Raw genomic sequence first — 72,089 nt, forward strand, 5'->3', positions numbered from 1 at the left:
TAATGGTCCATTCCTCCTCTGCCTCTTCTTGTCTCCTCACTGATCCATGCATCCTTCGCAAGCTCAAGTCAGCAAGAGCAGGTCCCCGGTACTCTTCCAAACCTGCCCTACAAATCATACCTAAAGATGTTCTCTTGACAGAGAAAAGGAATAGCACCAAACAAAACTTAAGGCAAGTGTGAAAAACATCCCAATAAAATATCAACAGAAGACTAAATCAATGAACAACCATTGTTAAAATGACAGAAGCAAATTACCACCCATTCATACTAACCCTGAATGTAAATGGATTAAACTCATCAATCAAACATCATAGATTAGTAGATTGGGTTAAAAGCACAAAACCCATCTATTTGTTGCCTACAGGATATACATCTCACCAACAAAGATCAGTGGAAACTACATCTCATGGATTTTGGTTTTTTTGTTGTTAGTTTCGTCTCTTCAAAAATACTTTTTTTCTTATTTAATTTTTAACTGACTCATAGATCATACAGTAGTATCTTTTTCTTCAAGAAGTTTCTTGATTTTCGTTTTCATTTCTTCTTGACACATTAGTCATTCAATAGCATGTTACTTAACTTCATGGCATTGTAAATTTCTTTTTTTTTTTTCTTTCTGTTGTTGATTTTGTTCTGTGGCTTTTCATTTAAGGGAATGTATAGTAACTGTGTAATGAAAAATATTATATCAAGTGTCATGTTATTTAACTTCAGGACATTGTAAATTTCTGTTTTTCTTCCTCTTGTTGATTTTGTTGTGGCTTTTTACTTAAGGGGATTTATAGTAACTGTATAGTGGAGACTGTCATGTCCAAATGTGAGGATATGGTGCAGTGTGCATCTCTACTTCCAGATTGAGAATGGACTCCCAGTGCAACTGTTGGATATGTCATGACAATGGGATGCTAGACTCTCTGCCATTGTCCATGCCCACAATGACGGACTTATGACTGTTTATGAGGAACTATGCTTTTGTAACAATATGGGAGAACTCAGTGTGTAGGTGGAGGATTTTTGGAGGGGGTAGGTGAAATCCTAGGATTTAAAATGATAATAATAATAATAGTATATATATAAAGAAAATAATAATAATAGTATAATAATAATAATAATAATAGTATATATATAAAGAAAAAATTTCATCTTGAGAATTTTGTTTTTTTACCGAGAGAAAGATCTTGCATCTGCTAATTCACTCTCCAAGTGGCTTCAATGGCCAGAGCTGAGCCAATCTGAAGCCAGGAGCCCAAAGCTTTTTCCAGGTCTCCCATGAAGGTGCAGTGTCTCAAGGACTTGGGCCATCCTCAACTGCTTTCCCAGGCCACAAGGAGGGAACACTGTGGAAATGGGACTGCATGGACACGAACTGGTGCCCGTATGGGATCTCAGCTCTTGCAAAGCGAGGAATTTAGCTACTAGGCTACTGTGCAGGGGCCCAAGAATATTTATTTTTATTAGGTGTTTTTAAAACTGTTTAAAAGTTTAAAGTTGATGAATCTCCCATATGGGATAGAAGAAGTCCAAATCCTTCCTTGCAGGGTCCAGTGTCATCAGAACAACAGCCAGGAGCCCTGAGCGGTCTGCAGAAACAGAACAGTAAACTCCCTTCAGGACTAGGGAGAGGAGTTTTCTCCGGTCCTTGCTTAGTTCCAACTTTGGATCTCCACCCTCTCCTGCAATGACTATCAGGGTCACCCTGGAGCTCCCCTAAACACAAAACAAAACAAAACAAAACAAAACAAAACAAAACAACAAAAAAATTAGAATAGAAAGAGAACAACAAGGAAAGCTTAGAACCAGACAGGAAATGGTCAGCAGGGACTCACATATACCTTACTAGGTAGGACACAAAAATAAATTACTCCGGGCCTGGTGGCGTGGCCTAATGGCTAAGGTCCTCGCCGGGATCCCATATGGTCGCTGGTTCTAATCCCGGCAGCTCTACTTCCTCTCTATCTCTCCTCCTCTCTGTATATCTGACTTTGTAATAAAAATAAACCTTTAGGGCCCGGCACCGTGGCCTAGCAGCTAAAGTCCTCGCCTTGAAAGCCCCGGGATCCCACTTCCCAGCTCCACTTCCCATCCAGCTCCCTGCTTGTGGCCTGGGAAAGCAGTTGAGGATGGCCCAATGCATTGGGACCCTGCACCCGCGTGGGAGACCCGGAAGAGGTTCCAGGTTCCTGGCTTTGGATCGGCGCGCATCGGCCCGTTGTGGCTCACTTGGGGAGTGAATCATCGGACGGAAGATCTTCCTCTCTGTCTCTCCTCCTCTGTGTATATCTGGCTGTAATAAAAAAATGAATAAATCTTTAAAAAAAATAAACCTTTAAAAAATAGTAAGTTACTCCTAACTGGGGTATTAAAGATTTCTCTGCACACCCCTCCTAAAACTATTCTGTGCCTCAACTGTTGACATATGTCTTGTTAAAGTTATAAGCCAGTTTGGACTATCCTAAAATCTGCCAAGTTCAGTAAAAATTATGCTTCAATACAATAAACAGCTAAATACAAAAATGAAAATAGACATGAGACAGCTGAATAGTATCCTATGGCCATTTTAAGGTGGATAGAAGCCGGTAGTATATAAACTAAAATTGAAATGTCATTGAAGTAGTCACAGGATGTGGTTAAGAACTTGCATTTTCTAACATATCAGTCACTCAGTACCATGTCAATTAACCCCATAATGTTGTAAACTGTTGTTGATGTTACGTTATGGCTTTTAATTGGTCGGAACGATATTCTGCCAGCTCTGCTTTTAGACCAGAGATGGTCTCCCCAAGAAACTGTTGAATTTATCTGGACAATAAGATGCTGGACTCTATGCATGGTACATGCTTGCAATGAAAGAAACAAGACTGGATTTGAACCGTAAAGCTGCAATAAGGTGGAGCAATCCACCATGGGAGGAGGTTACAGGAGGTGCTGGGGAAATCTCAGAGCCTATGAAACTATGTCATAAAATGAAATGCAATAAAAAAATAAGTAAAATAAAAATTTAAAGTTGGTACCAACACTATAGCATAGTAGACTCAGCCTCCATCTGTGGGGCCAGCATCTCATATGCGCATTGGACGAACAGAGAAATGATGCATGTGCTATGGAACTGAATGAGGAACAGGGACAATGGGGGATCAACAGGGGAAGGAATAGTTTATTAAGCAAAATGAGAGGAAGCTCCCAGCAAGGCCAAGAGGAATTCCAGAAGCAATGGTATCTACAATGAAGGTGCCCAGGATGTAGAATCCCAGGGGCTGTGAGTAAGTTGGTACCAGATTAGTCACTGATGACCTTCTCATTGCTGGGAGTTGGGGTCTAGAGTAAGATAGGTTCACTTGTACCTGCATCCTGTTTTGTTTCCAGTTTTTCTGTCTCATTTTTGAATAGTGAGCCATTTTGTTCCACTTGGGTTCATCTTATGTCAGGCTGGTATTTTCCTCTGTATGTCAGACTTGAGCCTGGTCTACCAATATCAGACTTCAGCTATCTCCTGGCTCTGTCACCTGGACTATAAATAAGAATAAATAGGAATACAGATATCTCCTTTCCTCTTTTACAGCAGCCAGGGAAACCATCAATAAAAACCTCTGGGAGCCATCAAAAGAATTCCTGGAGCTTTGGCTCAGGATGGAATACCTTGTATGAGAGGTGGAGCATGGTGCAATATAATTCATGCAAGTCCCCTTCTATTCCTCTGTTCTTTGTGAGACTGTCTTATTTTCTATTCTCATTACTTTGTACTCCCCTTATTTTCTGCACTCACCTTATTTCTACCCCCCGGGACATTTTTAAGCTTTTTGCTTGTGCATCGTTTCAACCTTTTCCTCCTATATGGGATATGATGACCAGTGTCATCACAAGTACAAACCACAGCATCCAGTGCTTTAGGGCAGTATCAATGGCTTCAAGGTCAGATGAATTCTAAGCCTGGTTTGCTGAAGACTTGTGATAATCAGTGTTGATAGAGTTTCTCGGACATCACTATGATATTTTCTTTTACCAAACCTCAAACAGTTGCCTTCATCTCTCTGACATACGTCTTCACTGGGGGAATTTAGGGAAAAGTAAGAAAGCTTACTCAAACTTAGGGAACTAGCCAAATAGGTCATTAGAAAATGAGAGGTTCTTAGATTCTTCAGGAGTGAGAGCAAGCAAAGAATGGATATAGAATTTCCATTTCCCATATTTTAAGCATATAAAACCATTTTTGTGAATGATATTCCAGTGTTAAAAGAAACTCTATGGCCTCATCATTGAACTGACTTAGAACTCAAGTCCCACTGTTTTCTGGATTTTAAATTTGGATAAACAATTCAGCCTTTTTGTGCCACATCTGCTTGTCTTTACTTATCACATGCATTTTAACCCTCGTTTAAAACTATTTATTTATTTTCATTTTATTTAGTTAAGAGGCATAAAGCATCAGAGAGACAGAAAAACAGAGAGATCTTCCATCTTTCCTTTTCATGACATTTTACACCACTTCTCATTGCAGGATGCACCATTATTTATAACGAGTGGATAAGAGAACTGATGGAAGCTTAAATAAAAATTGTTATATCTGACTTTAGCAGTGCATCATCCCCCCCACCACCAAACACATACACACAGCGTTTACAGTAGCCAAGGCTCACCCAGGCTGACACCAAGTGCCTGGAAGTCAATTCAGGTCAACCACATGGGTGTCAAAGACTTCCCAGGGTGCCCATCAGCAGGAGCATGGATTGAAAGTAGAGGAGCCAGGAGTTGTTATATGCAATATAGTTTTCCCTAGCAAAATCCTCACTGCTGAACAAATCCCTGTCCCATATGTATTCAGAAAGGGGTAGTATATCTAACACATGTGCTTCATATAATAAATCATAAATGAACACCCAACTAGGCAATAGTGACAAACTAAAGATTATGCCTTCCCGCCTTAATCTGGCATTCATGTGCCTTATCCTTTAAATTCCAACTCATCTTTCTCATTTGTCATTATTGCGTCATCCTGCTCCTCTTTTACCAATACTTCAGCAACACTGAATTTGTTTTACTATGTCTTAGCATGCCAAGAAAAATTCTGTGCACTCACCTCTGTGTTCCTTCTGCATGAAGTGCTCCTCTCCCCGGTTTTCTTATTCACCCTCTTAGCTATACCTCAGCTGCCCTGACACCCCCCACATATCCTAAACAGATTGATGATTCTTTTCCATGTACACCCACGAGAGCTTCATTAGAGCATTGCCACCTCTTGAACCATCTAGCCTAGTGAGCACACTTATCTTTGCTAAGGCTGATGATTTGCCTAACGGAGGAAAAGGTTTCTTATTCACCTTTGTGTATATTCACCCCCAATTTCTGCTTTCTAAAGCATGTTCCATGCTTGTTTGAATGTGTCCATAAGTAAATGGTAACAGAAACCACCTATTTGCATTTATTTGGGAGCCACAAGAAGGTGTGTAACTCAGCTGAAAACTAAGTAAATCTTCATTTGGTTGGTAAATTTTAAAAGCTACATTTATATCAGGATAAGACAGAATAGCTCCCAGGCCACAAGATCCACAGACATCACTTGGCTGTTCTGTAAGGGAGACAAGCATGTCTACTTGAGAAGAGTGGATTAGCTGTAATAAGCTGAGAAGAGTAAAGATCACTGAGGCAAGAGTCAGTCATGACACTTCAGTGAACTTTCCAGGGGAAAAGAGTCAGGTTTCCAGAGTTCAAATCCAGCCATGGAGCCTCGTTGCATCGTGGTCTCCTGCTGGTAAGTGTTCATGCTGCAGTGCTCTGTCACCTTGATGCTCATTGGACCAGCATTTTGTTCCTAATCTTTCCTATTATAAATTTCAAGTTGACTATTAATCATGTCCTGGCTTTCCAGGTGGACTCCTGTGTTACAAAATTCAGAGAGGAACTTCATAAGGAACCTTCTAGACCTTCAAAACTGCAGATCCAGTCCAATCATCCTTTCTTTACATGACATTTTTACACCACTTCTAAATGCAGGAAGCACCATTATTTGTAACAAGTGGATAAGTGAACTGATGGAAGCTCAAATAAAAATACTGTTTTATCTGACTTTAGCGGTTCCTATCATGAACATAGCTGAAATTCTTATCATGGTTCTGTCTTCTAAATGCCCTGCAAGTTAACTTGGGTAATGTGTTATGGGACCTAAGAACACTGCCTAGTTTAATACATAAGTTTCTGAGGTTGGGCTAATGAAGCTTTTCAGTTTTGAAGAAACATAGATTGAGTCATGGTGCCTCAAGAAAGGTGGGTGTCTTAAAAGGTGGCATTTAATAAGAAGGAATGTCAGGAATCTAGGAAGGCCTGGTGGGCAGTGGGAGAGTCGGATCCTAGCACACAGGCAAGAATTCCACTTTGTCCCTTGGCATCAGTAGTTTGAGTTTTCAGTGTTGTGTGCCACATTGACGGGCCTCTATTTCTGCCTTTCTGTACATGCCTTCAGTTTTTGTTCTGAACGCTTTTAAGAAATCGCTCTTTCTGAATACTCAGATTTCTGGAGAAGGAAACCCACATTAGAACTCAGGTGTTCAGGCGGAGCCTTCACAACATGCCCGTGTGAATGTTCCTAGTGGCCACCGGATTCCCCTTTGGTCAGATGCCATCTCGTCCAGTCACCTTTGATAATCTGAGAAATCTGAATGGTTAGCAGAATGTCACCGAGGCCTCAGGTGTCCCAGAGGTGTAAGCCCAGGACAGGTTTCCTTGGAAGGAGCTGTGGGCTGGCAAAAACCTGTAGGTAACACGAGCAGAGCTGGATGATTAGTGCAAATAACTGTTGAGCCCAAACGCAGGTAAAGGGTTGAACTACACCAAAATCTTCTGAGATCCTTGTATAACTACAACACACTGGATCTTAAGAAAAAGGATCCGTGAATAGATATACAAGGGCTCTTCAAACATTTCAGGAGAATGCCTAGTATAAAAAAGCATACACGGGCTTCAAAATGTTTGTACAAAATTGTCTTTTGATGAACTTTTGAACAGTTCTTGTATATATGTTCATTCCTTTTTTTGAAAGAACCCTCTTCACTTCAGCACTTCTGTTTTATAAATGCTTTACCCACTAGGATACATAAGAATTTCCTTGAACATTTATTAAGAGAATCAAGATTTCCTTGCTTCCTAAGGCTCTGTGCTGTCACAAGATCAAAGCTGAAGTTGCTTGAGGAAATTTGAGAATATATGTATACACACACACACACACCCCAAAGCACATATATGCACAGCAACCCACACACATCCCCACACACATATACACACACAGGAGCACATCCAAAAGTTCATGGAAAATGGAAGTAAAAAAAAATACTTTTGAAATCCAAGCATAGCTTTTTCATAATACACATTCTCCATAAACTTTGGGAGTCACCTGTGTAACCTAACAATACTACCAAAGGAAATCCACACATATTTTTTCCCGGGTAATATTATCTTTATTACAAAACAGGTATCTTATGTTGAGGTAACATTTCAAATAGCAATTGGCAAAAATCAACTGAATCCTATGTACAGAATTTTTCTATGTGCAAAACATAGAAAGATTTCTTAGCACAGCACATGAATTGATTTTTGGAAAAAAATAAAGCTGAAGTTTCTCTATGTGAAAGGAGATTTCATCCCAAAATTCTTCTCTACCTCTTGTCCATACCTGTGGTAAGTGAGGTAAGCTCCACGAGAGTTCCATGAAACATCACTGAGGAGCATAAATGACTTTTCAAAGATTGCTCCTCCTAAACACCTCCCTACTACTATTTGAAAGTGTTTCCACAAATTAAAAATCTAATCATGTAGAATTGACTGATATTTATCTCGAGGACAGATTTCATCTGTCTCCCATGTGAGAAGTTTATGCAACTGTCCAACTCGAGTGTCTTCTCTGTTGTGAAACCCATACCAATTCTCCAAGCCAAAGTTAGTCACCCTTTCCTCCCATATGGTAGGTTTGTACCTCAGTTATGACATTGACCACACTGGACTGTGACAAGCTTTGCCTTCTTCATGTGTACCCCTCTTAACTTCTCTACTTTGGTGTTTTTTTTTTTCTCAGTCAGCTCCTCAGGCACAAGAAGCAAGTCCTCAGTTTCCATATATCACCAGCATGATGCCCAGTACACAATGCAAGGCTACTTCAAAAAGTCTATGTACAATGGAATTCAAAGATAGGTTTATTTGGGTACAAAAATATTTTGACATCCATATACATAGGGAAATTCAAAAAGTCTATGAAAACCATTTACTAAAAAAAAATTGTGTGCTAGACTTCAAGCATTTTTGCAACAGAATTAACTAGCCTTTAAATTCCATTGCCCATAAACGTTGTGAAGTCCCTTGGTAGAATCTCAATCATTGTTCACCAGATTAATGAGCTAGAACCATTCAACTGTGAACTCCTAGTTCCTCTTCCCTTGTTTCCAGTCCCATCAAGGGTGTTCTGGGGTCATTTTCCACATTTTGAAGCCCCTATGGACAGCTAACCCCCTGAGAACAAGTGTCACACCAGTAATTCCTTTAAGAAAGAAATGGTTTCTGGATAGTCTTCTGATTAAAACACCAATAAATTATAATTACAATGGTTTCTTTAGCTTGCAAGTCCCAAAGAGTCCTTTCTGAAAGCCACTCCTTGGGCAGGCTGACACTAATAGCCGTCCTGGCAGTCATTGTCATCTTGGTCCCCGATGGGTTTATTGTGATAAGTGTCAACTGTCAATTTTCGGCTTTCGATCTCCATGTTTTTGGCCTGACTGTCCTCCTCGCTGCTGGATGTGCTGTCTGTGGAGTCGCTGTCTTCTTTGGACTTGCTCTTGTCTTGGGAGTCGCTGGCTGCCTCTTCGTCTGACTGGCTGTCCTGCTCCGACTGGCTTTCTTCGCTCTGGCTCTCGGTAGATGCACTCTGGGACTCCAGGCCCTCCTGACTGGAGCTGTTCTCCTCCTCCTCCGTGGTCTCAGGGCTTTCTTCTGAGGATGTGAGAAGGCTTTCATTGGATTCGCTGTCAGCTTGCTCCTCTTGGGATTGGCTTTCTGAACTGGAAGGAACACTGGGGTCATCCTCTGGGCTGGAGTCGCTGTCTTCCTCTTCCTCCTCCGTGCTACTGCTGGTGGCGTCAGGGTTATCTCCCCTGGACTCACTCCCTCCCTCTTCCTGAGACTCGCTACTGCTTTCCTGAGACGGGAGGTCCTCCTCTTGACTGGACTCGCTGCTGGTGTCTGCCTCATCGCGGCTGTCCTCCTGAGACTGACTCTCCCTACTGTCCTCCTGGGATTCACTTCTGCTGTCTTCATCCGATGGGCTGAGGTCGGAGTCCCTGGAGTTGGGGCTTTCGGTGGAGAGAGTCTCCACCTCCTCTTGCGTGTTGCTGTCCTCCAGCTCATCCCTGTCATCTTCCTGGGAAATGCGGGACTTCCGGCTAAATTTCCCACGGGTGTACTCCACTGCCTTGCTGTGCCCTGCGTCCTGAGCACTCACCTCTTTGCTGTTCCCATGGGAATATTGGGACTGTACTCCGGTACTGTCTGTTCTAACCTTGCCTCTGTCGCTCCGGATGCTGTCCGGATCATCACTCTGCATCCCTTCATCATCAAACTCAGAGCCGTCCCCAGGGCTGCTCCGCCCCTCGCTGCTGCCCCTCACCCAGTGCTCCTCGCTCTCACTGTCTGGAGTGGAGTCCTCTCCTTCCAGCCTACTGTGGACATCGTTGTCAAGGTCCTGGCTGTCACTGTCTTCCCTGGATTGTGTGTTATCAGCAGAATCTTCCTCACTGTCTACTTCAGAATTTCCGTCTTCCGGTCTCTCTTTGTTTCCTGGGCTACTTTCCTCATCACCGAAGGTGTCATCTCCACTCTCGTCTTCATCATCGTCTTTAGCATCTCCTGCCTTGCCTGAGCTCCTAGGAACGCCACCTGCTGGTCTATAGAGGTATTGGCCACCGTCCGAGAGCAGGATCTCCTCGGAATCAGTAGTGTCGCTGGAGACCTCATTTACCTGCAGTTTTGGGATTAAGAAATGAATCCAAGTACCTATGAAACTGTGTTACATAATACAATGTAATTAATGAATTAATAATAATAATAATAAAAATGCAGTCAATATTGCAAGAGTTGACATAAAGGGAATTACACAGCGTCTACATGGGTTTCTTCTGCCCCCCTCTTCCCTCTTCTAACCCAAGGTCAGTTTCACTGCTCAACAATATCCCTGCCCAAACCCGAACAGGGAAAAGGGGGGAAAGTGATCAGAACTCAAGTCATCCATTCAGTTTTCTATAGGTAAATTCACTCAACGCTGCAAAACATCTAAAAGCTTTATATGAAACTCATATAATGACATGTGATTCTCTAAGGAAAACACTCAGGGATTGTGTGTGTGTTTGTGTGTGTGTGTGTAAATTAAAGAGTTGGTTTAAAATGTTCATTCAAATTGTTTGGCTTAGAAGATGTCTTTAAAATATATTAAATAACCCAAATATTTTTCTGATAAACTCTAGGATGCAAAGTATATTCAGATAAGAAGATGAAAGTCTGTTCAAACAAAAATAAAATGCTGTAATAAAGTATGCAAGACATCATCCAAGAGGCCATGGAAAATGAAAAAACTATATATAATTTCTAAGATGCTTTACATCAACATAAGCTTATCTCTGAATTCCGTTTTTCCAACTTTGTTGAGGCATCCTGGTATACTTCACCCAAACCATGTTTGTGTGTCATTAACACAAGCAGAGAGAGGGAGCTGCCTCCCCAGCAGCAGCACAGCAACCTAGCTCCAAGTTTGAGGTCAGAAGGATGAAGTTCCTCATCACCCCGCTGTGTGTTTTGCATTCATGTAGAGGAGTGAGAAATCTTCCTACACCATGCTCAGGAAAAACACACTCCATTCTGTATGCTACAAAACCACATTGCTAAAACACACTTCCTGTACCATACCTTCCAACACCACATTGTTGCCAATTTTCTTTTTTCTTTTTCTCTAAATCCCTGCTGATCAGTGAGTACTGCTGTTCACATCACTCCCCAGTCCTGCCCCACCAGGATGGAACTAAATTGTATGCACCTCATTTAGCACACAATTCCTTCTGGAACAGAAATAGGCACCCATCCTTGAGGGCTTAGAGAACACTGAGGCAATAGGTAAGTCTCCAGGAAGCAACATGTCCCCAATCCTATGTTTCTAACTATCTAGCGTGTTCCTCTGATAAGCTTTTGGTAGATTGGGATAGTGACTGAGAGTACAAAGCAACGAAGGAGGAAATCTTAAAGGACATCCCTAGTCCTGGAATCTCAGGTGTCCCTGTCCCCAGGATAGATTTTGGTACAATGGTAGGCCAGGGAAGAAATCTGTAACATTTAACCTTAGGGGAAAAAATAATTAAAATCAGAAAGCTTATTTTTAGTAAAAAGGTGTAAATGAAGTCTGCCTTTCTCACACACAGGACCAGTGGAGGAGATTATTCTAAAGAGGACGTAATCATGAAAACAACTATTTTCCTTAAACCTTCCTCAGAGCTCTCCTGTCCGCTGTTTAACAGGATTTGTAACCTGGAGTAGGTCTCCAGGCCCAGAGGGCATCTCGTGTTAGTCTGAGTATTTTTACTTGGCTAATCCAAACTATTCCAATTATAAGAAAAACATCTTAGATAGACAAGCGAACTGTTATATAGAAAAGGACAATTTCTCTGTGTGTGTATGTGTGTGTGTGTGAGTGTGTGTGTGTGTGCACACTTTAACCAGAAAGAGCATTTAGGGTGACTATTTAAATTCTGGCCTCAGAAGACAAAAATGGAGTGAGCAGCATGTCCAGATCTGAATTCTCCTCACTGATTCTTCTCTTCCTACTTTATGGAACTATTTAGCCAGCATAACTGATGGTTAGAAAATATTATTTTTAGAACAGTTGCCAGGTAATTTAATCTCGCATCATTTCCTTCCATTCCTAAGTAGCCTGAAAAGAAAGGCCCGTTTAATTACCTGTTCCTCTGAGCTAACTTTACTTTCTTCTGATGACACACTGTCCTGAAAAGAAAAAAAAAAGTTTGTTTTTCCTTTTAGCATTTCCTCAGGAAAGAAAACACTAGGGCTTGTGGTTTGGATTTACTGCACTGAGAAATGGCAGAAGGTGATGAGAGGAAAATTGAAACTACTTCTCGAGGCACGTGTGACAAGTAAAGGTAACTTACCAGGGGTGTTGTTGGCAGTGGTGGTGGAGGAGTCAATGGATCCTGAAAAGAGGGAAATAAGGCACATTATTCCTGCACAGACTGGCTTTGTCTTTGCAAATATTAAGAATAAATTTAGGATTTTTTAAATTCCTTGCTATACATTTTACATTTCCATGAGTAATAAACTTCCACAGAAAGATGGCTGACAAATGAAGGTCTGACAAACAACAAATGCAAAGCTCTTGAGATAGAAAAGATGTAGCATATTTTTACATTTTTGATATTTTAATTTTAAAAAGGACTTCATTTTCAACCTAGAGAAAACTTAAAATAAAAAAAAAATAGCCTTGGCACTTGACATCAGAGTTAGGTCTTAATTAACACATTGGCTTAAATTTTAGACTTAAAACTATCTTAGTTGTCAACATTCAAAATTAGCTCATATCTCCAACGGCAGTGTTGAGGCATAGCAAATCAACCCATTGCCTGAAACACAGCATCTCGTATCAGAGCACCAGTTTGAGTCCCAGCTAGCCCCTGTTCATGGTCCTGGGAAAGCATCATAAGATATGCCAAGTGCCATGTGGAAGACCCGAAAAGAGTTAGTGGCTCCTGCCTTTGGCCTGGCCCTGACTATTACAGCCATTTGGGAAGCAAACAGATGAAAGATCTCTTGTTCATTCTCACCACCCCCAGCCCTGTCTTTCAAATAGGTAAATATTGAAAATAAAATAAAAATAAAAATCATGTCTTTAAGGAAATCCCTAAATCTTTGATAAAATGGGATTTTATTTATGCCTTATGAATGTGATTGCAGTTGACTTCAGCTTTCTGATCTTCGGTTTCTTATTCGTAAGCTAAAAAAATTAACACTCATGATGCTTACCCTACAAAGATGCTAGGAGGGGGAAATCATCTAACATCTATGGGAACATCTGGAGAACTATTTAATGTGATAGAAACTAAAGAAATGCTCCATTCTGTCAATATCCACCTCATAACATTCAGAGTGGATAAAATTGACTTAAGAACGCCATTATCTTAAATCATGTATGAACACTGATACTAAAAACAACTGTTTAATCTGAAATTTCACTACCGTATTTGCAACTCTAATTCATTTCACACTCTCTAGTCAAAGTAAAAACTCTTAGGATAGCTGAGTAACCTGAGGTGCCCCCCACCCTTACCTCTTCTTCCCCTTCCTCTTGAGCATGGTAAGATCCTCTGGGGAACTCCCAGAGTGCAGGGCAGAGCCAGGAGGAGCTGCTCCAGGCAAGTCCTCAACATGCCTTTAAGCAGGGCTGGGCTAAGGATGGTTCCTCAGAGGGAGGATCTGTAATCACGCACACCTTTGCCCTGTGATATTGCAGGGAGGTGCCATGGCAGATTCTTCCCAGTTAGTTATTTCGAATTAACAGGTGGCAGAGCGCAAGACATTGGTCCTTTCTTCGGACCACAGATAGCATTGAGAACAAATGACGTTTGTGAGATGTGGGTCAAATGAGAGGAGACTCTCCAGGGATGGCTTGTTAATTAACCAGCTTGTGGATTTCTCTGATGGAAGTTCTGCCATGATTATTTCAAACTCAGACAGGGGAAGGAGTACACACAAGCTCCTAAATTTATCTGACTACCCCCAAGAGCATTGGACACAAACTCTAGCACATGCAGAATCCAGTGAGAAGCAAAGCAGTGAACAAGTACTCTGACCTAACAGCACCTTTAACTGTTCTTAGTGGAAATCCAGAGTATTTGGGTGACTTTCCTTAACCCAACTCCTTCCTGAGAGAGACATGGACACTGACTGAGAACCTGCATCCTGGGGTCAGAGTGACATAAATTCAATTCTGACTCTGATATCTGGTAACCATATGTCCTAAACAAGCCAGGTAACCCTTTGTGCAAGTTTTCTCATGTGTAAATGCATCTGATTCATTGGGTTCTTGTGGAGATAGGAAAGTTAGGACATGTAAAGTAGACTGAACTATGGCTGGCAAAACTTGTGAATTACTGCGCCTGGACAACTATTGTGCATCAAAACTCAATGGAGAAGAACTGTTATCCCAAAGATTATAGTATCCTTTCATTCTTTTTCTGTCCTCATTTCTGGAATTTAACCTTCTGCTTACCAGTTAAACACCTCATCTTCACAAGCAGTCATGGTTTATTCTGATGTGCCATACACATCTACAAGAATAAAGCTTAAAAAATGCTTCCACACCAAACTATATGACTAAGATTGAACTGAAACAATTCCTTTCTTCTATGAACCAGTTATTGCAGCTCTTACTGCCTATGGCTCAGACTTAAGACCTTAACACATTTCAACCTTCACAATGGAGTCAGTTTGACTAATGTAACAGTATGTTAACATCAAAATATTCCAAAGTAACATTACTACTCACCTTCCATTCTTTAGAGCTCTCAGTTTTGGTGTTTTGATACTTGGCTACCTAGTAAATACAACACACAAGATCAAGTCACCAAGAAATTTCCAGGTCAGTAGTTAGTAGCACTTTCCATACTTAAAGAGTGATGGCAGTCAATGTTAAAGCCGCACCTGACTTGCCTGCAAACATTGTTAAACACAGATTGCGATGCACTTCCTTAAGGAGACTGGTTTGCTAGGACCTGAGAATTTACATTTCTAACCAAGTCCAAGTTGATGCTGACATTGATGGTCTGGGATGACATCGTGAGAACCACCACCTCAAATCAGCACCATAGGTGTATGAATAGCAACTGAACAAAATAAGGAATAACCTGGCTGATATTTTAAAGAAACAGCTTCCTAAGAAACTACTATTTTCATGTGATGGTGACATATGCTGCCAATTGGGTTCACACCAATAAACACTATGGAGTTTTTGTGTAAAGGGGCCCCACTACCTAGCCTACCCTGATACTTACGGGGAGAGCACAGCATACCCCCCACAGGAACATGAAGAGGATGCTGGGCATCATGGTCTTCATGGCCAAACAGGAAGCCTCTGTCTGTAACGAAGAACACAGACGTTTTCCTCTAGGATTTAAAGAAAAGTGCTTTCAATCTCTTAGCAGTTTCTTCCTATTAAAAAGCATCTTATTTAAGTATCCATCAATTGATGACAACTAAACAAATAAAATGTTATCAATTTAATGGAGTTATTTTCAGCCAGAAGAAGGAAGAAGTGCTGTCGCGTATGACAAAGTAGAGGAAACTTGCGAACATGATGTCAAGCGAATAAAGTCAGACAAAATACTGCATCTGTATACTGTCATTTATATGAAACGTACAGAACAGACAAATGTATAGAGGCAGACAGTAGATGAGTGGTTGTCCCAGGCTTGGGAGGATGAGGGGTTCAGAGGCAACGGCTGTGGGGAGCAAGGTTGCTTGTCAAGTTAATTAGAATGTTCTAAAATTGATTGTAGTGATGGCTGTGATTGTATGAAAACCCATTGAACTACACAGTTCAAATGACTGAAATGTATGGTGGATAAATTATATCTCAATTAAGTTTTTTAATTAAAAAAGCTTCACTCCTAACAGATGAATTGAAAACTTTTCAAGGAAGGGATACTAAAGCATTTCTTCACTCATACAAACTATATGTATAGGAAAAAGTGAAGAAGAGGAATTAAGAATTTCTGGCTGTTCACTTCCCCAATAATTATGCAGTTTGGCAAGGCAGAGCAGCCTAATAAACATATTCACCCTAAAAATGTACACTTACTGACACCACTGTTACATGGATTGAGCATTTTACTCTCTCTCTCTGTTTCTCTCTCTCTCTCTCTCTCTCTCTCACACACACACGCACACACACGAGAGATTACTAAGCACATGTATAACCCTATAATAATGTCTAGACTAAATAGATTGCTTTTGCTTTGTTTTTCTTGATGTGTAATGGTTACACCTTGACAGTCTTCCTATAGGCTCCAGAAAGCTTTAACACCTACCTTGAGCCATTTACTTAGACATTATGCACAATTATGTTAAATTCTTTTAGTGTCATTCACAGCCCTAAGGACTCAGGCAAGATGAGAGATTTGAAATACCTTATGAGTTGTGCTCACAGCAACACCACAGGTCAATCTATTTTTTTTTTTTTTTTGAAGCTGGCTTCATTTCACACACAGAAACTGGAGATTTAGCAAACAATTTGTTCTATATCCAAACATAGATACAGCTATATTGGATGTCAATATTAAACACTTAATGAAATGTTTCAAACAAAACAATGGTCCCTTGAAGCAGGCCTAATGTAATTTGTTGGACCAACTGCCACAGAATTGGTAGTTTGCAAGAAATTCTGCCAGTTTAGTTCAGAGCTCACTTTTATTGCTGTTGTTGGTGTCAATATATTCCAATACTAGTAGCAAGAGACATGAGCGAAAGAACCTCAATTCTGGTTGTATATCAGCACTATCTGGAAATATTGTAAAAATTGCCAGTGCTCAAATTCCATGAGCAACAGATGTTTCACTTGGCATAGGTGTGGATTCATTTTTAAGTTTTCTCCCCCCCAAGTGATTTTAACCCTTGATCTAAGACATAGGGCTATGTAACTCAATAATATCTGACTATTGTAAACAATATCTGAAGCATTAGGCCCAAGAATTTATCTAATGTTATCTTTAAAATTTATTCAGGAAAATGATTGCAATTTTAAAATAACACACTGTAAGGCTTCCTAGTTTTGACTTTAATATAGACTAAATAGTCCAATAGGACCTCTCATTTAGTGTTATGTGATGATCGCCCCGCAGCATAGCTGCTTTTCATTTGCATTGCTTTCTTTGTTCCAATTCAACGTGGCACATCTCACTTCTTATATTTTGACATTATCTTAATTTCATTTTTCAAAATCTCATCCCAATGTCAATAAAGAAAGGGAAAAGAAAACGCTTGCTTGCACCTAAAATAAGTCTCATTCAACATAGATTACTTCCCCTTAGTTTTTACAATCAAAACATTTTAAAAGTACTTATGGAAAACAGAATTTTCCAAAGTATGAGATTTTCAAAACAACAGCATGCTGAAATTTTCAACTTTGAAAGTCAAATGAAAATAAGACATCCCATAATTTTAATTTCCAAGTGGAAATTTGGCTAGGATAACAATCTCAGGATATCTTGAAACTAACAAATAAAGGGGCAAACAAAAGGTCGGTGACTAATGATCTTGCCTTTATATATTTTCAGATTATCATCTAAATAAAAATTGAAGAATGAAGAATGCTTTTGTGAATTTCTTCTGCACCCATGAATATCTTGCCTTGTTTTGTTTACCAAAAATGTGTATGCTTCTGTGTGCAAATTTCTTAAGAATGGGATATTACAAAACACAATGCTTGGGATTCTCAAAATCACATTTAATATCTTAACCTGAAGTGATCCTTTCACAAATGCAAGTCTGACCAATGAAAACAGGTCATTCTAGAGTCCAGAGAGAGCTCATCTGTCTTCTGGAGAATATTTTCCATCCTGCAGCATTAAAGAAAGCCAGACTCAGACCTTTGATCAGACTTTTTAGTATTACTGTTGATTATACTCTGTGAGGTACTTTTCTAAATGAAAGTGCCAGACTTCTATTAACATTAGCTGATATCCTAAAAGGATAGAAGTCTATATGCAGGAGCCCTGTTCTGAGAAATGAATTCAAACTGCCCACAAATCCAAAATGAGGAGTCCAGTAACCCCAGTGCTTCTTTCGGGGTTGGTACGTTTGTCTGCTATGTGAATAACAGCGTGCAACAAAGGGAATTAACCTTGATTGGAGTCCTGTCTGTTTGGAAAGCAATGTGTTGGAGAGTTCCTGGCTTTCTGAATTGTGTTCCCAGAGTCAAAAAAAAAATACAAGTGGTTAGGATCTGTAGAAAGAAATAATGGTCTGGATTTTAAGTATAGCCAAAAAACTTCTTTGAGTTCTAAAGTATAGAGGCTTGTTCTCCAATTTCCTTTAAGTTCATGATATACTTGTAAAGTAGAAAGAAAGTTACTTTTAAAAGTTGGTGGGAAATTGGGTTTTTAAATATGCTAATTTTGCAAAAACACTGAAATCCATCCATAGTTTTCACAAATTCCAAAAACATTTAAAAGATTCTTACAAGTATGTATTTCAAAACCTTTTGCATGAAAACCAACTTATCTTTTGATTCCATTTTTACAAATTGTTTGGAGTATTCTTTTCTATCATTTTACATAAATGAAAATTAAAGAAATGTGGCAAATTCAGAAAATACATTTTAAAAATCATGTTTGGGTGTCTCTCTCTCCCTCCTCTTTCGATAGGCACCCCACCTCATGGCTTGCTTTCTGGAGGTGCTTTCCCCTTCCCTGCTCACCTGGTCCCTTCGCAAATAAACTTTTCTGCCTGCAAATAAATAAATAAATAAATAATTTTAAAATCACAGGTTCTTTTTTTCTTGGAAAACAATTTATCATGCTAATTTGCTTATTTTTCTTAGTATTGTTATGATCAAGAATACTAATAAAAATGCATCATTCATTAGCAATTGACAACTATGTACTGAAAACATATAATGTTACACACACTGCTCTAGGTGTTGAGTGCATAGCAATGCATGGCAATAATCGTAATGATAAGCTTATTTGAAAAAAAGTAACATTACTCCAAATTCACATAACAAGAAGTTGCTAGAATGTGGACTCAAAGAGTATTATAAATGAATCAAAAAGATTTGTCAATCATTCCTATTGAAACTGTCCTGAATCTGACATTGTGTGCCTTCAATCACAAGGAAAGAACTCTAAGTGCCCCAAATTAAATGGGGGGTAGGAAGGCCTCTAAGCATCTTGGGTGTATTGGTCTCTAACACCATTTAGAGGTAGGCAAGTGGACTCATGGTCTTTAGAAAATTGCCTGTTTGTTTAAACAAACAAACAAAAAAGGATAATCTGTTGAGTCTTAGCTGAACAGAAAATTAAGTTAACCCAGAATTATTGATCCTAAATAAGACAGGTTGCTTAAAGTGTTGCTGTGATACAAGGGATCTTCTAGACCACGTGTAGAATACATGACCTTATTATAGCTACTCTTCTTTTGGGAAAGACAGACTCTTCTATGAGGAAGTAGAACAAATGAAGCAATTAAAATCACCTCTATACACAGATAGGGACTGTTTGAGCAGACTTTAAAACGCTCAAGGAAAATACACCTATTCTTTAATTTGATTGTTCCACAAGCTTTAGCAAGTACCCTCTAGGGCACTAAAAGTTTTGAAAATCACCTGTTGTTTTCCAATAATACCCTACTTTGAAGGGTTGTCATATACACTTAGGTCTTCCATACTAGAAAATGTTTGCAAAGTAGGCGCTTGCAGTGGGTGTTTGGTGTAGCAGTGAAGCCAAGACTCAGGATGCCCACATCCCCTACCACAGTGTCTGCATTCAAGTCCTGCCTCTGCTTCCCATTCAGCTTTGTGCTAATGCATACCCTGGAAGGCAGCAAGTGATGGCTCTACTCCCTACATCCCTGTCACCCACATAGAAGACCTACTTTGAATTCTGGGTTCCTAACTTCAGTCAGGTCTCATTGTTTTGGTCATTTGAAGAGTGGACCACCTAAGGGAAATTTGTGTATCTGTCATTCTTTTTCTCTCCCTGTCTCTCTGCCTTTCAAAATGAGGAAAAATACCTTTCAAGAATTATATTTTTGTATTCAGTTGTGTCCAACATACACCAAAATTTGACTACAGGCAATGTATCATGCTAACACAAATATGCAACAATATGAACAGTGCAGTCACTACTGTCTTGTTTTTATTTCAGTGGTCTTAGCATCACCTTTCAGTTACTTATTCAGTTCATGATAAAGATTTACTGATTCTCTCTAAATGAATAACATGAAATATATTCTCAATCAAAGGACTACATTCTGAAAGTCCTACTGGTCTGATGTAAATACTTTCACAACATCCCCATATTCGTGAAACCTAAATGTAAACATTTTATTCACTTTGCTAATTAAAACTGAACTTCAAAATGACCTTTCCTCTTCCTCTGCGTGGTAAACTTTCTCTTTCACAGGAACTGTGCAGAGATCTAATTAAAACATCACCAGAAAAATACCTAGCTCCATTGATGTAAAGTGTCGTTTTAATATAATTATTTACCGTGACATTAACAAACATACACAAAATGGAAACCACTTGTACCCAAAATGCAGCTCTCTGCATCCTTCTCTGCATAACTTCATGCTCCTTTTATGTATACACACTCAACATCTTTCAAACAGCACATCAAAAGCTTCCAAAAGCACAGCAAAGATTAAATGATGAGATTGTCTTACCCTTTTTCGCTTACAAAAACAAAACAAAAAGTCAGGAATCAGGCTGAAGTTCTCACTGAAGAAATCTCAACGCGGCCACGCTTGTGTTGATACTCTGAACAGCTCCCTGATGGTACAGGAATTTAAACTCTGCCACAACTCTGCAGAGCCAATCCGCCACTGGCTGAGGGTGACTGACATCACAAGGTGTCACTGGGACCCCAGGACACCCACACTTCCTCCAGCTGGCAGCGGAAGATTTTCCCTAAAAAAGCTTTTGTGGTTCCTAAATGACTAGACTAGTTTCCATTAAATTGAAGATCTTCCTAAAGCCTTATTTTGATTTCTAAATATATGTCATTCACATCCATGCAAGCTTATGAACATTATAAACAATGACAACGTCTTCGCCCACTGACAGACCTCTGTAGACACAGGGATGGGGAGAGTTGGGAGTGGGTAGAAGCTTCCTGTTAATGTACGCTTCCAGGTAGTACATAAAGGAGCATACCAAAATACTAGACTTGCTTAAATTGTTGGTTTGAGAATATGGGCTTTTATTCCTTGCCTTTTCCTGTTATAATAATTTACCTGCTTTTCCTCTTATCTCCTTTTGCCCTGTACACATAATGTCCTCAATTCAAGCTGATCTAATAAAGTATCCACTTACATCAGTCTGTGACCATTAGAAATGCTGAAGTACCTTTCTTAAGAAATTAGATATTACCTAAGATGTCACTTAAATTGAAAACTGCATTATTTTCCCCAACTGATTGGCATATTTTTGTGGCTGCTTAAAATGAGAATTAAAGTGTGGAGCATGCTAGTTGGGTAGCATCCATTTTCAAGGGACGGCGCTGTCACTAAAAATGTAATGAAATGGATAAAGTGATGTTTACCAGAATCCTTGGGAGGGAGTGTACTGAAGACAATTGCACGGAAGTGGAAGTGGCTTTGGCTCCTTCCCAGGAGCATGCTCGTGTAACAATAGGTTGCTACTAAACCAACATTTCCAGAATATAAGCCACTGGACTTGAATTTCCTGAAGAGTAGGGATGTTTGTTTTGTTAAACTGGTATACACCCAGTGTCCTTTTACCTTGGACAGTTCTTGAGTCATAATAAGCACTCAATAAATACTTTTTAAAATAACTGCATGTTTTGATTGGAAAAATAAGTCATCAGCTTGTCTGCAGTGCCCATGTGATTTACTATTCTTTGAAAGTGCTAAGATTGTGCAAATGTTGCTGTTCTCAACAGCCTGGCTTGATGGGAACTGGGATGGCCAACTTTATCCATGGAAGCATGGCTGTTCATAGTCAACTTTCACATAGGAAACGTTTCACATGAGGAGAGAGGAGAGCCTATTTTTCTTAAAGGGTTGACTAGAAGGTCAAGTGCAGATGAAGAAGCTATGAACTCCATGTGTTCTGGTTCTGAATTACATTCCCTGGTGGCTTCACAGATCTTGACTTAAGTCTATGCTAGAGAAACATTGTAACCTTATGATACTTGGGATTCTGACAAGACTTGAACAGAGGATGCTATAGCACATTGTTTTAAACTTTCTCCAAGACCAATTAAAAAGCAAAGGAGAATAAAACAGAAAAAAAGAATTATAAAGCACAGATAAAATTTAAAACAAAACAAGCTTAGTTACATATTCCTACTTGAAAGCAAATCCAGGGACATTTGGCCTAGTGTTTAAGATGTCAATTAAGATGCCTGCGTCCCAGTACTTGCATTTGATCCTCAGCTCCAACTACTGACTTCAGCTTCCTGCTGATATGTACTCTGGGAGGCAGTCGTGGTAGTTTAAGTGACTGAATCCCTGCCACCTATGGGAGACAATAACTCAATCCTTGGCTCCTGGTTTCAGTCACTGTCTTGGACCATTGCAGATGCATGGGGAGTGAACCAGCCTGCGCTTGCACTCGATTTCTCTCCCACCTGCCTTTGTCTCTCTGCATCTCTACTAAATGAATCACTGAGGCATTGTTTCCCAAAATAACTATCATTTTGTTATTTGTCATAGGTAGGGCTACAGTCAACTGGGGATTGACTGGCCCAGAACAGATACAGCTACTGGCCCTGACATGTAGCTGAATCTAGAGACTCAGGTGGCGTGGTTACTCTGAGATCCCCTGTTCTTTATACTTTTCCTTGTGGCTAAGACCTCACACAATATGGTGACATTGCTCAGAGTGTCACTTTCTCTTCATTCTATTTGTGAAATCAGTCACCCGGCTATCCTAGAGTGATTAGAACAAATATCCTCCTCTTCTTGAGGTGGAAATTGGAATGCAGGTGCACTAAGCAGATAAAATACCAAGTCCTTCCTGGAGATTCTTTACCGTGCTGCATGCCAACTTGTACCAAAGCAGCTGAGCAGGAACAACCCACTGAAATGGAATGTACAGGAATAAGCAAGGTCAGACAATAGGATGTTCAATGGGCACAGAAGAAGCCCAAATGCAGTCACTGCTGATGGTGGACACCAAGGGCCAATAACAGTATCTGAAAAATTGAGCAGTCCAGCCCTGAGATGCATCAAAACTCAGTTATCACAGTTTGCTTCCAGGTCAGATTCTCAGAGAAGAAAAATTTGGGGTGGTCATTCTGCAAGATATATTCTATAATATATAGCCAACAGGAAAGACAAATACATATGGGATGGGAATTGGACCAGTAAATCTTAAATTGAATGCTACTTAAAAAAAAAAAAAGAAAAAGAAAACCAAACAACAGAAGAAGGGGCTGTGTGAAATTAGCTACCCTTAATCACGTTTGGTTCTAAAAGCACAGGAAAACAAATTTTGTGACTACATAAGTTATGCCCCACAGAAACAGAATATGCTGATACACAATGAAAGTAGACTGAAAAGACATCATTAAAGAATAAAATTTAACCAGAACCTCACATTTAAAAAAATAACTAAAAGTTATTCAGAACCTGAGATAATAACTGAAAAATAGCATAAATGAAAGAATAGCTCAAGTAGCAAAACAGAATAAATAAAAATGAGCATAACTTAAATATGAAAAGATCAGAGATAAATTTCTTGAGGTGGGTATCCCATTATCAGAGCTCTGGTCAAGGTCTGGCTGCTGAACTTGTAATCCATCTCCCTGATAATAAATATGAAAGACAGCAGAGCATGGTCCAAGTACCTGTGCCCCTGTCACTCACATGGCAGATGAAGATGGAATTTCAAACTCCTGGCTTCACCTGACCCAGAACTTGGTATTACTGTGTTTGGGGGGGTTGGGGGAGTGAACCAACAAACATGTACTTCCCTCTCCCTCTTCCAATTCCTTCCATCTTCCTCTTCCTTTCCCTCTTCTTCTCTCTCCATTTCTATCTCATACAAATCAACAAATTTTGGGGAGAAAAAATGAAAAAGAAAAATATCAGGAAGAAAATAACATCTGTGGTGAACACAGATGATGAAAATCCCAAAGAAGACAACAAGAATGAGAAGAAATACTAAATAACAAATACATGATCTATACTTCAGAGTTTTCTCTGAATTGAAAAAAATTAAATCTTACTTAAAAGGCTGACCATATAGTAGAGGATACTGTCCTGCAATGAACTGCACCAGGATATTTTTTCCGATCATTTTGGGACATGAAAGATAAAGAAAGGTGCCTTGGGTGTCGAAGCACTTGCACCAACTGATTCATAAATGAAAATCAGATTATCCTTAGAAATATATATAATTATGGTATATTAATTGATAAGAAAACTGAACATTACATTAATGACAACAGTGTAGAATAAAAAGTGTAAAATTGGGCCTGGTGCGATAGCATATCCTGGCAGCCCCGCTTCCCATCCAGCTCCCTGCTTGTGGCCTGGTAAAGCAGTCGAGGACGGCCCAAAGACTTGGGACCCTGCACCCTTGAGGGAGACCTGGAAGAGCTCCTGGCTCCTGGCTTCGGATTGGCTCAGCTCCAGCCATTCCAGCTGCTTGGGGAGTGAATATTCGGACGAAAGCTCTTCCTCTCTGTCTCTCCTCCTCTCTGTATATCCACCTTTCCAATAAAAATTAAAAAAAAAACTTAAAAAAAGTGTAGAATCAAGATGGCAGAGTAGGATAGGGGCACATTTAAACTGACGGAGAAACGTTAGCCAGGGTGAAGCAGAGAAGGCACATTACAGGAAATAGGAAAGGACAAAATAACAGCAGAGGGGCACCTGGATTCTGACAAATACAGGTAAGCAGCGGGAACAACCTTGTGGTGTTGCAGTGACCTGCAATCCGCTGGCAGCAATATGAACTGCATCAGCAGCCAGAACTCCACAAGCAACTAAGTGGGAAGGGACTTTCACTGGAAGCTCCAGAGGTGAACCCAGACAAAAAAACTGCTCTTCCTGCTGTTCTGTTTGTTTTGACCAGGAGCAGAGACAGAGTGGCAGATCCCAGAAAGGCAGTGTGGGGACGGGGTGGATTTCACAACCCAGGCCACCCCCTAGAGCTGCATTGGGTGCCATTTTGTTAAGCAGACAAAGTCTATGGGACAGTATTGTGTATGCACTAGACAGGGAGTGAACTCATTTCTGGCTCAGTGAACTCCAACAACGTGACATCCTACAGGTTCCACCCAAGATAGGTCCAGGTAGCCCTCACACCTGATAGCTAGAGAACTCCATAAATGGCACTTTAGGTGCCATTTTGTATGGTGTGGCAAAGGCTTTGAGTCTGCAGGGACAACAGCGAGCTGCACATGTACTAAGCTGGGAGTGAACTAACTAACCTCAGTGCATTGCACTGGCCCCACAACAAAAATAATACTGACTTTGGCATCTTATGGGTCAAAATAGGTCTGTGTGGCCCTCAGACCAAAGAGTCAGCAGGTTCTGGCAAGATCAGCACCAACAACAACTTAGTTGTATAGGACACCTGGTGTCTCCTTAATCAAGGGAAATGCTCAAGCTGAAAGTGGGAGCAAGGTTGTACAGACAATGGTGCTGACTCAGTTTGGGATCACAGGAGATGGAGAGTGGTGAGCCAGGAGTTGGAGCTATGGAGATAATATCAGAAATCTAACATAAGAACCCAGACCTGGAACTCACTGGAGGGAGTGACACAACTAGCTGCCAACAAAGAAGCGTGTACCAACTGCAATAAGTAAAATCGAACTGTAGACATGTGGGTGACACAGCTTAAAAAACCTGCCCCAAGGAGAAAATCTGATAGCCAGAAGTACAATTTCCAAGTGCAAAAGAAGAGACAAATGCACAATGAATATTACTGAAGAGTCCACTGCAAAGGAGTAAAAAGATTTTGCCAAACTCAGAGTTAATTGAAGAATACATCAAGAAAATGGGGAATGCAGAATTCAAAACACTTGTTATAAAGCTTCTTATCCACAATGAGAAGCACATAAAGCAGGCATTCAAGGAATTTAAGGAGTATGTCACACTGGAAGTGAATCAAATGAAAGCTGATATATCAGAAATGAAAATACAATGGAGAAAATTAAAAGTACAGTGGAACGTCTCCAAAATAGAATGAAGGAGGCAGAAGAAAGAATCTCAAAATTAGAAGGTATTTCCTGTCACCAGAGGAAAACAAACAAAAAGCTGGAAGCAGAGCTGGGGCAAGCTAAAGAAAAAAAGTATTCAAGAATTGAAAGACACTATTACAAGGCCAAATGTAAGAGTTATGGGACTCCCATAAGGTGCAGAAAGAGAAGCTGGGATTAAAAGTGTACTCAATGAAATAATAAAAGAAAATTTCCCTAATCTAGAGAAATAATTGGGAAACAACCAGGAGGGGCACAGAACTCCCAACAGGCTTGACCAAAAATGATTTTCACCAAGACACATGATTATCAAGCTAACTTCAATAAATCATAAGGAAAAGATCCTCAAATGTGCACATGAAAAAAAATCAACTGGCATATAAAGGAATGCCAATTAAATTCACAGGAGATCTCTCACAGGAAAATCTACAGGCCAGAAGAGAATGGAGCGGCATATTCCAGATTGTAAAAGCAAAACATTGTCAGCCCAGGATAACATATCCAGTAAAGCTTTCCTTTGTCTTTGAAAATGAAATAAAATTCTTCCACAGTCAAGAAAAGTTAAATGAATATGCCTAGTCCAAACCTACCCTACAAATGATACTTCAAGTTATTCTCTTGACAGAAAAAAGAAATAGCACCCACAAAAACTAAAGGCAAGGGCCCGATGTGATAGCATAGTGGTTAAAGACTTCACCTTGCATGCACCAGGATCCCATATGGGTGCCAGTTCTAATCCCGGTGGCCCCAGTTCCCATCCAGCTCCCTGCTTGTGGCCTGGGAAGACAGTCAAGGACGGCCCAAAGACTTGGGACCCTGCACCTGTGCGGGAGACCTGGAAGAAGCTCCTGGCTCCTGGCTTCGGATCGGCTCAGCTCCAGCCATTCCAGCCGCTTGGGGAGTGAACCATCGGATGGAAGCTCTTCCTCTCTGTCTCTCCTCCTCCTCTCTGTATATCTGACTTTCCACTAAAAATAAATAAATCTTTAAAAAATATATGTATATACATGTTTACCTATGCATATATTTAACTTGTATTTTGCATGAAGGTTATGTTATATCAGAGAGAACGTATGATATTTGTCCTTTGAGGATTGGCCTATTTCACACAGCATAATGATTTCTAGTTGGGACCATTTTATCCTCAATAGTAAAATTTAATTTTAATGGCTGAGTAACATTCTACAGATCAGATGTCCATAGTTTCTTTATCCATTTCTGGTTCCATGTCTTCACTACTTTTATTTATTTTTATTGGAAAGGTGGATATACAGAGAGGAGGAGGAGAGACAGAGAGGAAGAGCTTCCATCCGATGGTTCACTCCCCAAGTGCCTGCGACGGCTGGAGCTGAGCCAATCCGAAGCCAGGAGCCTCTTCCAGGTCTCCCACACAGGTCCCAAAACTTTGGGTCATCCTCAACTGTTTTCCCCAGCCACAGGAAGGGAGCTGCATGGGAAGCAAGGTCGCTGGGATTAGAACTGGTGCCCATATGGGATCCTGGCGCATTCAAAGCGAGGACTTTAACCACTATGCTATCATGCCGGGTCCTACATATATTTTGATAGATGAACTGTATAATGGAAGCTTTCATACAGGGAAGTGAAGATAAGTTGCAGTATGGGTCTCTACTCCCAAATAAAAGGAAGACTTTGAATGAAACTGTTAAATATACCTTGACAATAGGATAATACAATATCTACCATTGTCTATACCCACAATGCCATGATAAAACTAAATAGTAGAATATTGGGTTTATGACTATTGCTGAAGTATTAGACTATTGTAATAACATGGATAAAACAGTGTGGGTGTGGTGGGTGTATGGATCTATATCATGAAAAACAGTAAGGAAGAAAGAAAGATAGGAAAAAAGAAGGAAAGAAGGAAAGAAGAAAGAAAGGAAGGAAGGAAGGAAGAAAGAAAGAAAGAGAGAGAAAGAATAAAGAGGGCCTGGCACCGTGGCCTAGTGGCCAAAGTCCTCGCCTTGAACGCCCCGGGATCCCATATGGGCACCGGTTCTAATCCCGGCAGCTCCACTTCCCATCCAGCTCCCTGCTTGTGGCCTGGGAAAGCAGTCGAGGACGGCCCAAAGCTTTGGGACCCTGCACCCGTGTGGGAGACCCAGAAGAGGTTCCTGGTTCCCGGCATCGGATCGGCACAGCACCGGCCCGTTGTGGCTCACTTGGGGAGTGAATCATCGGATGGAAGATCTTCCTCTCTGTCTCTCATCCTCTCTCTGTATATCTGCCTTTCCGGTACAAATAAATAAAATCTTAAAAAAAAAAAAAAAAGAAAGAAGAAAGAGAGAAGGAATTTATTCAAGTCATACATTTATGTTACCTTTGGGTATGTCTATTATACGTACTGGTGAGATTCTTTCATGATGTAGAATAGTATACTTGCCATCAGTTGATGACTAGACAAAGAAAATGCTGTATATATACACAATGGAAGACTACTCAGCTATAAAAGAAATTGAAATCTGTCTTATGCAACAAAATGAATGCAACAGGAAGCCATTATACTTGGTAAAATAAGCCAGTCCCAGGCAAATATCATGTTTTCCTGGTTTTTAGTAATATACAGAGTAGAAAAATATATTATGTATACAAACAAAATTAATACTTTGAGCTTTGATTATTGTTTACAGCCCTGTCTATACTCTTGAGAAATAATGGTTCCTTCACTTAATGCTTGCTGAATTCTTTATGCAGTGGAGGGCTAAGCTTGCGACCATAAAATAAACTGAAACTACACAATTGTAAACATTAAGAAAATAAGAAGGGAAGGAAGGTGAGTATGTGGGTAGGAAGGAAAGTAGAATTGGAAGTATCATTAGGTTATTAGATCTGTAAATATAAAACACATGGAATTTGTTCATCTTATGTAAATTAAAGTTTAAAAACTTAGTCTGGTCTGTCCCCATCCCAGCCCACGCTCTCCAGTGGGAGTAGCTGTCCGGCAAGGGGACCAGCCCCTTAATCCCCCTGACAGCTCTGCCCCTCCCTTCCTTCCTGGATCTCACGTGTGCTGGTTGGGTGCTGCAGTCAAATCCAGTACAGGCAACCACGCCGTGGCATTCCATAATGTGTACTGGTTTTGTCGCGACCAAACCCAGCTCAACCCACACTCTGTTCTGGTGTTGGGATTTGCCAGTGGATGACATGAACTGATTCAGCCTGGTCTGCCCCTGACCCATGCCAAATGTATGCCAGTGGGAAACTTTCCATGGCCTATTCTGGGCTGTTTCCTATCATGCTTCTTGTGCTTACCTGCAGGGACTGTGTCCTGCCAGAGGAGTTGCCCAGGCTCCTCCATCAGAACCCCTCCCAATGCCAGATTTTGCACATACCAGGGGATCCTTGAGCCAACCCTACTCAGCTCACCTCCTGTCCTAGCAGGAACAGTGGCTTTTCCTGGCTGGCTTTCACCCCATTCTGGTTCTTGTTGTTGGATGTTTCAGCCCAGCCATGGCTCGTCCATACCCACATACAGCTCACACATGGCTCAGTAGGGGGTTGAGACCTAGCCTAGTCAGTCCCACATCCATCCTGGTTCTCCATGACACCAGATGGTGTTGGGGTCTGAACTGGCCTGGTGCATCCAATCCCAGCCCACACTTGTTCCAGGGGAGACTACAACCGTGTCCTGATTAGAACACAGCCCCCATTCCAGCCCATGCGCTCCTTTTTGGGAACCTCAACCCAGTTAGGGTGTCCCCTTACCTTCCCAATTAGGCCTGTTCCTAGCCGTAAATCACGCACCTGCCCATGGTTGCTCTGAGGACCAGTAGGTGCAAGAGCCTAGCTCAGTATGACCTGTGCTCCATGCTGGTTTCTAGTTTTGCTTGTAGGCTAAGGTTTGCTCAGTCCTGCCCAGTACATTCCGTTCCATTACCAATTTACACATCTTGGAGCTACTATGCCCTGCTTGTCCGACCCCTAGATCTGGACCACGTGTTCACCAGTGAGAGCTATGACTCGCCAGGGGAGTTTCCCAAGTTCCTCCACTTGATCCACTCCCAGACTCAGAACTCTAACCAAAAAAAGACAGAAGACATAACAGGTCAATCATTCATCTCAGCTGTATATTGTTGGCAGCGAAATATGGGGCAAACGGAGACTTTATGATGGACCATATCAATCAGTGGACGACCTGATCGAGCGAAACTGGCAGCAATTCATAACTGGAGAACTATTAAAACCACTTGAGCAAATATCTCAGAGCATGCCCCACATCCGGGACTTGGGGGGGGCGGGAAACCGGGTGGGGCTTCTTCCTCAATATCCCCCTTTACCTCAGATACATGATGGAAACAATATGGACATAATAGTATTACCCACTTTCCTATACCCCCTGAACCTTTTTTTTTTGTTAACCATAATTAACTATGTAAAGATTGTCAACAACTATACAATAAAATAAAATAAATTAAAAAAGTTTAAAAACTAGTATTGAGTAGGATCAATAAAACAGCTATTCTAGAAACTTGTGATGAAATCTCACTACTTTATCAGCATCATTTTTAGCTAACTTTTCTGATTTAAGTGATCAAGTGTTTGTAATATCTTTTATATCAAATATTTTTCAGGTTTTAGAAAGGTTTCTTTTTTGAAATTTGTTAATAGATTGGAGTCTTTCCAATCTTTTTATTTACAAGAACATTTGAAAACTGCAGTCAACTATTTTTGAACTTACAACTGTTTTTTAATTTACAATACCACAACTTGGTTATTTGCAGAAGAATCATTTCAGTATGTCAGAAAAACTGATTCTTTTCCAAGGTGGAGACCTCAAATGTTCTGATCTCGGAGAAAATTGCTAGTAAAATAGAAATGGATAAGGCTGAGAACACTATGTTCCACACTCTTCTTTGCCAACTTTAAATGCTATGATTACAATATCAGCTCTCCAACCTCCCCTGCTTGATACTTCCTTCCTACAACCCTCCATTGCCAATAAAAGAGCATTAAAAGAGTCACTCTTAATTTGTGAAAAGAAAGACTGACCTGCTGCCATAGCGGATGCTGGCCTGGAAGGTTGCACACATCAGTGACACTGTTTCCCATGAACAGCATAGAAGATATTTCAGGGAGAATAGACTCACTGCCACAGCTTCTGAGTTGCTGTTATTCAAATTTACACCAAAGACTGGTTCTTTGATGCTGCTTTGTAATCCTTTTCAGGTAATTTTGGCATCCATGCCACCTTGGTGTTATCACCTGTCGACTTTGTTTTCTCATTCAATCAAAATGAGATTTTTTTCTGGCAAAAAAGTAGATAGATAAAAAATAAAAAATATTTTAAAAAGGAAAAAGAAAAAAATAAAGAAAAAGACCAACCTAGAAAAAAAGTAGCTCAATCCAAAACTAAAACTGTTTGGCTTGGCATGGTGGCACAATTGGATGATTCTCCACCTCCAAGTGCAAGAATTCTGTACGGGCACTGGTTCATGTCCTGGCTGCTCCACTTCCCATCCAGCTCCCTGTTTGTGACCTGGTAAAGCAGTAGAGGAAGGCCAAAAGTCTTGGGATCCTGCACCTATATGTGAGAGCCAAAAGAAGCTCTTGGTTCCTGACTTTAAGTTGGCTCAGCTCTGGTCATTGTGGCCATTTTGGGGAATGATCAGCAGATGGAGAATCTTTCTGTCTCTCCTTCTCTCTGTAAATCTGCCTTTCCAATAAAAAAATAAATCTTTTTTAAAAAATGCTGTATCAGGAACAGATCAATTCAACCATGCCAGGAATATTTGAAAACCTGTGTTGACACCATCTAGAAAGATAAGAAAACGATGACCTCAGTGTGTGCCTACTTCCATGAAATGCCACACAGTTGACTACTGGCTTTAGATATAGACCAATCTGGAAGATATGCTCCTTCTCTAATGCTCCACTCTCACTTTTTTTTGGCAGAATTTTTAAACGAATCAAGATGCTTTAGTTTGTAAATTAAATACATACTTTTGGATAAGTAGATTATGTATGTATTAGATTTCTTTAAATCTAATTTTTATATGCACAAAATGTTGGTCAGCTATACCATCATTGAGACGGAAAATCATGTATATTGGTAGATATAGCTATAGATGATAGAGAATTCTAAGAAAGGTGATTATGAAATGGAAATTTCACTTGTCCGGCAGTTAAGTGTTCTGTGTGTTTTTCTACTCTAGGGATTGGAATTTGCTGAGCAGAGCATAAAAATGGCAGTCCCTCTTGGCAGCACACTTTCCTACATTCAGTATTTAATACATTCATTCATCAAATTAGCTTCTAAACACAGGAACAAGGATGCAATATACATTTTAGCCATTAAAAAATTAGATAAGAGCTACAACACATAGACTGATCATAATGAAATGCAATAATGCTGTTCAAAAGCAGTAGGCATTAGGGGTGTTGGCAAGGGACACCTTACCCAACTATTCCAACTGTTCCAGGTAGTTACTTTTTTTTTTTTTTTTTTTTGGCAAATCCTCTATCTTAGTTTGGGCTTCAGTAAAAAAAAAAAAAAAAAAAAAAAAGTGTCATGCCCTGAATGGCTTAGAAACACCAGAAGTTTACTTCTCACAACTCTGGATGCTAGAAGCCCAAGATCAGTTCACTAGCTTGGTTGGGTTCTAGTGAGAGCCTCTTCCAGGTTGCAGACTGTTGGCTCCTTGGTGCATCCCCAGCACAAAGGCAGAATCTGATCTCTCTGTCCTTGGAAAACACTGGTCTCATTCATGAAGACTTCACCCTCCCAGAGACCCTGCCTCCAAACATCAACTACATAGGTAACCAAGATTTAAAAGTATCAGTTTGGAAGAATACAAACATTCATCCCATAAAGAACCAACAATGGGGCCAGACTTGTGGTACAGTCCCTTAAGCTACTGCCTAAAATCCTGGCATCCCAAATGGACTCTTGTACCCTTCTGATACAGCTTTGGATTAATGTGCTTGGGAAAATATGATGTCCCAAGTGCTCCCGCATGGAAGACCCAGAGTTCTTGGCTCCTGGTTTCAGCTTGGCCTACTTCCAGGACTTGCAGTCATTTGGTGCAAATATCAGCAGATGAAACATCTCTCTCTCTCTCTTTTAAATAAATAAATCAATCATTTTTAACAAAAACAATCAATAGAAGAAACAACCAAGATAGAGTGAGAGAAAATACTTGCAAGCAAAGAATTAAGAGCCAGAATACATGGAGAGTGCAAGAAAGCTCAATAATAAGAAACAACCAATTCAGCTTAAAAATGGGCAAAGAACCTGAATAGACAGTTCTCAAAGGAATAAAATATATATGCATGAACAACAAACACGTGAAAATGCTCAGTATCACTAGCCATCAGGGAAATGCAAATCAAAACTACACTGAGATATAACCTCACCTCTGTTAATGTGGATATTTGTAAGAAGACAGAGGGCAACAAATGCTGGCAAGGATGTAGAGAAATTAGAATATTTATATACTGTTAGTGGGAACATAAATTAGTATAGCCAACATGGAAAACAGTATGAAGATTTCTTTTTATTTTTTTTAAAGATTTATTGGAAAGTCAGATATACAAGCAAGAGGAGAGAGCCAGAGGAAGATCTTCTGTCTGATGATTCATTCATTCCCCAAATGACCAAAAAGGCTGGAGGTGAGCCATTCCAAAACCCAGAATTTATTCCAGGTATCCCAGGCAGGTGCAGGGTCCCAAGGCTTTGGGCCATCCTTGATTGCTTTCCCAGGCCACAAGCAGGGAGCTGGATGGGGAGTGGGGCTGCCAGGACACAAACCAGCACCCATATGGGATCTTGGCACATGCAAGGCGAGGACTTTGGCCACTAGGCTACAGCACTGGAGCCTGAAAATTTCTTTTAAAAGCTGGAAATAGGACTATGATACAGCAATCCTACTACTCAGTTTTTATCCAACAGATATGAAATAATTATATCACAGAGCTATCTACTTCACCATGTATATTTTAGTACCACTCACAATAGCCGAGATAGGGACTCAAACAAGATGCCCATGAATGGAAAACAATATGATCTGACAAAATGTATGTATATAGTGCACTATATGATATGTCATTTGCAGTAAAGCAGATGGATCTGGAGGATGTCACATTCAGCAAAATGAGCCAGACACAGAAAGCCATGCCCTGCACATTCTCCCTTATTCATGGAAGCTAAAACCGAAACTCAATCTGAACACGTAATAGAGATTACTTGAGACTGAGGAGGGGTTGGAAGGGAAAGGAGTTTGGATAATAGGCATTAAACCAGAGGTATTCAGGAGAATAAGTACTTTGTATTACACAGTATGGTGTAGGAAGTAATGTTCCTGAAAACCTACAAGATACTCTGTGAGCAAACAGAGGGAAGAAGCTCCCAGGCCTCCAGAAGTAAAGTAATATCAAAGAAGCAGAGCTGATGAATATCTTGTTTTGATCAGTACACATTGAATAGATGCATTGAAATCTCATACTATAACTCATAAATATGCCTAATTACTATCTTTAAAATTTAAAATTTAAAATTTGTGCAAATGTTTACATAGTTGATCAGGGTGGGAAGGATCGAGGGTTAGGGAAAAGTGGGTCTGATCATTATTTCCAAGTTTTCTGTTTCTTCTTCCCATGTGTGGGGAAAGGGGGAAGATAAAGGGAAAAGCCATACGCAGCCTCCCAACCGCCCCAGTACCCAGAGATGGAGAGCTGCCACCTGATATCAACTCAGGATTCCTAGCATGGTGCAAGCTCCAAGGATTCTTCCCAAATAGTTTTGATAGTTCTGAAATGCTCTCAATCTCACCAATCCAAGAATAAGGAACCTCTTCCAATGTCCATTGGCTGACATAGTCGACCTTACAGTTTCCATTTAACCATATTTTTGCTGCTATAGTTTGGCTGGGGTAGTTATGCAATTTGTCCTATTCTCCTTCTTCCTTCCATAGTATCTGCTACGGTACCAGACGTCCTCTACAGTCCCAAATCCTCCATGTGCATCTGGGCCAGCCATCCACTGCTCTGTCTTTTACACTGAGGAGGCCAAGTTCTGACACATGTACTCTACGGTCAGACCAAGAATCCTGAATGTGAGACCCCCGGCCCCCACATACCCCAACTTGTACCATCCCCCAGCCTATACACCAAGTCCCCACAAGCATGCCCACCGGGCAGCCAATGAGCTTGCCCTGGCACCATTTGTGCCTGTGCTGCCTAACCTAGACCCCACCCACACCCAGGACTCACAGACCCAGCACCTACCCGACAGGTGAGCCCAGGGACCTGGGCCAGGCAACCTGGGCCCCACTGGATCCTCTGTTAATTTTAAATTTTTAGCAGATGAGAGTATAACAATAGCAAAAGATGCATACATTTATTATTATCCCTTTCACTTTTGTGAGTTGATTGTAGACTCAGCTGAATTGTTCTTAACTGGGGTTCCTCAGAGTGTCTGCTCTCAAGTACTGGTTAGGACTGGAATCACCTAATGGCCCCTTCAGTCACATTTCTGGTACTGAGATGGCAAGAAAGGATAGAGGGTGGATGTCCACATTGTACTGCTAACAGCATGGCAGGAGACAGTTCTACTTCTCACTTGGAATGTGACAGTCCCAGCAGCGATAGAGACCTAGGTCAAGGGTGGGGCGGCCTTGGACAACCATGGAAATGACCTGCAGCTAGAAAAAAGGGAGACAGAGGTACAGATGGAGATAAACTATATGATAAAGGAGAGTGAAATTGCCAGAATATTAGTGCTCAAAATTTTTCAGTGGAGCACAGATGCCCTTGGCAGGAAGTAATACATGGTCAAATTTTAAAAAGACTTCACATTCAAATTTACTCAGAAATTTCTCAGTTAAAAAAAGCATGCAATGCTATTCTGTACAAATTTTCAGATTTTTTTTTGCTAGTACTACTACTAGTCATTTTCAGACTCCTTTTTGTAACACCTTTCAGGATGGCTTCGTAGGTCACACTGTAGGAAACGCTATCCAAATGAATCTTCCACCACATAGTAAAAACTTGAGTGGAATATTGGCCAAGATACTCCTGAGAAACAGAACCAGTAAGATTGTGGGATGAGAGGAGAGATTGCAGTGTACCTTTAGAAACTGACTCACTCAAGTATGGAGACTGACAAGTCTAAAATCCTCACTGTGGATCAGCAGGCTGTAGACCCAGGAAGCTTGATTGTGACAGCAGTGTTTATGGCGGAATTCTCACTTCCAGGCAGTCCATCTTTTTTTGTAGTAAAGCCTTTAAATGATACTATGAAGCCTGCCACATTATGGAAAGCATTTCCTCAAAATCTACTAACTAAAACATTAATTTCACCTTTAAAGTTTATTCATGAAAACTTGTCAAGTAATGTTTGCTCAGATATTTGGGAACTGTGGTCTAGCCATATTGACATGCAGCATTAACCATCAAAACTCTAAACAAATTTTATAGGCATGGGTTGCTACTTCTACACATGAAAATAAGAGCTCTTACTGATTGTAAAAGTTTACCCCCTACTCTACATGTCTATGAAATATAAAACACCTTTTTCATACGTAGTCCTGTGTCGTATAACATTAGTTTGGTTAATTCTGGACCACATATACAATGGTGATCCCATAAAACTGTATCTCCCAGTGACTTCATAGCCATCTTAATTTGTCTATGATATGTTCACAAACATGAAGTCATCTAAGATACATTTCTCAGAATGTGTCCCCATCCTTAAGAAACACAAGATCACATTTAGGAGTGAATGCAGTTTGTCATAAAGGACTCCTGCAAATCTGAGTTTTCTACTAACTATATGCTCCAGAAGGAAAAAAAAAAAGACATCCTTAGGAATGAAACGTGTCCAGGCAAGCAAATCTAACTCTGACTCTCCTGATTTAATGCAAGTCAAAATAACCAACCTTGGCACTCTTCCCAAAAGTTTACTTCACTGTAGAGGCTAATGCAAACACTATGTCCTGCTTGGTATTGTTCCAGCTCAGGTGTTCTCAGCGCGCGATTCCTACAATGGTATTAACGTCCACCTGAAAACTTGTCAGAATAGCACATCTCAGCATGCACCTTTAGAGAATCAGAAACTCTGTAGAGGAAAAAAGGATAGACTTTTAATAAAATACAAGAGCAATGAATTACTAGAAAGATAATCATGCTTGGATCTCCTGCCAATGTTAAATTATGACAAAATTTTAAAATATTTATCCTCAACATCTGGACTTCAGCCTAAACAATAATGGTTTATACTCCAAAAGCACTTCACTGGTGACCCATGGTGAACGGTGATGTAGCTGTAAGTTGAGATCATTTGCCTGGAATGATTGGAACCAGAAGTGTTTGGGAATATTTTCAGACATATATTAAGATACTGTGGGCATGGGACCTAAGTCTAAACTTGAAATTCATTTATAGTCATGCATATTTTATTCATATGGCTTAAAAGTAATGTTGTAGAATGTTATTCATCATTTCATAAATAAACCATTCATGGTCTTTATTTCTCTACTTGTGATGCTAGGTTTATGATTGAATTATTCTGGATTCAGGAGCATTTGAAAGTTGGGTCTTTGAATTAGAATGCTCACCCTCATGGAAATATCTGTAGGTTGAAGGCCCAACACAATAGCCTAGTAACTAAATCCTTATCTTGTATCCACCACTGGGATCCCGTTTGGGTGTCAGTTTGTATTCCAGCTGCTCCATTTCCCATCCAGCTTTGTGGCCTGGGAAAGCAGTAGAAGATGGCCCAGAGCCTTGAGACTGTAGCCAAGTGGGAGACCCAGAAGAAGCTCCTGGCTCTCGGCTTCAGATCGGCTTAGCTCCAGCTGTTGCAACCAGTAAATGGAAGTGAACCAGTAAATGGAAGATCTTTCTTTCTGTCTCTCCTTTCTGTATATCTTCCTTTCCAATAAAGTAAGTAAGTAAATAAATAAATAAATAAATAAATAAAAATTTTAAAAAATAAATAGTATCTGTAGGTTGATAACTTATTTCAAGAACTCTGAAACTTCAAAATTTGTAGTGATATAACCAGAACTCTACTTACAGATATTTTGCATTGGAATGTTTCTCTGCCACACTCCTCTCTGAAGATTATTATAAGATGCAAGAAAGATGACATATCACTTAATTTACCTAAATACAAACCCTAGTGTTCCCAACTTATCTGATGAGTCTAGGACAGACTTCCTTACCAACTGTCATTTGTTTCAAGCTGTTTGCTTTGTAAGTGGAGAGCCATGAAGAATAGCATGGATTTTTTTTTCATATTTCTTATTTATTTAGTTTATCCTGGGTTTAGCCAGAATGGAAAGAAGAACTTTAATAAAATTCCTAGGTGAGCAAAATGGCCACATTCTTCATGCACATTTCTTTCTTTTTTATGAATAATTTATTATTATTATTATTATTAATTATATTGCATTATGTGACACAGTTTTATAGGTACTGGGATTCCCCCTACCGCTCCCCAAACCCTCCCCACATGGTGGATTACTCCACCTTGTTGTTCATGCACATTTCTAAGAATGAAATTCAGTCCCAATACCCAATAGGTCATGACAGGGTAAGACTAGAACTTTACCAAAAGATAAGCCCTCAAATCAGTTGCTTTTTTACTGTCCTTTGGGCAAATCAGTGCAAGAGAAAAAATTGTCAAAACTTTAAAATCAGGCATTAGAAACACAGAGTCAGAAAGAATATATCTAAAAGTTGTTGCACAATAACTTGAATTTCAGAAAATGCTGGAGTTGAGTTTAGAACTTGATCCATTATGGTACAGGAGGTCTGGTAACAGAATGAGGTATACAGAAAGAGACTGAACATAGACCTCCCTGTGTACATGGGTTGGGCAAGAAATGAGGATAGAAGTGTTTTGATACCCACAGGGTTTTCACAGGAAAACTGTAAAACAAGAACTCAGATGAAGTAGCAATGTGTATTTCGGGAACAGACAGTAATCAGCCAAAGAGGAACAGAAATAATGTGAGTGATGCAAGGTCCTGCAGATGCAGGATGGGGAATGTTTAAAGACAAGGCATCTGGAGTTCCATCTGAACCTGGAGAAGGACCAGAAAGATAAGCACAGACTTAGTTTTAGTAGACACACAACTCCTCAGAGAGGAAACACCAGCAGGAGCTGAGACAATCAGTATCTGTCCCCTCTTGGTTAGACTGACACAGGAAAAGCCAGCTGCAAATTTGTCCAATCACACAGTTTCTCCCAAGGATGCCAGGGCTGTACATGTCCTAGCCATCTCCTACTTCAGACGATGCCTGCTTTATAATCACCAGCAAACTGCTTTCTAATATCAGACTACCAGCAACTTTGATCTTGGAGCCTATTAAACTGGTAAGAATTGGAACACAGCATGTTTGCCTCCAGCATCTAAGCCACTGTGACCCAGAGGAGCTGCCTCAATTTATGATCCCGGTGCAGAGATCACATGCGATCTGACAGAAGAGGCCACATTCATATTAACTCTGCTTTGTAAAGAGACAAGAGCCTGAGTCTAGTTCACACTCTGTTTAATGTTGACTCTTAATCCACACCGTTCTTTGCTTTGAAGCTTCTCAAATCCTACTCCATTTAAATATCACTTTAAATCCCACTTGCTTCAGTCCTGTAATAATGTTGTCTTGTCTTCTGCTGAATGTCCTGGGGTTGCTCCGCTCTGTAGTCTCCTCATTGCTGATCACCCTGAGTGTGTGAGACATCAGGTTGGCTCCTTATGTTCTCTGCCCGACTAAGCCAGAAACATAATCATCATTTCTCTAGAACAGGATGAGGAGGCTGGGCAAGAAGCCCGGTAGGAAGATTAGTTTACTCAGAGGATTGTTGTCTGGGGACCACACAAGACTGTTCTTATTGGAGTGAAGATGTTCCAACAAGATCAGAAGTCAGTGAGTTCTGGGGCCACAGCCCAATGTTAGTTATGGCCAGAATCTCCCTTGTCTTGATTCAAACGAGTGTCTAGATGTGGAGCAAAGAAGCAATGTGACATGGGAAATGTGAAGCAGCCAGCTGAGACTGAAATCCAGAAACATGCAAAGAGTAGTGCTGTGCTGACGTCAGCAGCCACAGTACAGCAGCTTGTCTGGGTTCTCACATAGAGATCCACCTGGGAATTAAATTCAGCAAAAGACAAAGAGTTTCCTTCCCACCAAGGTTTCTTCATCTTTTTGAAGAGAGAGAAAAACAAACAAAGGAAAGAGAATAAAAGAGAGGTGGCCAGTAGTGACACCAAAAATAATGGTTTTGGGAATAAGGAATATACCATATAATACAAGTCTTCATAAATTCAACGTTCCTACGACAATTGGGGGCTGTGCACAGTAATAGGAAACACATGGAGCCTAACTTACTGGCAAGTCTGTATCATTTGTCTGAGCTACTTCAGTTTTCTTTAGGAATCCATTCTGCTTCTTTAAGCATCTGAAGCCAAGCTCCCTGTCAAGGGAGGTTAAGAACATGGTGTTTCTCACTTGCTCATTCTCTGGAGGATTTGTTTCCAAGCAGTGGGGAATGGAACCCTCTGAGAGCACAATGACATTTTCATTTGTGACTGAACTCTTCTGTTCCGTTGCTGTTCCTTTTAGGGACAGGAAAAAATGTTCCTGGTTATTTTGGTTTGTGGCTACTCGAAACTTCATTACAAATCATAAAGCACATTTAACTACTGGGACATTCCACTGCAGTTCATTTAAAATCTATTTACATGGTGAGGTAGTGTGACTTTCTAAAGGCTATCTTTTAATGTAAGAGATAAATTTCAACATAGCTGCTGCTTCAACAAAACTACATCTTATTTGCAATGTGAACAGAGGAATTCACTAATCAAGTAGAGAAGAAAAAAACATCAGATAAAGGCAATTTTGAAATCTTGTATCTGCCATTGGATGTGGAATGATTCCATGCAACCAAAAGTAAATCTTGAGTTACCAATAAATCCCATTAGCATCAAGGGTAACAGTGTTGCCTTGGATGCTTCATTAAGATACAAATACTTCTGTTAGTATTTGTTTCTACGCATCTCACTACCATGCTTCCCTGTCTCTTGACACATTAATATTGCTTCCTTCCTTCTTTCCTTCCTTCCTTCCTTTTTTTTCTTCTTTTCTCTTTTTTCTTTCTTTCTCTTCCTTCCTTCCTTTCTAAAGCTTTCTTCAAACACCCTCAGCAATACATTTGAAAGCAGAAAAGTGAAAATGCAAAGTAAATTAAAAATGACAACTACTGGTAATGCTTTCCTAACCTAATGGCTTTTAAGTTTTTTTTTTCAACTAAAACCAACAGTGAGAAAATATATGCATGCTCAGACATTTATGCATGTGTACACGTAGATATGTATTAGTAGGTCTGAGAAAACACATACAAATGGTAGAATCAAGATAGCAGAATGGGGTGAGGACATATTTTAACAGGTGGAGAAACATAGTCAGGGTGGAGCAGAGAGGGCACATTCCAGGAAATAGGAAAGAACAGGCCAACAGCAGAGGGACACCTGGAGACTCATGGACATGCAAAAGCAGTGGAGACAACAGTTTGGTGTTGCAGTGACAAGATACCCCAGTGGCATTCAGTGAGCAGCAATCTAAATTCCACCAGCAGCCAGAACTCCACCAGCAACCAAATGGGAAGGGAGTTCACCAGGAGCTCAGGAGGTGAACCCAGACAAAGAACTGCCCATCCTGCCAATTTGTTTGATTTGACCAGCAGCAAAGACAGAACAGAAGATCACAAACAGGCAGTGTGGGAACAGGGTGGATTTCATTGCCCAGAACCCCACCAGAGCCGAATAGGGTGCCATTTTGTGTAGTGAGACAAATGCTATGAAACAGGACTCTGCATGCACTAAGCTGGGAGCAAACTCATGTCTGGCTCAGTGAATTACCCCGACGTGGTTCCCAAAAAAAAGGTCAGGAAAACACCCAGACCTAACAGCCAGCAGATCAAGAACTCCATGAGTGCAACATTAGATGACATTTTGTTTGGTGTGGCAAAGGCTTTGAGAGTACAGGGACAACAGTGAGCTGTGCATGCGCTGAGCTGGGAGTGAACTCACTGAGTTCATTGCATTGCACTGGCCCCACAACAAAAATAATACTGACTTTGGCGTCTTACCTATTTTGGGTCAAAATAGGCTTGTGTGGCCCTCAGACCTAATGGACAGCAGGTTCCAACAAGATCAGCACTGCCAACAACCTAGTTCTTCAAAAACATCCTGGTGTCTTCCTAATCCTGGGACCTTCTCTAGCAGGAAGTGAGAGAAACGTACAGAAAACAGTACAGGCTCAGCATGGGATCACAGGAAGTAGAGAGTGGTGAGCCAGGAGCTGAGGCTATGGATACGATGGTGGAAGTCTAACGTAAAAACCCAGATCTGAAACTCGCTGTAGAGAGTGGCACAAATGACTGCAAAGAACTTGTGGGTAATACAACTTAGAAACCTGCTCCAAGGAGAAGAATCTGTTAACCAAAAGTGCAATGATCACAAGCAAACAAAGAGACAGAGGCACAATGAATATTACTGAAGACTTCCTGGCAAAAGAGCAAAAGCCTGTGCCAACCTCAAAGTTAACTGAGGCATACATCAAGAAAATGGGGGATACAGATTTCAGGAAACTCATTATAAAGCTTCTTACCACAATGAAAAGCACATAATACGAGAGTTCAAGGAATTTAAGGAGTATGTCACACAGAAAATAGCAATGCTGGAACAAAATCAAGCCAAGTTAATAAAAATAAAGGACATAATAAAGCAAGTTAAAAATTCAGTGACAAGTCTCCATAGTAGAATGAATGAGGCAGAAGAAAGTATCTCAAAATTGGAAGATATTTCCTGCCACAATCGGGAAACAATTAAAAACCCAGAAGCAAAGCTGGTCAAGCTAAAAAATTAGTCAAGAATTAAGAGACACTATTAAAAGTCCAAATATAAGAGTTATAGGAGTTCCAGAAAATGCAGAAGAAGAAACTGGGTTTAACAATGTGTTTAATGAAATAATAAAGGAAGGCTTCCCTAATCTGGAGAAAGAATTGAGAAACAACATCCAGTAAGGTTACAGAACTCCCGACAGGGTTGACCAAAAGCAATCTTCATCACAACACAGGATAATCAAGCTCTCTTCAGTCAGACAGAGGAAAAGATCCTTAAATGTACATGTGGAAAAAATCAACTGACATATAGAGAAATGGCAATTAAATTCACAGCTGAACAGGAAATTCAACAGGCCAGAAGAAAATGGGGCTACATCTTCCAAATTCCAAATGCAAAACATTTTCAGCCCAGAATAACATACTCGGCAAAGCTTTCCTTTGTCTTTGAAAATGAAATAAAATTCGTCCACAGTAAAGGAAAGTCAAGACCACACCTCTTCCAGACCTGCCCTACAAATGATATCTAAAGATGTTCTCTTGACAGAGAAAAAGGAATAGCACCCACCAAAACCAAAGGCAAATATGAAGATCATCCCAGTAAAATAACAACAGAAGACTCAATTAAACAATGAACAACCCATTATTAAAATGACAGGACAACTGGCACCACAATAGAGGACAGAACAAATCAATCAACTACCCCTGCCAAATGTTGGCAGTGAAAAACTGGGCAAACGGAGACTCTAAGATGGAATATGTCAATCAGTGGATTCTGCAATGATTTTATCGTGCTTAGAAAAGCGAGATTGGCAGCAATTCATAACTGTTGAACTATCAAAACCACTTGAGCAAGACCCTTGGAAGAGCATGCCACACATCAGGTACCTGGGATGGGTAGGAGACTGGGTGGGGCTTCTCCCTTTGTCTCCACCTTTACCCCAGATACAGAAAAAAAAAAAAAAAACAAAAAACAGAGAGAGAATGTGGAAATAATAGTCTTACCCATTTTCCTGTAGCCCTTGAACCTTTATACCCTAATTAACCATGCAAAGATTGTAAAAAAAAATGGACAAAATATCACCCATTCTTATTAACCCTGAATGTAAATGGATTAAACTCATGAATCAAGTATCATAGACTTGTAGACTGGGTAAAAATACAAAACCCATCTATTTGTTGTCTACAGGAGACACATCTCACCAACAAAGATCAGTGGAAACTACATCTCATGGATTTGGATTTTTTTTGTTTTGTTTTATCTCTTAACACTTTTTTTCTCATTAAATTCTTCACTGACTCATAGATCATACAATAGCATCATTGTCTTCAAGAAACTTCTTGATTTGCTTTTTCATTTTTTCAGTGACACATTAATCATTCAGTAGCATGTTATTTAACTTCATGGCATTGTTAATTTCTTTTGTTTTCTTTCTGTTGTTGATTTTGTTTTGTGGCTTTTCATTTAAGGGGATCTTCAATAACTGTGTATTGGAGGCTATCTATCCAGTGACATGTTACATAACTTCATGATGTTGTAAATTTCTATTTTCCTTCATGCTGCTGATTTTATTTTGTGGCTTTTCATTTAAGGGTATGTATAGAACTGTGTAATTGAGACTATCATTTCCAGATTTAAGGATACAATGTAGTATGATCTCTACCTCCAGATCAAAGTTTGGACTTCCAATAAAACTGTAAATTTTATCTTGACAATAGGATGCTGGACCCTCTGCCATTGTCCATGACTACAATGATGCACTTAAGACTTTTTATGAATAGCTATACTGTTGTAATAATATAGGGGAACTCAGTGCTGTGGGGAGAGAGGATTTTTTGCAGGAAGTAAGGGAAATCTCAGGACATATGGAACTGTATCATAAAAGGATAATAATGATTTAAACTGAAAAAAGAAGGAAACACTCTCAAAAATGCACTGGGATTTTATTCCTTTTTCATTGCCATGATTCACTAAAGGATCTCATAACCTACTCATTGAAGAGAAACCTAAAGCCTTAAATATTTCTGTTCTTGTATGCAATATTAGCAAATAGCTTATTAATCTTTCTTCCAGGAAATATCCAGAAATAAATTGTGTTACCTAATACCAGTTTTACTGCACTCATATCTGTCCTGGAGACATTCCTTTGGAATGCATCTGGTCATTCTGACTTCAGGGGTCCAGAAGTCAATACACATGTGCTTTTACCAAAAAAAAAAAAAAATAGGGATCATCATCTCCATCGTTCATTCTTTCTGACATCAGCCCTGGATCCCTGGATTCTGAACATCTCTTATCCCACCCCTCCAGGCCTCCAGAAATACTCCCTGAGATGAAGTCTTCACAAGAACTGACTAGAAATGTATCCAATATCTGCAGAGACCCTTCTTGAATTGGAAGTGGTTTAGAAAGTGATGGAATGGGGAAAAACCAGATTAAAAACCTCTAACTCTTCATAAAATGGAACAAAATGCAGCTGTGAGAAAAGAATGAAGCTGATCTGTGTGTTTGAAACCTATCTCCAAAATACACTGCTAACTCAAAAGCATTGGGTACAGTACACTTCCATAATTTTTAAAAGGGAAACAGGTACATAGAATATTTCCAGAAACTTTCAAAGCATACAAGTAATAGAAATTGCTTCTAGAGAAGAATAATATAGGGCAAGGAGTCCAGAATTGAGAAGGTGTAATGTTTGTATATGCTTTTCTCTGCTGTTTGAAATTTTTATTTTTGTATATATACATGGAACACTTTTTCATTTTTTTGATTTTAAAAATATGGAACGCTTCACAAATTTGTGTGTCATCCTTGCACAGGGACCATGCTAATCTTCTCTGTATCGTTCCAGTTTTAGTATATGCGCTGCCAAAGCAAGCACAGAACCCTTTTTCAATTAAAACATATACCTTTTTAAAAGAAATACCATATTAGAGAGTTATTAGCAGACCTATTTAGGGTAAAAGAAGATTGTGAGGAATCATATAAATAAATGTTTATTATAACATAAAAATCATTATGTTTCATTTACATATCTTGTGCAGTTTACAAAGAGTTCCACATCCATTGCCTCACTTAGAGTTTATAAAATCTACTGGAATAAGTATGAGTAACACTAGATGTAATGTTTTACAAATGAAAGTAAATGATAAACCTTGATGTAACAGAATGAAAAACCTAGACATATTTTCAGAGTTAGAGTTACCAAGTAACTTAGAAACAGCAGCATTGTAAAAGCCTTTGGCAATATGCTTTGCTGTATAAATTGCTTACCTAAGAAATTCTTGCATAAAGGAGGAAGGAGACAAGGGAAAAACACTCCTGAACATTTTTGTAAAAATGTCTAACAATAGGACATAAATTAACAACTAGCAACTGGTTGAAAATTTACATTACAGAAGTTATTTTCATAAATTCACTAGATTTTCAGTTTTGGATTATAAGAAATCTAAAATAGTCGTGTAAGTGGAAAAAGAGGCAAACTACAAACATCACTACCAAATCTTGAAACATACCTCCAAAATTTATAGGTGAGGATTATAGTAAGCCCAGTTTCCCTGAGACAGTCCTAACCTACACCTCCTGTCCCCATAGAATTCCCCTTGGCACCCTTTTCACTGTCAGTCACACTATGTTTGGATGACAAACTACATATCCACCTTCTTAAATGTCACTTTATTCCCATATGCCTGTAAGACACCAATTTTCCAGAATTGGGATTCATCCCCAAACTGAGAATTATCTTTGTTCGTCCAAAAGCTGGGTGATCTACACTTAGCTTTTAACACCATATATGAGTTTCAAATCAGAAACAGAAGTTTCCCAGAGCACTGCCCACCAGAGACTGGCTTTGTCAGAGAGATTACTAGTGGAAATAGAGTCTTGGGGTCTGATTTGGAAGTTTCGGCATGTTGAGGTTTAAAAGGGAACTAGAAACCAAGTTTGACTTGGTAGGCTGTTGTGAAGACACAAAATTGATACCATTCAATGCACTTTTGAATACAGAGAACATGGCCCTATCTCCAGAGTCAGTCATTCATATATTCATGTAACATTTGGATGTTTAACACATGGAGAGTGATGGCTGAAAACAAAGCTCTGCTTTTAGTATCACATCTGACTCATCAATGGTTTTAGAGCTCACGCTGAATTTTCAATGTGATGTGATATTAAACACAAAATTATGTTGTCTAAACCAGCCTTCAAGTACTTTTCTGTCCAGCTCATTTTAGAATTTCTGCAAGCTGCTACTATTCCAGTTGATAGTACATATTTTAAAATTATCCCCATAACCCAGTAGATGTAATAGCTGCTGTGTTGTTTTTTTCACATTGCAAATACATTTTCCACAGATTTACACTTTAAAAAATCTCTTCAGAACATGGATACCTTCCAATAGACATGTACTAAAGATTATGCATTCATATTCTCTAAGAGAAGTGAGACTTGATTCCAAATATGGCAGCTTGTCTTGATTTCCCTTGTTGCTTTTCAGGATGCTTTCTGTGTCTTGTTTATTCCTCCCCTTTCTTTACTTTCATTGAAATCTTTATTTCCTACTAATTACTCTTCAGTTCTAACAAGAAGAATCTTGGGGGTATTTCCTTTGTTCTAGTCATCACTGGTTGAGTGATTACTATCACTGCCTTCACTGACACTGTCACTGTCACTTCTACTGCTGTTGCCATTACCAGGCTTGTTCTGGTTGTCACTGTCATCACTGCTGTCAGAGGTGCTTTCACTGCTGTCTCTATCACTGCTGTCACTGCTGTCACTGTCACTGTTGCTGCTGTCACTGTCACTGTCGCTGCTGTCACTATCACTGCTGTCACTATCACTGCTATCACTGTCACTGCTATCACTGTCACGGCTGTCATTGTCACTGCTGTCACTGTCACTGCTGTCACTATCACTGCTATCACTGCTGTCACTGTCACTGCTGTCACTGCTGTCACTGTCACTGTCACTGCTGTTGCTATCACTGTTGTCACTATTCCTGCTGTCACTATCACTGCTGTCACTGCTGTCACTACTGTCTGATTTGCTGTCACTGTCACTGCTATCGCTGCTATCACTGTCACTGTTATCACTGCTGTCACTGCTGTCTGATTTGCTGTCACTTTCACTACTGTCACTATTACCATTGTCATTACTCTCCGATTTGCTCTCACTATTGCTGCTGTCACTGCTGTCACTATCACTGCTGTCACTGCTATCACTGCTGTCACTATCACTGCTGTCACTGTCACTGGCATCACTGCTGTCACTGTCACTGCTATCGCTGCTGTCACTGTCACTGCTGTCACTGCTGTCTGATTTGCTGTCACTGTCACTGCTGTCACTGCTGTCACTGTCACTGTTGTCACTGCTGTCACTGCTGTCACTGCTGTCTGATTTGCTGTCACTGTCACTGCTATCACTGTTGTCACTGTCACTGCTGTCACTGTCACTGCTGTCACTACTGTCTGATTTGCTCTCACTGTCACTGCTGTTGCTGCTGTCTGATTTGCTGTCACTCTCACTGCTATCACTGCTGTCACTATCACTGCTGTCACTATCACTGCTGTCACTGTCACTGTCACTGCTGTCACTACTGTCTGATTTGCTGTCACTGTCACTGCTATCACTGCTGTCACTATCACTGCTGTCACTGTCACTGCTATCACTGCTGTCACTATCACTGCTGTCACTGTCACTGCTATCACTGCTGTCACTATCACTGCTGTCACTGTCACTGCTATCACTGCTGTCACTGTCACTGCTGTCACTACTGTCTGATTTGCTGTCACTGTCACTGTCACTGCTGTCACTGCTGTCACTGCTGTCACTGTCACTGCTGTCACTGCTGTCACTGCTGTCACTGCTGTCTGATTTGCTGTCACTGTCACTGCTATCACTGTTGTCACTGTCACTGCTGTCACCGTCACTGCTGTCACCCTCACTGCTGTCACTGTCACTGCTGTCACTGCTGTCTGATTTGCTCTCAGTGTCACTGGCATCACTGCTGTCTGAGTTACCATTGCTGTTGTCTGAGTTTTCATCATCATCATTTCCATTATCACCATTGTCATTACTGTCACTGTCATTGGTTTCAGATGTGCTGTCACTGTCATCATCATCTCTTTCTCCATCAGAGTCACTGCCATTGTCTTTATTTTGTGATTCATCAGAGTTGTTAGAAGTATCTCCTTGGCTACCACTGTCTTTGTCACCTTCTGAATTAGCATCATCACTGCCATTAGACTCATTGCTGCTGTTGGGATCATCTCCTTGCATTGACTCATCATCAAAATCATAACTGTTGCTGTCACTACCTGTTTTGCTGGACACTGTTTGACTTCCAGGTACCAGTTTCTGACCAGCTCCTTGAATGCTGTCAATTTCTCCTTGTTTCTTGACATTCCCTTTACTCGTGATCACTCCATCTTGTCTTTCACTTTTTTTTTCGTTAGGGAATTTTTCAGCTTCTTTTGTCATATTATTTCTGATGCCACTGCTGGGATTTTTTATTCCTATCCCCTAGAGAACAGTGAAGAAAAGAATGATTAATTACTGAATATTTAAAGCAAAATTACATTGGTCTGAAAAAGGTTTACTAGGAATAGTGACCACTGGAATTGAAGTTCAGCTTCCAGTATTTAACATTCTTTAATAAGAACTTGAAAGTATTCTGGTATTTGGATTCTGAAACAACCCATCCATGTTGATACTTAATAGGAACTTTTGCAATTACACGATGAATCTATTTAACAAGAGTTTTCTAGAATTGTAACTGAATTTGCAAAAATGTCTGATTTCTAAAATTGCTCTAAGCATTCAAGAAGCAAAAAAAAAAGGATGTCTGTCATAATTTACTTTTATGCTACCAAAAGTAAGTTGAGGGGAAGAACTTAAACTGAGACTGAAAGAAATCGACTTCAGAAACTAACCTTAACTTGGCTCTTCCCAATAGTGCTTGGTTCTGATGCTTCAGTTACTTCATTTTTCACACCTGTGCACTCTCCATGATCAAATTTCTGGGTGTGCTCTATTCTCTGGCTACCACCAGCTGCTGCAGTCCAATCCAAGTCCTCCTCCCTCTTGGAGCTGTTGTCCCCATCAGTGTTTTCAGGGCTACTGGAGTTTTGACCTGCACTATTGTCATTGTCATCTTGCTTTCTATGACCCTGCCTTTCCTGGTCTTTGCTGTTATCACTGCCTTCTCTTCCATTCCCTGCTTCTTCTCCTTCATCTTCACCGGAGCCTTGGCCTTCATCTTCTCCATTTCCACTGGGACTCCCATCAGAATTTGCCAGGCCAGCATCTTCTCCATTGCCTGGTGTTACCTCGGTCTCATTATTTCCATTAATCTGACCTTCTTTTGGAGGCACTGTGGCTCTTGTATCAACCTCATTACCTAAGGAATTCCCACTCATTTCGTCCTCGCGGTGTGTGCTGTTATTTCCTCCATTTGGGGGGACAATAGTGGCACTTTCACTGTGACTTGCATCTCCAATTTCCCTGTTTTGTGTGTCCTCTTCAGTATTGCCATAAATATCCCTCTCTCTTTCCATTCCAGCATTGTCTACAGTTCCTACTTGTCCTCTAATGCCATTTGCTGTGCTGTTATCTTCTTTTCCATGTGGCTTATCATTACTGTGAGTTTCTAGATATGCTGTGGTCCCATTTAGATCCTCAGTATTCCCCTCTCCATTGGCTAAAATGGAATATGTGGGAGAGCTCTTCCCACCCACTTCTGGCCACTCAGAGCCATTCCCTTCTTTGTGATCATCTTTGCTATACTGTTGTCTTTCTCCTTCTCTTTCTGGTGTGGGAGCATCACTTTTTCCAGCAGTGTCTTTGGTATTTAACTCATCCTGAAAAATAAAAATAATTCAGAGTGAATTGGGAGTATTGGGGGTAGAAATTTGGCACAGTGTCTAATATGCCAGTTAAAAGACCTGCATCTCATATCAGATTGCCCAGATTTGAATCCTGGATCTGCTCCTGACTCCAACCCTCTGCTAACGTACACTTTGGAAGGCAGCCAGTGATGGCTGAAATACTTGCACCCTTGCCACCCATGTCACAGAGCTGGAAGTAGTTCTCGGCTTTTGGCTTCTCGCTAGTTCAACTTTGATTGTTGTGGACATTTAGGGAGAGGGAACTGATGGAAGAGAGTCTTCTTTCTTTTCTCTCTTTCAGATAAATAAAACTTTTTGTAAGGTTATGGGTTTTATCAGGGGAAAAAGTAAATTGTAAAAATGAGTGAGCATTTTGGGAAAGTTAATGGAATCTAAAAACAAGGTAGAATAGAAAATAAAATAAAATATATATTATACGTTATACCTGTACAGGTGCTTTCGGTGTTGCAGGGAGATGTAAATTTACAGATTTGTCAATAGTATGTCTTTCCAATGGTTTTGTTTGAGGAACCTGTCAAAATAAAAATATTGAGTATTCAAAATATTCTGTCTTGCTCTCTCATTCTCTCTCTCTCTCTCTCTCTCTCACACACACACACACACACACACACACACACACGCTTTTCCCTTCATAGCAGAAAAATAACAGAAAGACCAATTCAGTATCAAATCATGTAGAAAAGGCAAGTGCCTTTTTGTAGGGCCTATGTAGATTTACTCTAAGCATATGGGTGTTTTACATTACAGGATTACCGTTTTTAATGAAACATTGACCACACCACTATTTAAGTGCCAAAGAATAGTCTTGTGAAAATGAGTAGATAGATCATTGGTGTTTTTGCACATTAGGTATCTTGAAACAGAATGCCGATTCTGTATACACTCTTGGCCAAAATTTCCATTAGATCAGGAGGAATGAACAGACCAGTGCAGAGGCAAAAGTAAGTAAAATACTTCCGTACTTCACAGGAGCACGTTGAAAAGTCTTGAGTATATTCTTGACCACATAAGTGTCAAAATGTTTAGAGTTATTAAAACTTAATGAAAATGTTAAAAATGGAGGCTTACTAATACAATTTACTTTCCTTTCTTGTTGTGCTTTGAAATAGCACAAATTTGCCACAGCAAACATGCAGAATAACTCTGTTAGTGAAACATTAGCTTAATCATATATTGAGAAATCTTATTTTATACTGCAACTCTTTCAAATTTCCTAAGTAGTGCAAACTTTATTGCTTTGTTGATAACAGAATGAACTTCACCATGGGTGAAACAAAGACATCCAAAAGTATGACATCTGAGCATTAAATTTAAGTTTATCTGAATGAATTTTCAAAATGATAATCCTCTGACAAGATATGATCTCCAATTGTAGGAATGAAAGCACAAATTGGAGCATATATTGAATTTCTTGAGACCCCCATATAATCTTGAAATATATTTAATGTAATGTGAAGTATTTAGATTCAACATATCTACAAAGTCTTAAGGAAGTTCTTTGTGTGTGTGTGTGTGTGTGTGTGTGTGTATATATTTGTGTGTGTATTTATATATTAGGCTATAAGAAATATCAAAGTCTAAAAGAAATATCAAAAATATCAAATAAGAAGTTTTCCTCATGAAGGCATACTTACTGGAATGGCCCATGCTATCGTCCAAATGCAAAAATATATTATAATCTTCATTTTCTTTAGAAATAAGGATTATAGGCTGTTTGAGAAAAACATGAAAATTTACTTATCAAGTATGAGATGAAAACCACAGTGATGCTTTATTTTGGTCTCTAAGTAGTTACACTTTTCCAGGATAAGGAATGCGTGCCCAATGTTAGAAGACTCAGGAGAGTCCAAAAGATGCCTGCTGTCATGGAGACACTTTCAGGATGCCCCAGGCTCAGTACTGGTATGGCTCCCTAGATTTGTTTTTACCTATAGCAATGAAGGGCAGCAGCCAGGCAGGCACAAAGTCCAAGACCCTACTAACTCTGAACTTTTGCTATTCATGGGGGTAAGGGCATCTCTCTCTTCCTATCCCTCCTCATCAGCTTTCATCCAGCTTTAATGAACTTCTCTAAGAGGTGCTTAAAAGATGAAGCACTTATAATCTCCACCCAGAATCTGTAGAATTGGAAGATGCTAGACTAGATGAGAGAGGCTAGTGGAAATGACTCTGGCCTCACACTTTCCGTGCAGAGACCTGACCTCAGATTCTGCCTCTGATATTTACTACTTGAGCTTGAGGAAGTGTAAGTGACTTATGAAAGTCTCTGCTTCCTATCTAGGGTGACCATCGTCTGCACCCCAAGAGGAGGCTGGGATTTAGTAGAAATCCCTGAGAACCTGCTACAGCCCTGCTACAAGATGTCTCCACGTCCTTTCTTTTTTTTAATAGTCATGGTATATTATTATTCTCTTTTTTTTTAACTTATTTATATAAAGTGAATAAACTCATGTATTTGAAATGCATATTCAGCCTTAGTGGTCCTTCCTACCCTACCCTCTTGCTTCCTTACTTTAAATTTTTTTTTTACAATGGCATATTTTTATTTCACTTTACCATCACAGGCTTAAAACATCATTAGGTAAAGAATTCAACAAATAACAAGTAGAGGAAAAAAAAAAAACTATGATTCCTCAAGAGTAAAGACCACAGGCTGTGAACAATAGTCAAATCTCCAGGTGTCAATCTCATTCATATAGATTACACTTTTTAAAAGATTTATTTATTCTACTTGCAGAGTCAGAGTTACAAAGAGGGAGATACAGAGAGAATTCTCATCTGCTGGTTCACTCCCCCAAATGGTTGCAAAAGCTGGAGCTGGGCCAGTTCAAAAAAGACTGTTGCTTTTTCCAGGTCTCCCATATGGGTGCAGGGTGGCCATTCTCCTCTGTTTTCCCAGGCCACTAGCAGGGAGCTGGATGGGAAGTAGGGCAGCTAGGACATGAACCAGCACTCATAAGGGAGGCCTCTGGCAGTAGGCTAAGCGTTACCTTTTTACACTGCTTGCTGACCCCTAGATAGATTACATTTCTTTTTGAGTCTCTGTGTATCAGTTACCACAGATTGGGGAAAACATAATATTTGTCTTTTTGGACTGCCTTATTTCAATAGTAGGATACACATGCCATGATACACTATTCAGACATAAAATAAAAACCAAATAGAATTCTGATTTTCATAACAAATTGGACGCAGCTGAAAATCCTTGTGTCTCCCACTTTTTCACATCCAGCAGCCCTTGCACATCTTGCTGGGAACACACTGCACTGCATTAAAATCTCCTGGTTGTTTGCAAGTTCACCTGTCCTACGGTAAGCTCCTGATGCCCAGGAAAGTCCCTTGGTCATCACTGGATTCTAATGCAAAGTACAGGTGGCACTCATAAGTGTTATTGAGCAATTAAAACTTATTGGTATAAATAGAATCTCACACTCTCTTTTATAGATGACAGCCATTAGGCTGTGGCATTTCTAAAATATACAATTCATCCTTGTTGGAATGCAAACTCAGAAATGACTTAATCTTTGTTTCTTAATATATTGGAATAGACATTCTCTAATCTGTGTGACTCAAAAGAGTCCCTATTGACTACAATTTGTATTTCTTGATGTCATGAGAGTGTTGCTACAGAAAGGAGAGTTTTTCTCCTACTGCATGCACTCTCTCCAGATTTAAAGATTGCAAGGTTGCATGCCATAATACATGATTTACTGAATTTAAAGGCAGTAGTGGAAATGCAATAAAACTTCTGTAAACATCAAATCTTTTGAATTGCTGATACATTCTACCAAGAGAGAAGATAGATGTCCAGAGGTAGTATGAAAAACAAAAGGAGAAGAAGGAGGAGGAGGAGGAAAAAAAGAAAAGGAGGAGAAGAAAAAGAAGAAAAAAGAGAAGAATTGCTTCCTCTTGTACTTGTTCAGCAGCAAGCCAGGAATTGTCAGACCTTCAAAACTGCTGAGGCTGAGATGACCTGAGGACATGTGTAATCCAGAGCTCTAGGGCACACATGCTTGAAGTCAGCTGTTTATTAAGCAGAGCTGGTGTTGTTGTGTACAATCCCAGATCTAATTATGACATAGATACAGCAGAAGACCAGGCTACACTGTGATTTGGAGGAGCCACCCTGTCCTGGAGGAGCACCTGTGAGAGGGCCAGAGATGTACATTGCCATTTTAAGACTGTAATTAAAGGGAGCAGGTATTTAGTGTAGTCGTTTATACACCCACATCAAAATGGGACTATCTGGGTCCAATTCCCAGCTCCAGTACTTAACTCCAGCTCTCCAGCTTCTTAGTGATATACAGCATAGGAGGTAGCAGGGATGGTTCAAATCACTGGGTCTCTGACATCTGTGTGTGAAACATTAACTGAATTCCTAGCTTCCAGTTTTGGTCCTGGCCTTTTTGAGGAGTGAGCCAAAAGACGGGAATTCTTTGTCCCTCTTTCTTCTGGTACTTTCCCCATTCATCAAATAAGCAAGTAAAAATTCTAAAGGGAATGCACTGCTATCCAACGTGCTCTCAACTCCACTACAGAATCATTACACAGAGATGTTCTTCACTGCTACCAAGGCAGGCAACAGACTTGAATGGCTACTACAGAAGTAGCCAGATGATGCTAGCCTGAAACAGAAGCTTCAGAACTGTAGGAATACTCTTCAGATGATCACATTTATTATCATATATGAAAGGAGGCCTAGAAACTAGCATGCAAATTTGGACAAATATTAAATGGTGAAAACTGGTGCATAATTAAAGTCTTCTCTGAAAGTCCACAGAGGGCTTTTATAGTCTATCATCTAGCTTTTTTTTTTTTGTCAAAAGTAACCAGTGAATTGATAAGTATCTAATTTTCACTTCAGACTGCTGATTCTTCTGTGACAGGCTTTTCTTCTCCCAGAGCTACCATAATGGTTTTTAATGGATAATGAGTGTAACAGAAATTAAAATCTCTAGATACTCAGAGTAGAAGAAGCATTTTAATCTAACCTTTAAAATTCTAACATCAAATGCCATTCCCATGTCAAAAGCTCATTTTACGAAGTTCAAAAAATTCAATGTAAAAAAGATGCATTCATTCATTCATTTAACAGAAGTGAAGGCCTAATCTTCATACTGAATAACAGAAATAGATCAGGCCTGCACTTCCTGAAGGGTATTGCTGTGTGGATTATCCAGACTTTGAAATAAATGTAGAAGAATGTGTTAAATCAAATTCTTAAATCCATGTTTATTTATTTAGTGTTATTGTTGTTACTACTTTTAAGATGAAATAACTGTTCCTTGTCTTTTTTATTACATCTCATCACATCTTAGCATTGCAATATGGATAGCAGAAAAATTGCTTTCATTAGATTTAGGGTTCTTAAACATACTTTTCCTAGATAAAAAGAAATGTAACAGAGAACTTTTAATGGTACATATAGTATTCTTATCATTCATGTTATAATTAATATTTCAGGTTTCAAATATTTACATGCTCCATTGATTGTGCGCATGTTCTAACTGTAAGTAATTGATGTCTCCACAACATATTGGTTGTGAAAAATAAAGTTCACCTTTTCAGGCTGCAGCTGTTTATCAACTGTGATTAGCATTTCTTATCACACAAGTTTCTATCACCTTTTAATACATCCTCTTGATAGGACAAATCAAAAGGGGAGAGATAAATTTAATCATAAAGGGCTATTTACTTCTAAAACCAATTGTCTTCCCTGAAATGTAAAGTTATTTCTAGAGGAATCAGTTGGTTCTGAGTAGAGGCTGTTCCATCTTACCTTAAAAGCCTTCAAGGGGACTATGAAACTCCAAAGTTCCTTAATCTTTGTCTTTGAGGTTCAGAGTGGCACACTGTCCTGGAGTTTCTCATACCATTTTTGTACCTGCCGAAATTTAAACTCAGTTTGATAGTTTTGTCAACCAATCACTGTTTTGGATCCCTGATATGGGGTTATAAAGTGTCACTGTACCTATGAAGCCCATAATAATTCCCACTTCCTTCTCTTGCTGATACGTATTTGCTCACTGGACCATTTGGTTCCAAAGGGACTACACTTACTTTCACTTAATTAAATAGCTCCTGGAAAGGCTGTTTTGCATCTTAAATATAGAGACTCAGTGTAACATATCTGAAAAGAGCCACTTAACTCTGTCACCCTGACATTTCTCGTCTTGCTAAGGTTGGCAATCTAAGAAAACTCTAGGTTTCTTTAGTAAATACAACTGCCTATTTAAGATCCCTATCATTCCTGAAGTAGATATTAAAGTGTCTGTGCTATAATTCAAGACACTGGCCACATGTAACAGGCTTGATATTATCTGAGGGAGGTTTAACGGTCTATAAATAGTCATGACCATGAAACCGCACTGATCTAATCAAGTGATATGAAATGATAACAATATATTAGTTTAGTATTCAAGTTAAATTTTTCAAATTCATATTCAGAACACCAAAACTTATTGTAAAATATACAGAAGTGCAAAAGTGTGTGTAAAAACTACAAATTTAGCTTTCAATTAGCACTTGGCAAGCTATGGCAACTGGGGAGTGCAAACTGGATAAGCATTTCTAACAAAATTTTGGTACCACAACTTAACATCCCCTTGAATGAGCATACTGATAGGTAATTCCTAAACCATCTCCAGTTCTTGCATTTAAAACTTCACAATTTCTAAGTCTTCTTGTATTTGTTTAGATTTTTCAGGAATAAAATAATATTTTTATGCTAAAATTTCAAAGATAGAAGCATCTAAAGCAACCAGTACTATGCAACTGCCCAACAGTATAATCTCCAGACTTTACATATAGGAATAATATGCAAGTGAAATTGTGTGTGTATTTTTTTTATTTTTCAAGTATTTTTTTAAAGATTTATTTATTTTTTATTACAAAGTCAGATATACAGAGAGGAGGAGAGACAGATAGGAAGATCTTCCGTCCGATGATTCACTCCCCAAGTGAGCCGCAACGGGCCGGTGCGCGCCAATCCGATGCCGGGAACCTGGAACCTCTTCCAGGTCTCCCACGCGGGTGCAGGGTCCCAAAGCATTGGGCCGTCCTCGACTGCTTTCCCAGGCCACAAGCAGGGAGCTGGATGGGAAGTGGAGCTTCCGGGATTAGAACCTGCGCCCATATGTGATCCCGGGGCTTTCAAGGCGAGGACTTCAGCCGCTAGGCCACGCCGCCGGGCCCTTTCAAGTATTTTTAATAAACATGTTCTAAATTTTAAAAACTTTTTAGCAGTAATTATACACATTTGTGGGCCACAATGTGAGATTTCAATGCATGAATACAAATGCACCAATTAGGGCCCAGTGCTGAGGCCTAGAGGCTAAAGTTCTAGCGTTGAAAGCACCAGGATCCCATTTAGTCAGCACTTCTAATCCCAGCAGCTCCACTTCCCATCCAGCTCCCTGGGAAAGCAGCTGAGGATGGCCCAATGCCAAGGGACTCTGCACCCACGTGGGAGACCTGGAGGAGGTTCCTGACTCCTGGCTTCGGATCAGCACAGCATTGGCCATTGCAGTCGCTTAGGGAGTGAATCATCGGATGGAAGATCTTACTCTCTGTCTCTCCTCCTCTCTGTATATCTGACTTTGCAATAAAAATGAATTAATTCTTTAAAAACAAAATGCACTGATTAAATCAGGAAGACTAGCACTTCTTTTGTCTGTCATGATTTTATGATTGAAGTCTTCGTGTTTCTCTCTTCCATTTTTTCAGAAAATATCCAGGCTCAGATGGGGTATTATCACCTCATTGCATCAGGTAACACTGGGAACTGTTACCTTCTAAAATGATTTGGAAGTCATTAGCCAACCTCTATTTATTCTCAGGCTCTAGTAATTACTATTCTGTTCAAATCGACAATTTTTTTAGCTTTTGCAAGTTACTGAAAACATGTTAGCATTTGTTTTTCTGCGTTGGAATTATGTCATTTAATATAACGTCCTGTAGTTCCATTCATCTGGTTGCAAGCCATAGAATTTCATTCTCTTTTTTAAAAAGCGATTTATTTATTTTTATTGGAAAGTCAGATATACAGAGAGGAGAAGAGTCATAGAGGAAGATCTTCCATCTTCTGGTTCACTCCCCAAATGGCCTCAATGGCCAGAGTTGAGCCAATCTGAAGCCAGGAGCCAGGAGCCTCTTCTGGACCTACCACTGTACAGAGTCCCAAGGCTTTGGGCCATCCTCGACTGCTTTCCCCGGCCACAGGCAGGGAGCTGGATGGGAAGTGGAGCAGCTGGAATATGATTAAGCACCCATATGAGGCCCTGGCAGACGCAAAGCAAAGACTTTAGCCACTAAGATACTGTGCTGAGCCCCAGGATTTCATGCTTTATATATGGATTTCAGATATACAATTTTAAAAGAAGAGTAATACTTCCTTTCTCTCCTTCCTTTCTTACTGATAAGAAAAATAAATTCAAAAAAATGGTAAGTTGAATGAAAGGAAACAATAAATGTCTGAATTTAAATTAATAGCACAGAAAACAGGAAAAACTGTAGAACAAATCAATAAGGCCAAAAGCTGATTACTTGAAGAACTCAACACAATTTAGAAGGCCCTATCCCAGACTACTCAGAGAAATGAAACAGGAGATACAAGATAGCAAAATCAGAAATCAGAGAGCTAGCAATACAGATTACTATAGATGGTCTACAAAAATTTTACAAACCATAAGGTAATATGACAACTTCATGCTAATATATTAACAATTTAGATATAATTAATAGAAACCATAAAACACTAAAAAATACCTCGTGGGAGAAAAATAAAAATAAATAACTTGAACCAACCGTATTTATTAAATTCGATTCAGAGACTTTTTTTTTTAGATTTTATTTATTTTTATTTGAAAGGTAGATTTATAGAGACAGAAAGATTTTCAATCACTGGTTCTTTCCAAAAATGGCCAAAATGGCCAGAGCTGAGGTAGCCCAAAGCCAGGAGCCTGAAGTTTCTTCCAGATCTTCCATGTGGGTGCAGGGTTCCAAGGACCTGAGCCATGTTTTGCTGCTTTCAAAGCACCTTGCAGGGAGCTGGATGAGAAGTGGAGCAACCAAAGACTGAGCCAGTGCCCATTTACGACGTGGACACTGCCAGCACAAGTGTAATGTACTATCACCTTCGTGCCTGTCCCAAATTCAGAGTTTAATATTCACAAAACTTTGAGCCAAATTGCTTCACTGATGAATTGTATTACGTATTTAAAGAAGGTATGCCAATCCTACACAAACTATTCTGGAAAATTGAAAAGAAAAAAATGCTTCCTTGTGCAGGCCGTCGTGGGCAGCGTCAGGACAGCTCCGTGTCTGGGGGAGCCGGAGCATGATGGTGTGGGTGCCCTAGGCCGAGGCCGGATGTAATGTTGCAGCACGAAGGTGCCTTATGTGGATCGTCAGAATTGCATCTGTGGATTTCTTGACATCAGGGAAAATGAAAACACAGAATGTGACTGAAAATAAATAAATAAATAAGTGTAAGGAGGATCAGCCAATAGGATAAAACAACTAAAGGGATTATGTACGAGTGTATCTGTAACTTATTTCAGATAAACAAATACTTTGGCATAAGTATATCCCATGAAATATTTCTCTTTTATTTCAGTGTGCATAAGCATAGGCAATCAGAAATTGTACAAATTCAACTAAGCAATCTGTATTTTTACCAGCGAAACCTAATGACTTGGAGTTGAATTCTGTTAGCAATAGGAGGTGACTTTTCATGGCGTCATTGAGATTTTTCTTTGCAGGGAAAACAGGTATCTGAGGAGACTCAATGATCTCACATTCTGGTATAAGCATGCTAAATCAAATTTGTACACTCTGACTTTCTGTACTTTCAGCAATATGTGTTTGAAATGACTTTTTGTGAGCTGTTGGTTTAGAGACACAATGGCAGGATTAATCAGGCTTCATCCTGATAGGTGATTGGCCCAAATATGGAATCCATTGTATCCAATCTACAATTCTGTAACAGTTAAGGATTATTGACTGGTCATCAACAACATAGCAATGTACGAGTCAGGAGAGAACAGACTATGCTGACAAAATAGATAGCGCCCGAATTTTAGTAGTTTAGTTTAATAGAAGGTTCTTTGTGCTCATGTCACAATTCAGCTCAAGTCAGAAGTTGTCTTCCAGGTGGTGACTCGGGGATCCAGGCTCCGTTTATCTTGGGTTACTGCCTGGGTTAAAGGTCTGCTTGACATCACCTATATGGAAGATGGGGTAAACCATCTATAAGTTCAGCATTCACACTGGACTGCTGCCTTGAGGAACCAGAGAAGATAATTCCTGTGAAGTGTCTCATTTGATTCCTGACTTTTAGAAAGTTAAATCAGTGCCCACAGTCATCAGAAAGTGGATATGACCATTGACAGACTCGTAGTACTTCTGGCTCTAACAGTCAGTTATGATGGACCAGGAAATTGAAAGCTGTGATACTTATTGCTGTGCCAGGGAGACTGTATGGATGTCATTTCCCATGGGCATATCATGACACAGGACAGGAAATGAGCTGTGGAATACTGGATCGCTAAAATTCACTCTGCCCCCTGGTGTAATGCCAGGGTAAATGACACACAGCTCAACCCCACCACTGCTGCCACTCAAAACGCCCACTTCAAGAGGGTTTTAAAACAAATGTAAACCAGTGGGTAACTTGCCTATATTTGTCTTTGTAGGTATGGCTTTGGGGTCTCCTCAAAGAACAAGTTGCCCTTAATTCAGAAAATGACAAGGGTCAGTTTTAAAGGGTCTCTCTGCCCCTCACAGATGTGGTTTGGAAGACAGAGAAAAAGAAGGAAGCAGGGATGGGATCAAAATGTCATGGGGCCACAGGAAGAGCTGAACTAAATTGTTTGGCATGCACCCTTATGAGTGGAAATTAGCAAAGCTTAACCAAGATAGCAGCCACTTTCATCTTGGTGTGCAAGTTCAGATCCAAGTTAAAAACAGGGCTATTGGGTGACATGGAAAAGAAAGACCTTTCCAAAAATATTAAGGGAAGGGAATCCCTAAAAGGAATAGAGTATATGATTTTCAAGCTATGGGTCACAAAATTCAGACTTGTTTGTTTTTAAGAATACAATTGACTACACACTAGAACAGAACTAAGGTACAAAACTAAAGAAAATAATGAAATACAACGAGGAAATTTTTTAATCATGGTTCAAAGATTTGCTTAGATTTCAGTCACAATGTAGTAATCACTGTCAAAATGGGGGAAGTTTGAAAACTAGTACAGTAGAGAGTTCAAATCCAAGCTCTATCAGTTGACAATTTTTTATGTGTGTCAATAAGCATCAGTTTCTTCAAACATAAAGCAGAGAATAATATCCACAAGAATTCCTGTGCTCATGTCTGTAAGCTTCTTTAGTATGTATGATGTGTGCCACTGAATAATCACCTGTTGAATTTTCATTTCCTTCTCCATCCAGTGGAAGGTTGGTGCACATGGGCAGATTCAGCACAACAAAAATCACTGGATTTCCCTCAGCCTTGCTTGAAATAAAACATTGAGTGAACTGATTTAGTGCTGTGTTAGCTCTGAATTAATTAGTTCTTAATGCAACACAAAGAGTGCTCTTAAAATGAATTGCAAATTCCAAGTGATAAATCGATTTTCTAAAAGTCAACTTTCTATTCTAGACAAATGCAGCTTCAGGAATCAAGCATTGTATCACAGTGTGTTAAGTCACCACTAGAATGCCACACGAGCACTGGATCAAGTCCTGGATGCTCTACTTCCAAACCAACTTCTGGTTAAGATGCCAGAGAAAGCAACAGATGCTGGCACAAGTGCTTGGACATTTGTCATCTGTGTGGGAGACCCAGATGGAGTTCTAGCTATCACTTCCAGAGCATGAGTCAATTCCCCAGTTCTCTTGGGACCTAGAGTCATTCCTCCACTCTGTTCTGGTATCAGGGATGTGACAGCAGCAGGCTGGCAGAGGAAGATTTGTGGCATCCCATCTGCGGACCAGGCAACAACAGCAACATATCCTGTGACGTAAATTGCTTCTATCTAAAATTCAATTCTGAAAGCCAGAAAGCATAAATCATATCTTAGTGATGCCTGCCATCAAGGAAGAAATTATTTCACACAACTGAACCTGATTCTTGCTTCTGTTTTCCACCGAGTACCCTCTCCAATGTCAAAGGATGCGTTTTCTATGGGAGGGATGTACTGAGACCAGGACCAACTGCTACAATAGCAAACTGGCTGGTATCAGGAAGCCAGGGTCTTCCATTTGAGGACTGCCAAAGCACTCAGTCAAAAGGGAAGTTTACTATCCGATCTGGCTTGTCTAGGCACAAATATGCTTCTATTTTGTCTAAATCGATGGCTGCTATATTAGAGGGGGCAGGCTTCTATAACTGTGAGGAGTGATTCTAACATCCCATCTTGGACCCTGCGCCACTTCCTGCTTCCCTTCCCCACAATTCCTGAAATCCTTGCCATTCTGGTTATCCACCCGTCAGATGTAACCTGGTACCTTACCTGAGAATCCCACTTCCCAATCTCTCTGGCCCTTCCCCCTAGTCTCCACCACCTGCCTGTGGCTCAGATAATCTCAGCCACCAGTCTCTGGTGCCAACACACAGCCCACACAGCCCCTCCCGTCTCCTTTCCTCTCTCTTCACTTCCCTTCTTACCTGGCTCTTCCTCATCCTTCTCCATCTTGTCCCTTCCCCTGCCCTGGCAGCCCTCATCCTGCAACCACGGCAGGAGATGTATCCCTTCCAGTTTTCTCCCCCACCCCCCAACCCCTGCTCCCATTCCTACCCTGCTGGAATAAAGGACCTGCAAAGCACCTTGCTGCATCTGGGATTTCGGCTTGTGGTAAACTAATCATGATAAGAGGACTTGGCTGCAGGAATTAACTGTGCGCAACAACATAAGAACTTTGTGTGTTTAAAACCTAGCAATACCACAGGCATCTGTGAAGTTTGAAGGTTAATGTCACCAGTATGCTAAGATCCTAATCAGGAACGGACTGACTCATTATTCAGAATTGTTGGTGTTGTCTTCAGCAGGGCTGTCTTTCTTTTTTTTTTTTTTTTAAAGATTTATTTTATTTTTATTACAAAGTCAGATATACTGAGAGGAGGAGAGATAGAGAGGAAGTAGAGCTGCCAGGATTAGAACCAGCGGCCATGTGGGATCAAGGCGAGGACCTTAGCCACTAGGCCACGCTGCCAAGCCCAGCAGGGCTGTCTTTCACCATTACCCAAAACCATACATGAGGATGAAAATAGCAAAAGGACACAGATTGTAGCACAAACTTTCCTTAACCAGAACAACATAAAATCACATTTTAAAAATAATCCTGATTTGCACTGACACTGCCAAATCCATGAAGGACAATTTTAAACAGACACACAAGAATATCACCGCAAAGGAATGTTCTTACAAATAAGCTTAAAATGTTATGCTGCAATTACATGTTAATGACAAGAAATTGCTGTATTAACAAAACAACAAAACCGAGGCAGGAGGGGAGTTGGGGAAGTGGAGGCGTAAGAGGGGTGGAGGAAGCAGTAATGTAGTACTGTGCGTGAAGCTTCTGCCTGCAATGCCAGCATCCCATAGAGACACAGGTTTGTGTCCCAAGGGTTACACTTCCAATCCTGATCCCTGCTAATGGCTTAAAAAAAAAAAAAAGATAAGATGATGAAGTAATTTAAGACCATTTCAGTCACATGAAAGATCTAGTTGAGACTTTTGGCTCCTGGCTTCGTCCTAGACCAGTGCTGGTCATTGCAGCCACAGTGGAGCAAACCAGCAGATGTAAAACCAATTTTTCTCCCTCTCCATAACTCTGATTTTCAAATAAGTAAATAAATCTTTAAACAAAGCAGGAGGGACAAATACTGAGGTGCAACAAGTTAAACCGCTACTCTGGCTGCCAACCTCCCATATCTGAGAGCTGGTTCAAGTCCTAATTCCTCTGCTAATAATCCAGATTCCTTTAATGCACCTGGTAAGGCAGCAGAGGGTGGCTAAAATATTGGAGACTCTGCCCCCCACTGAGACTTGGATGAAGTTCCTGCCTGCTGGTTTCAGCTTGTGCCAGCCCTAGCTGAGCTTGGTGAGTGCGTGGAAGGTTCTTTCCCTCTCTTTCTCTCTCTTTCTCAAATAAATAATTTTCTTTTTCAAAAATCTCTGCTCTTCGTTACTACAATAAAATAGGAACTGTCTTAGGACATGACCAGATTCATGTTAAGACAGCATATTGATGGAAATCATCAGTGATGCCACAGGACCCTATCCAATAGATTAGTTCACTCAACTTCTTAGGGTACAATTTACAGACATTCTAGCTAGCTTTCATCCAGATACTCTTCTCCTCAGGCTAGGAACTGTTGTCTTTCACAGATAAGGGGACAGTGGACAAAATCATTGTCTGTCTCATGTGGCTCTGTCCCTTTGGGAGGTGGGACTCTGAGGTCTATAAAGTTTTGTCTTGGCATTTGTGCCAATCTGTAGGTTCTCTTTTGAGGGAAGTGATTTTCTTTTATGCCTACTGACGCAGACAAGAAAGCTTTCCAATTCTTGATTCTCTTAAGAATGTTTTCTACTCTTTACTCCCTTCTCCTTGCTAAGTAGAGGATATGCCTTTTACCAACTATAGGAAATAGCTAGACTCCAAATCCTGGAAGAAGTCTTGGGATAAGACTGAGAAGAATGCTAAGGCTACTAGATTGAACTCAAAAGTAAGAGTATAAGTTCACAGTTATGAAATTTGTATACAGAAACATAAATCCTTAGAGATACATATTTGTGTATCCACATGCATACATATGCATTATAATTTGTTTGTTAAAAGAGCCTGGAAGCAATAATATCCCCATAGTAATGAACACACCAATCACCTAGATCTTGGTTTCCAAATATTGTTCTCTGAAAAGCATCCAAGGCCCTTGGAGAAATGATTGATTCTAAGGCCAAGGCAAATAAAATTCAAAATGAACTCAGAATATTTTTTAAAGAAAGAATGTAAACAATCAAATAATCAAGGGACCTATCATGGAAGCACTTGAAATAGCTTAAAGGGACTCTTACTAAATTTGAGGATCAAAATAAATAATGGTAGAAACCAAGAACAGCCCATGGTTAAACAGAAATCCATAAATCCATATTCATGTGAATAATAAAAGAATTCTAGATTAGTGGGCTTAAGAGAAAGGATTTCCTTACAAAAGGTTGGCTAGTAAGCACAGAAAACAAAATAACCATTCTGCAGTTATTATAGAAGAAACTGATGGAGACAAAAGTGGTCAATGGATGTCATGCCAAGATTTGGATGAGGTCAGCAAGTTGGCAAAGTTTCAGCGTATCCCCTCACATATCTGAGTTGGTCAGTGACAAAGATGAAGTGGTGTTTAACAGAGAGTGAAAGAGTAAGTGGTGAAGGCAACAGCACAGGCAGTAGGACACTTTAACGTGGTTGCCTCTTGATGTGATGCACGGAGAGTAGCCTGATATCCTTTAGATGGTATCCATCTCAGCAAGCCAGGGCTGGAGTCTGGTCAGAATGCCTCTGAGGGAATGAAGTTGAAGTCTGCCCTACAAATTATTAAGCCTCTACGCTTTGAAACTGCAAAGCGCTTGCAAGACAGATGAAACTGTTTCAAACTGAACACATTTCTTATTTAGGTTATGGAAAACATATGTCCCTACCTAGAATTCTGTAACAAAACAGAACGAAAGAAATTGTAAAGATATTTGGGGAGACTCAAGCCAGGCCTGTGGATTGGATTGTTGTACCAATGTCAGCATGCTTTTGTTTTGAAGAACTGCAGGCTCTCTTTCAGTGATTGCCTTTGTTTTTTAAAATACATGCTAGACTATCCAGGAGTGATTAGACATCATTTTTGCAACTTACTAGTCAAAGGTTCAGAAACAGACTAGTAATAAATGAGTGTAGGTGATGAAAGAAGTAGAGTGAAATCTGAATATTTTTCATTTATTTTCATTTTAACTAATATTTAACTGATTAGATACAATTCTAAGAACATAATGACATTCAGCTCCGCTCTCCCTTCCCCCTCCTCCATATGCACTCCCTCTCCTCTGACTCTTTTTCTTTTAAAACAGTCTGTTTCCACTAAACTGAGGTCTTTTTGTGCTTTTCTCTTCTTAGACTTCATTTTCACATTTTAAATTATTTTGCTTATATAAAGTAAACAAATTTTACATAGTGCACCCAGTTTTAGGAGCTTAGTGGTACTTCCCATCTTACTCTCCCTCCTGCCAGTGTTCTCCACCATCTTTCTTCTTCTTTGTTTTTTCCCCTCACTGGCATATTCTCAGTTTACTTAACAAACACAAGCTTAATACTTCATAGGTAAAGAATAAAATGAATAGCAAGTAGGAAAAAAACCCCACTGTTCCCCCAAAATATAGACAAAATGGATATCTGGCTTTATCTCATGTCTTAACTTTGTGAATTTAGATGCAATAAATATCAGTGCACAAGCAATGCTCTCACATGCTGATTTCATTTCATTGGATAAATTCCCATTTCTGGGAAGGCTGGATCATGCAGTAAATCTATTTTCATATCCCTGAAGAATCTCCAAACTGTCCTCCCTAGTGATTGTACTGGCTTACTTTCTTACCAGCAGTGTATTGGGGTAACTTGCCTCTCACGTCCTACCCAACATGCATTTTTTGTTATTATTTTTGAATAATAGTCATTCTAAATGGGATAAGGTGAAACCTTGTGAATTTTATTTGCATTGCCCTGATGGCTAGTGATCCTGAGCTATTGATCATTTGTATTTCACCCTTTGAAAATGGTTTGTTCATGCCTTTAACTCATTTCTTAACTGGATTGTTTATTTTGTTGTTGAATTTCTTGAGTTCCTTATAGAACTCTATCAAGATAGATCCTTGATATTAATCCCTTATCAGCTACATAATTTGCAAACATAATTTTCTCCCATTCTGTCAGTTGCCTCCTCTGTTTGTTGATGGTTTCCTTTGCCATGCAGAAGCATATCAGCTTAATATAATCCCATTTGTTTATTTTTCTTTAATTGCCTGTGCTTCTGGGATCTTTCCCAAGATGTTTTTGCCTATGCCAGGGTCTTGCAAAGTTGCCCCAACATTTTCCTCTAGTAATTTCATAATATCAGGTCATAGACTTAAATATTTGATCCATTTTCAATTTATTTTGGATAAGTGTAAAGGAGGTGTCTTGTTTTAGACTTTTGTACACAGAAATCTAGGGTCCTTTTTCCCTGGATTGATTTCCATTGGATTGCCAATTGTTAGCTGTAGTTGTGTGGGTAAATTTTTGGATTTTCTATTCTGCTCCATTGATCTGCATGTCTATTTTGGGGCTAGTACCAAGCCGTTTTAATTACAATTTCCCTGTAGTATATCTTGAAGCCTAATACTGTGATGTCTCCAGTTTTGCTTTTGTTGTTTAGGATTGGTTTAGTTATTTGGTGTTTCTTGTGTTTCCTCATGAGTTTTGGCATCATTTTTTTCTTAGACCTGAGAAGAAAGTCTAGGTGTTTTGATTGGGATCACAGTATTAAGTTTCTTATTTAATGAGATGATTAACCTTTTACTGTGATCTAAGTCTGCAGTATGAAATTTGAACATTTGAGGAACCTGGAGAAAAAGAAGTTGTGTCTGGAAACTGTTCTGTATGTTTATAAATATTTCAACATAAATTAATTGAAAGTCAAAGCACAAGTGTGTTAATTGCATTGTTAGAATCTTAGAGCAGTTTGATGGAAAGCAAAAACCACAGACAGTGGTGTTACTACCCAACACTGTTTTAACAACCCCTTTCCACTGAAGGAACCAGACTCCTGTGCAAACAGAACAGCAGGTTAGGTTTCATTGTCTTTGCTTCTCTCCTGACAAAAATCTCTTTGGCTTTAAGTTAAAATCAAAAAGTGTGTCCAGTTTTTAAAATAATACAAAAAATGATCTATGCCTAAAAGCCCTTTAATCTAAGAACACACTGTTTTTTGAGTGCATTCTAAGAAAGTGGTTTATAAGACTTAATACTCAAACATATAAACTAGTAGCACAGAATGAAAGTTCTTTTTGCAGCCAGGTAGTGTGACATGCCACTATTGTCAAAATACATGATGTGAACTTGATGTTTCTCTTGATGTTGATAACTTCCCTTATATACATTGACCTCCACAGATGATCTCTTCCATGTGCTTATAATGCTGCCATGGTTGGACTACATAAGATTTATTAAAGTTTTATTCATTCAATTATTTACTAACGTTTTCAATTCATAAGTATTTAGAAAAAAACACTAATATGTTCTTAAAAAAGTATCACCCTGAATGAGACTGCTCTGGCATACTGACTGCTCAAATGAGAGGCACTTACAATACAGCAGGAAAAAGATCATTCTTATCTTTATGTTATTGTGATTTAGAAACAAGACAAGAAATGCCTTATGGAACATATTCCATAAAAGAAAAAAAAAACCAACATTCTTACCATCAGAGGTAGAGAATGTACGCCTAAGATGCAAATCAACCAAGTTTATTATATCCAATCCCATCACTTAGCCCATTTTCAGAATTTACCACTGTTTAACTCGATAATAAGTGTTTTACTCTGTGCCCTTGGACTCTCATTTCTTTATGAGGAATCCCATGCCACACAGAATTTATATTAAGTAAATTTACATGTTTTTTTTCCTGACGATCTTGTTTATGTCCATTTGATTCTTAGATATAGGTAAGACACTGAGAAAATGGAGATGGAGTTTTGCCTCCCCACAGTTTGTAATAACTTTGGAATCTGTTGTTATAACATTGGTCTTCTCCAGGAAGACTATAAATCCTTCATCAGCATACCTGCAATATGCCAAACCCCTACACAGTGCATTGTCTCACATACCTGTACTTGGACAAAGAGGAAAAACCAATAAAACCAAGACAGTGGACTGTGAGGATTGCAAATAATTTGAGATTTGCTGATACCTGATGTACAGGGAAAATAGGCTTAAAAAAAGGAATTCCTAGAGAAAACACTGTGGTGAGCAGAGTAAGCTGTCGCTCACCACACCGGCTTCCCATATCACAGAACCAATTCAAGTACCAATTGCTCCAGTTCCAATCTAGGTTCCTGCTAATGATCCTGAGAATGCAGTGGTTGGTGATCCAAGTGTTTGGGACCCTAGCAGTCTTTTGGAAAACCTGGATGGAGCTCTAGGCTCTTGGTTTTGGCCTGGGCCACTCCTGACCATTGTGGTCAATTGAGAGAAATGAACCAGTAGGTGGGAATCTCATTCTCTCTCTCTCTCTCTCTCTCTCTCTCTCTCTCTCTCTCCCCCCTCCCCTCCATCTGTAAAATATGCCTTTTAAATAAAAATAAGTAAGTCACAAAAAAAAGACAATACATCAGCACCATAATGTAATGGATGTTATTTTTACAAAACAGTACATTTGTCCTCAGTAATGTCTAACTGCCACCACCTTGGTGCCAGAGTTCTCTCCAACTTTCCAACTCTCCAATCTTATCCTCCCCCATGCACATTACACACCACACATACCAGACCAGCCCACCCAGTTCACACACTTGTAACTGGACAAGAGAGAAAATATGATGGCATTTGATACCTCTGCCTGCAAGATTTGCAAGGTGTTGAGTTTTCCTAAGATCATTTGAAACATGACTAAAAATGAAAATAAACTGCAGTAATTTGACTGTGGCTTCCCCTTCAAAGCTCATGCTGAAATTTGATCAAAACTGCCACAACATTGGGAAGTCAGGTCTAGTGGAGGTATCAGGTCACAGACGCAGAGCTCTTAGAAATGGATCATGTTTTTCTCAAATGAGTGAGCCATTGCTATCACAGGACTGCATTGGTTATCATGAGAACCGGTTTCTTTCATTTATTTTATTTTTGATGTTGAGAAGTACATATGCCCATGAGAACCACTGATTAGGGTGGGGAGAATTGAGGCATGGAGGAATGTGGGTGCGACAAATGCTTCCAGCTCTCTTTATTTTTCCTCTCTCCTGTATGGTGTGGGGAAAGGATAAGTGAAGCAAGAGGAGGAGACTTCTCCTAGCTGCCAAAGTATTCAGCACCTGGGGAGAGTGAATGGCCGCTTGATGTCATCACGGGAACCTTTGTGTAGAGAAAAATGTTCTGAGGGTTTTGATAGTTCTTGAGTGGTTTTGATAGTTCTGAGACAGTCTTCTTTTATTGCTCCAAACTTGAGAAAATGTTCGAAGGTCTACTGGCTGACATATTTCACCTTAGTGCATCCACTTGCCCACTCACTGCCGAAGTTTGACCAGGAAAGTTGTACAACCTATTGTACTTTCCATCCTCTGGTATGGCACTTGACATCCTTTGCAGGCCAAAATGAGCTGGCCATTATGTCCCCCATGTGCATCTGGCTTGCCATTCACTGCACAGGCTTCAACAATTGAGTAGGCCCAGTCCCAGTACATGATTCCCAATGTTGGACCACAAATTCTATGATTTTCCCTGTGGCTGGAGTTTTGAGTCCAGTGATCCAGTTGGGGAGTCCTCCAAGAAACTTCACATGGGGTGACCCCAGGCCTGATTTTTGTGTGTGCCAGCTAGTGTGGGGTCTGGTTCAGTCCATCACTTTGTTCTGTCCATCACCTATAATTGTCCATGTATACACTGGTGATTTCAGTTACCTGGTCAGTTCTGCCCACAGAACCATGTCCTGCTTAAACTGACAGGTGCTGCAGTCTAGCCCAACAGAACCTTCCACAATCCCGGCCCTTATGCACCACAGCAGGAACTGTAGCCTAGTTCGGGTGACTCCCATTAATCCCACCAGGCCAGCCCCAGTCCCAGTTCCTGAATGTACCAGCATGTGCAGCAGACAATTCTGATGCAAACTGCATCCCTTCTAGCTCTCAAATATACCTATGGGTACTATGGCTTGGCAAGGCCTTCCCCGCCTGATGACCCAGCTCACACATATGCTACTGGGTGCTGCCGCCTTGTCCACCCCAAGTCCTGGCTCTCATGCTCACCAATGGAAGCTGCAGTCCAGCAGAGGAGTGTCCACTATTTCCCTACTAGGCCCCCTCCAAGCCCCAGATCTTGTACTCTCCAGAGAATACTGTGGTCCAATCTGACATGATTTGCACCCAGTCCCAACACTTGCCAACAGATGCTGCAACTAACTATGAAGCAAGTTCATCCCTCGAGTCTTTGGCTTCCAAATGGAACTGCTTGCCCTTTGGCTTTCCACCATATATTGCGGCAGCAAGAAGTCCTCACCAGATGCAGTCACCTGATCATGGACTTCTTTGCCTCCAATACTGGGAGCCAAAATAAACCT

The 72,089-nt window shown here is 40.0% G+C and overlaps 2 protein-coding genes and 1 non-coding gene across 3 annotated transcripts; all 3 read right to left on the minus strand.

The window, feature by feature from the left end:
* Positions 1–8,052: 8,052 nt before the first annotated feature.
* On the minus strand, positions 8,053–14,863 carry DMP1 (dentin matrix acidic phosphoprotein 1). The gene is made up of 5 exons (XM_058666641.1): positions 14,822–14,863; positions 14,575–14,622; positions 12,185–12,226; positions 11,976–12,020; positions 8,053–9,993 (listed from the first exon to the last, which is right to left on the minus strand). Exons 1-5 carry the CDS (start codon positions 14,861–14,863, stop codon positions 8,650–8,652), a joined length of 1,521 nt encoding a protein of 506 aa, XP_058522624.1. The 3' UTR covers positions 8,053–8,649.
* Positions 14,864–45,617: 30,754 nt separating this feature from the next.
* On the minus strand, positions 45,618–45,724 carry LOC118759029 (U6 spliceosomal RNA). The gene has a single exon (XR_004995937.2). It is a non-coding gene; the product is annotated as a U6 spliceosomal RNA (small nuclear RNA).
* A 1,730-nt stretch (positions 45,725–47,454) lies between these two features.
* DSPP (dentin sialophosphoprotein) lies at positions 47,455–52,432 on the minus strand. Its single transcript, XM_058666642.1, has 4 exons — positions 52,382–52,432; positions 51,172–51,258; positions 49,773–50,699; positions 47,455–49,362 (listed from the first exon to the last, which is right to left on the minus strand). The coding sequence occupies exons 1-4, from the start codon at positions 52,430–52,432 to the stop codon at positions 47,455–47,457; spliced, it is 2,973 nt and encodes a 990-aa protein (XP_058522625.1).
* Positions 52,433–72,089: the final 19,657 nt, after the last annotated feature.

This window comes from Ochotona princeps, chromosome 7 (assembly GCF_030435755.1).
Source record: "Ochotona princeps isolate mOchPri1 chromosome 7, mOchPri1.hap1, whole genome shotgun sequence".
Lineage (NCBI taxonomy): Eukaryota > Metazoa > Chordata > Mammalia > Lagomorpha > Ochotonidae > Ochotona > Ochotona princeps.

Excerpts from the sequence above, each read along its gene's own strand:
- DMP1 (XM_058666641.1), bottom strand. The coding sequence starts at position 14,863 with ATGTCATCCCAGACCATCAATGTCAGCATCAACTTGGACTTG. Across the intron at positions 14,623-14,821 it reads TCAGCATCAACTTGGACTTG|GTAGCCAAGTATCAAAACAC; the intron begins GTTAGAAATGTA and ends TGTATTTACTAG. Across the intron at positions 12,227-14,574 it reads AGAGCTCTAAAGAATGGAAG|GATCCATTGACTCCTCCACC; the intron begins GTGAGTAGTAAT and ends CCCTCTTTTCAG.
- DSPP (XM_058666642.1), bottom strand. The coding sequence starts at position 52,432 with ATGAAGATTATAATATATTTTTGCATTTGGACGATAGCATGGGCCATT. Across the intron at positions 51,259-52,381 it reads CGATAGCATGGGCCATTCCA|GTTCCTCAAACAAAACCATT; the intron begins GTAAGTATGCCT and ends TTATTTTGACAG. Across the intron at positions 50,700-51,171 it reads CACCGAAAGCACCTGTACAG|GATGAGTTAAATACCAAAGA; the intron begins GTATAACGTATA and ends TTTATTTTTCAG.